The following is a 72,089-nucleotide window of genomic DNA, read 5'->3' as shown; positions in this document are numbered from 1 at the left end:
AACATCATAATATGGTGGGAGGACTCATTGGGTGAGTTTTGGGTGATATCCAATCGCTAGAAGTATGGAATACACCAACCACTCCAATTAGGAACGAACTGACATTGAACTTGAATTGTCCAATTTCTCACACCTATTGATTTCGGATCGAGCCCAAAACTTGGCCAACATCATAATATGGTGGGTGGAGTCATTTGGTGAGTTTTGAGTGAAATCCAATCGCTAGAGGTATGGAATACACCAACCAGTCCAAGTAGGAACGAACTGCCGTTGAACTTGAATTGTCCAATTTCTCACACCTATTGATTTCGGATCGAGCCCCAAACTTCGGCAACATCATAATACGGTGGGAGGAGTCATTTGGTGAGTTTTGAGTGACATCCAATCGCTAGAAGTATGGAATACACCAACCACTACAATTAGGAACGAACTGCTGTTGAACTTGAATTGTCCAATTTCGAACACCTATTGATTTCGGATCGAGCCCAAAACTTGGGCAACATCATAATATGGTGGGAGGAGTCATTTGGTGAGTTTTGAGTGAAATCCAATCGCCACCAACCACTCCAATTAGGAACGAACTGCCGTTGAACTTGAATTGTCCAATTTCTCACACCTATTGATTTCGGATCGAGCCCCAAACTTGGACATCAAAATATGGCGGGAGGAGTCATTTGGTGAGTTTTGAGTGAAATCCAATCGCTAGAAGTATGGAATCCACCAACCACTCCAGTTAGGAATGAACTGCCGTTGAACTTGAATTGTCCAATTTCTCACACCTATTGATTTCGGATCGAGCCCAAAACTTGGGCAACATCATAATATGGTGGGTGGAGTCATTTGGTGAATTTTGAGTGAAATCCAATAGATAGAAGTATGGAATACACGAACCACTCCAATTAGGAACGAACTGCCGTTGAACTTGAATTGTCCAATTTCCCACACCCATTGATTTCGAATCGAGCCCAAAACTTGGGCAACATCATAATATGGTGGGAGGAGTCATTTGGTGAGTTTTGAGTGAAATCCAATCGCCAGAAGTATGGAATACACCAACCACTCCAGTTAGGAAAGAAAACTGTCGTTGAAATTGAATTGACCAATTTTTCACACCTATTAAATTCGGATCGAGCCCAAAACTTGGGCAACATCATAATATGGTGGGAGGAGTCTTTTGGTGAGTTTTGAGTGAAATCCAATCGCTAGAAGTATGGAATACACCAACCACTCCAGTTAGGAACGAACTGTCGTTGAAATTGAATTGACCAATTTTTCACACCTATTGAATTCGGATCGAGCCCAAAACTTGGGCAACATCATAATATGGTGGGAGGAGTCATTTGGTGAATTTTGAGTGAAATCCAATCGCTAGAAGTATGGAATACACCAACCACTCCAATTAGGAACGAACTGCCGTTGAACTTGAATTGTCCAATTTGGAACACCTATTGATTTCAGATCGAACCCAAAACTTGGGCAACATCATTATATGGTGGGAGGAGTCATTTGGTGAATTTTGAGTGAAATCCAATCGCTAGAAGTATGGAATACACCAACCACTCCAATTAGGAACGAACTGCCGTTGAACTTGAATTGTCCAATTTCTCACACCTATTGATTTCGGATCGAGCCCCAAACTTGGGCAACATCATAATATGGTGGGAGGAGTCATTTGGTGAGTTTTGAGTGAAATCCAATCGCTAGAAGTATGGAATACACCCACCACTCCAATTAGGAAAGAACTGTCGTTGAAATTGAATTGACCAATTTCTCACACCTATTCAATTCGGATCGAGCCCAAAACTTGGGCAACAACATAATATGGTGGGAGGAGTCATTTGGGGAGTTTTGAGTGAAATCCAATCGATAGAACTATGGAATACACCAACCACTCCAATTAGGAAAGAACTGTCGTTGAAATTGAATTGACCAATTTCTCACACCTGTTGATTTTGGATCGAGCCCAAAACTTGGGCAACATCATAATATGGTGGGAGGAGTCATTTGGTGAGTTTTGAGTGAAATCCAATCGCTAGAAGTACGGAATACACCAACCACTCCAGTTAGGAACGAACTGCCGTTATACTTGAATTTTCCAATTTGGAACACCTATTGATTTCGGATCGAGCCCAAAACTTGGGCAACAGCATAATATGGTGGGAGTCATTTGGTGAGTTTTGAGTGAAATCCAATCGCAAGAAGTATGGAATACACCAACCACTCCAATTAGGAACGAACTGCCGTTGAACATGAAATGTCCAATTGCTCACACCTATTGATTTCAGATCGAGCCCAAAACTTGGGCAACATCATAATATGGTGGGAGGAGTCATTTGGTGAGTTTTGAGTGAAATCCAATCGCTAGAAGTACGGAATACACCAACCACTCCAGTTAGGAACGAACTGCCGTTATACTTGAATTTTCCAATTTGGAACACCTATTGATTTCGGATCGAGCCCAAAACTTGGGCAACAGCATAATATGGTGGGAGTCATTTGGTGAGTTTTGAGTGAAATCCAATCGCTAGAAGTATGGAATACACCAACCACTCCAATTAGGAACGAACTGCCGTTGAACATGAAATGTCCAATTTCTCACACCTATTGATTTCAGATCGAGCCCAAAACTTGGGCAACATCATAATATGGTGGGAGGAGTCATTTGGTGAGTTTTGAGTGAAATCCAATCGCTAGAAGTATGGAATACACCAACCACTCCAGTTAGGAAAGAAAACTGTCGTTGAAATTGAATTGACCAATTTTTCACACCTATTGAATTCGGATCGAGCCCAAAACTTGGGCAACATCATAATATGGTGGGAGGAGTCATTTGGTGAGTTTTGAGTGAAATCCAATCGCTAGAAGTATGGAATACACCAACCACTCCAGTTAGGAACGAACTGTCGTTGAAATTGAATTGACCAATTTTTCACACCTATTGAATTCGGATCGAGCCCAAAACTTGGGCAACATCATAATATGGTGGGAGGAGTCATTTGGTGAATTTTGAGTGAAATCCAATCGCTAGAAGTATGGAATACACCAACCACTCCAATTAGGAACGAACTGCCGTTGAACTTGAATTGTCCAATTTGGAACACCTATTGATTTCAGATCGAACCCAAAACTTGGGCAACATCATTATATGGTGGGAGGAGTCATTCGGTATATTTTGAGTGAAATCCAATCGCTAGAAGTATGGAATACACCAACCACTCCAATTAGGAACGAACTGCCGTTGAACTTGAATTGTCCAATTTCTCACACCTATTGATTTCGGATCGAGCCCCAAACTTGGGCAACATCATAATATGGTGGGAGGAGTCATTTGGTGAGTTTTGAGTGAAATCCAATCGCTAGAAGTATGGAATACACCCACCACTCCAATTAGGAAAGAACTGTCGTTGAAATTGAATTGACCAATTTCTCACACCTATGCAATTCGGATCGAGCCCAAAACTTGGGCAACAACATAATATTGTGGGAGGAGTCATTTGGGTAGTTTTGAGTGAAATCCAATCGATAGAACTATGGAATACACCAACCACTCCAATTAGGAAAGAACTGTCGTTGAAATTGAATTGACCAATTTCTCACACCTGTTGATTTTGGATCGAGCCCAAAACTTGGGCAACATCATAATATGGTGGGAGGAGTCATTTGGTGAGTTTTGAGTGAAATCCAATCGCTAGAAGTACGGAATACACCAACCACTCCAGTTAGGAACGAACTGCCGTTATACTTGAATTTTCCAATTTGGAACACCTATTGATTTCGTATCGAGCCCAAAACTTGGGCAACAGCATAATATGGTGGGAGTCATTTGGTGAGTTTTGAGTGAAATCCAATCGCTAGAAGTATGGAATACACCAACCACTCCAATTAGGAACGAACTGCCGTTGAACTTGAATTGACCAATTTCTCACACCTATTCAATTCGGATCGAGCCCAAAACTTGGGCAACAACATAATATTGTGGGAGGAGTCATTTGGGTAGTTTTGAGTGAAATCCAATCGATAGAACTATGGAATACACCAACCACTCCAATTAGGAAAGAACTGTCGTTGAACATGAAATGTCCAATTTCACACACCTATTGATTTCAGATCGAGCCCAAAACTTGGGCAACATCATAATATGGTGGGAGGAGTCATTTGGTGAGTTTTGAGTGAAATCCAATCGCTAGAAGTATGGAATACACCAACCACTCCAATTACGAACAAACTGCCGTTGAACTTGAATTGTCCAATTTCTCACACCAATTGATTTCGGATCGAGCCCAAAACTTGGGCAACATCATAATATGGTGGGAGGAGTCATTTGGGGAGTTTTGAGTGAAATCCAATCGCTAGAAGTATGGAATACACCAACCACTCCAATTAGGAACGCACTGCCGTTGAACTTGAATTGTCCAATTTCATACACCTATTGATTTCGGAACGAGCCCAAAACTTTGGCAACATCATAATATGGTGGGAGGACTCATTGGGTGAGTTTTGAGTGAAATCCAATCGCTAGAAGTATGGAATACACCAACCACTCCAATTAGGAACGAACTGCCGTTGAACTTCAATTGTCCAATTTCTCACACCTATTAATTTCGGATCGAGCCCAAAACTTGGCCAACATCATAATATGGTGGGTGGAGTCATTTGGTGAGTTTTGAGTGAAATCCAATCGCTAGAGGTATGGAATACACCAACCAGTCCAAGTAGGAACGAACTGCCGTTGAACTTGAATTGTCCAATTTCTCACACCTATTGATTTCGGATCGAGCCCCAAACTTCGGCAACATCATAATATGGTGGGAGGAGTCATTTGGGGAGTGTTGAGTGAAATCCAATCGCTAGAAGTATGGAATGCACCAACCACTCCCATTAGGAACGAACTGCCGTTCAACTTGAATTGTCCATTTTGTCACACCTACTGATTTCGGATCGAACCCCAAACTTGTGCAACATCATAATATGGTGGGAGGAGTCATTTGGTGAGTTTTGAGTGAAATCCAATCGCTAGAAGTATCGAATACACCAACCACTCCAATTAGGAACGAACTGCCGTTGAACTAGAATTGTCCAATTTCTCACACCTATTGATTTCGGATCGAGACCCAAACTTCGGCAACATGATAATACGGTGGGAGGAGTCATTTGGTGAGTTTTGAGTGACATCCAATCGCTAGAAGTATGGAATACACCAACCACTCCAATTAGGAACGAACTGCCGTTGAACTTGAATTGTCCAATTTCGAACACCTATTGATTTCGGATCGAGCCCAAAACTTGGGCAACATCATAATATGGTGGGAGGAGTCATTTGGTGAGTTTTGAGTGAAATCCAATTGCCACCAACCACTCCAATTAGGAACGAACTGCCGTTGAACTTGAGTTGTCCAATTTGTCACACCTATTGATTTCGGATCGAGCCCCAAACTTGGACATCATAATATGGCGGGAGGAGTCATTTGGTGAGTTTTGAGTGAAATCCAATCGCTAGAAGTATGGAATCCACCAACCACTCCAATTAGGAATGAATTGCCGTTGAACTTGAATTGTCCAATTTCTCACACCTATTGATTTCGGATCGAGCCCATAACTTGGGCAACATCATAATATGGTGGGTGGAGTCATTTGGTGAATTTTGAGTGAAATCCAATAGATAGAAGTATGGAATACACGAACCACTCCAATTAGGAACGAACTGCCGTTGAACTTGAATTGTCCAATTTCCCACACCCATTGATTTCGAATCGAGCCCAAAACTTGGGCAACATCATAATATGGTGGGAGGAGTCCTTTGGTGAGTTTTGAGTGAAATCCAATCGCTTGAAGTATGGAATACACCAACCACTCCAATTAGGAACGAACTGCCGTTGAACTTGAATTGTTTAATTTCGAACACCTATTGATTTCGGATCGAGCCCAAAACTTGGGCAACATCATAATACGGTGGGAGGAGTCATTTGGTGAGTTTTGAGTGAAATCCAATCGCTAGAAGTATGGAATACACCAACCACTCCAGTTAGGAACGAACTGTCGTTGAAATTGAATTGACCAATTTTTCACACCTATTGAATTCGGATCGAGCCCAAAACTTGGGCAACATCATAATATGGTGGGAGGAGTCATTTGGTGAATTTTGTGAAATCCAATCGCTAGAAGTATGGAATACACCAACCACTCCAATTAGGAACGAACTACCGTTGAACTCTAATTGTCAAATTTGGAAGACCTACTGATTTCGGATCGAGCCCAAAACTTGGGCAACATCATAATATGGTGGGAGGAGTCATTTGGTGAGTTTTGAGTGAAATCCAATCATTAGAAGTATGGAATACACCAACTACTCAAATTAGGAACGAACTGCCGTTGAACTTGAATTGTCCAATTTCCCACACCCATTGATTTCGAATCGAGCCCAAAACTTGGGCAACATCATAATATCGTGGGAGGAGTCATTTGGTGAGTTTTGAGTGACATCCAATTGCTAGTAGTACGGAATACACCAACCACTCCAATTAGGAACGAACTGCCGTTGAACTTGAATTGTCCAATTTCGAACACCTATTGATTTCGGATCGAGCCCAAAACTTGGGCAACATCATAATATGGTGGGAGGAGTCATTTGGTGAGTTTTGAGTGAAATCCAATCATTAGAAGTATGGAATACACCAACTACTCCAATTAGGAACGAACTACCGTTGAACATGAATTGTCCAATTTGGAACACCTATTGATTTCGGATCGAGCCCAAAACTTGGGCAACATCATAATATGGTGGGAGGAGTCATTTGGTGAGTTTTGAGTGAAATCCAATAGCTAGAAGTATGGAATACACCAACCACTCCAATTAGGAACAAACTGCCGTTGAACTTGAATTGTCCAATTTCTCACACCTATTGATTTCGGATCGAGCCCAAAACCTGGGCAACATCATAATATGGTGGGAGGAGTCATTTGGTGAGTTTTGAGTGAAATCCAATTGATAGAAGTACGGAATACACCAACCACTCCAATTAGGAACAAACTGCCGTTGAACTTGAACTGTCCAATTTCTCACACCTATTGACTTCGAATCGAGCCCAAAACTTGGACAACATCATAATATGGTGGGAGGGGTCCTTTGGTGAGTTTTGAGTGAAATCCAATCGCTAGAAGTATGGAATACACCAACCACTCAAATTAGGAACGAACTGCCGTTGAACTTGAATTGTCCAATTTCTCAAACCTATTGATTTCGGATCGAGCCCCAAACTTGGGCAACAGCATAATATGGTGGGAGGAGTCATTTGGTGAGTTTTAAGTGAAATCCAATCGCTAGAAGTATGTAATACACCAACCACTCGAATTAGGAACGAACTACCGTTGAACTTGGATTGTCCAATTTCTCACACCTGTTGATTTCGGATCGAGCCCAAAACTTGGGCAACATCATAATATGGTGGGAGGAGTCATTCGGTGAGTTTTGAGTGAAATCCAATTGGTAGAAGTATGGAATACACCAACCACTCCAATTAGGAACGAACTGCCGTTGAACTTGAATTGTCCAATTTCGAACACCAATTGATTTCGGATCGAGCCCAAAACTTGGGAAACATCATAATATGGTGGGAGGAGTCATTTGGTGAGTTTTGAGTGAAATACAATCGCTAGAAGTATGGAATACACCAACCACTCCAATTAGGAACGAACTGCCGTTGAACTTGAATTGTCCAATTTGGAACACCTATTGATTTCGGATCGAGCCCAAAACTTGGGCAACATCATAATATGGTGGGAGGAGTCATTTGGTGAGTTTTGAGTGAAATCCAATCGCTAGAAGTATGGAATACACCAACCACTCCAATTAGGAACGAACTGCCGTTGAACTTGAATTGTCCAATTTGGAACACCTATTGATTTCGGATCGAGCCCAAAACTTGGGCAACGTCATAATATGGTGGGAGGAGTCATTTGGTGAGTTTTGAGTGAAATCCAATCGCTAGAAGTATGGAATACACCAACCACTCCAGTTAGGAACGAACTGCCGTTATACTTGAATTTTCGAATTTGGAACACCTATTGATTTCGGATCGATCCCAAAACTTGGGCAACATCATAATATGGTGGGAGGAGTCATTTGGTGAGTTTTGAGTGAAATCCAATCGCTAGAAGTGTGGAATACACCAACCACTCCAATTTGGAACGATCTGCCGTTGAACTTGAATTGTCCAATTTCTCACACCTATTGATTTCGGATCGAGCCCAAAACTTGGGCAACATCATAATATGGTGGGAGGATTCATTTGGTGAGTTTTCAGTGAAATCCAATCGCTAGAAGTATGGAATACACCAACCACTCCAATTAGGAACGAACTGCCGTTGAACTTGAATTGTCCAATTTCTCACATCTATTGATTTCGGATCGAGCCCCAAACTTGGGCAACATCATAATATGGTGGGAGGAGTCATTTGTTGAGTTTTGAGTGAAATCCAATCGCTAGAAGTATGGAATACACCATTGATCGGTTCATAATTGTTTATCATTTGTACCCTTCTAGCTTATGATTTGGTTATGTTATTGAGTCCATAATTTCATACACTTGCTTGCCTTCTTTACTTAGTGATTTTGCTTAGTTTCTCTTTATTTTGAGTCACTTACCTCTATTTGTGTGTTTTGTAGGTTAAGATAGCAAGAGATCACATTTGATGCAATCCATGCATGTTAAGGGCTGATTGGGATAAGAGCAAGAGCTTAAAGACAAAACCAAAGTTGGGCCACACTTCTTGTCAGTCCAGTTTCGTAAGTCACCTTGCAGGTCTCATTTCAGCAATCTGTACAATTCGGATGAGGAGACATTCTTCATAGAAGTTGTTCAATTGGGTGTCTAGTATAACATATCCAACTTCCAGCCCAATTGAACATATGTGGAGTCCTTAGCCCGTCCAACACTGAACCATGCTCAGGAGGATTTGCAGCTGCCAGCTTTGAGCCTTGTCTCCTCCTTTAAGCCATGTGCCTCACCCATGCTGCAACTGACTTTGGATCCAACATAATGAGTGAAGTGGGGAGGCATTCCAGCTATGAAATTCTAAAGGAGCAAGTTGGTACATGCTGGAGTTATTATAGAGAAAGCATGTGCATGCATGTAAAGCAAAGAAATGAAATGAAGTCAATTCCAGTCTCTGTTCGGCTGCCAACTTGCAAGGCCCAAAACGCACACTTCTACTGCTCCGATGGGAATACTTTCTTCATAGAGGTTGTTCCAATGGGTGTCTAGTATAACATATCCAAATTTGAGCACCATTGGATACGTTTTGAAACCTCTGGCCTTCCTACACCAAGACTGGTTCAGAAAACTCGTTTTTCAGCAACCAAAAGGCAACCACATGGGTTGGCAACCAAAAGACAACCACATGGGTTGGCAGCAAAGGCAGCATTATGCTTATAAGTTAATATGGTTTTTGTTTCAATTATGGTTTTTGTTCTTATTCATTATGCTTATAAGTTAATATGCTAGTTTGAATGATTGATCACCATTTAGGCTTGCATGTTAGCTATCTTGGTTTGAATTAAGAGTAGACACCATGCTTTAATTCGAATTGAACTATGGATAAGAAGAGTATGTATGGACATTCGACAACAGGGATTAGATACATGCTTGGTTGTTTAAATTGTTCTTCTATGCTTAATGGGTTCCTAATGCTTAGTTTTAGGTTAGACAACAAATGATCAAATTAGGGAATTAGGAACACAAGGTTATGACCAAACACCATGGCTTAATCATACTTTAGCTAGAATCAATCCGTTAATCTAATTGAACTTGGGAACTTATCTACTTGAGTTATTTTCTTTTCTTTCTTTCTTGTTTTATTTATTTTCTTTCTTGTTATTCTGTTTTGTGTAGGAAAACTGAATTGGATTATTCAATCACCAATCCTCGTGGGATCGACCTCGCACTTACATATGCTATACTACCAAACGGCTCGTGCACTTGCGAGTATCACAAGTTGAGGATGCAGCTGAATCCATTTTGGTGCAGCTGCATCGAAGCAACACCAACCACTCCAATTAGGAACGAACTTCCGTTGAACTTGAATTGTCCAATTTCTCACACCTATTGATTTCGGATCGAGCCCAAAACTTGGGCAACATCATAATATGGTGGGAGGAGTCATTTGGTGAGTTTTGAGTGAAATCCAATCGCTAGAAGTATGTAACACACCAACCACTCCAATTAGGAACGAACTGCCGTTGAACTTGAATTGTCCAATATGGAACACCTATTGATTTCGGATCGAGCCCAAAACTTGGGCAACATCATATTATGGTGGGAGGAGTCATTTGGCGAGTTTTGAGTGAAATCCAATCGCTAGAAGTATGTAATACACCAACCCACTCCAATTAGGAACGAACTGCCGTTGAACTTGAATTGTCCAATTTGGAACACCTATTGATTTCGGATCGAGCCCAAAACTTGGGCAACATCACAATATGGTGCGACGGGTCATTTGGGGAGTTTTGAGTGAAATCCAATCGCTAGAAGTATGGAATACACCAACCACTCCAATTAGGAACGAACTGCCGTTCAACTTGAATTGTCCAATTTCTCACACCTATTGATTTCGGATCGAGCCCAAAACTTGGGCAACATCACAATATGGTGCGACGGGTCATTTGGGGAGTTTTGAGTGAAATCCAATCGCTAGAAGTATGGAATACACCACCCACTCCAATTAGGAACGAACTGCCATTGAACTTAAATTATCCAATTTCGAACACCTATTGATTTCGGATCGAGCCCAAAACTTGGGCAACATCATATTATGGTGGGAGGAGTCATTTGGTGAGTTTTGAGTGAAATCCAATCGCTAGAAGTATGTAACACACCAACCACTCCAATTAGGAACGAACTGCCGTTGAACTTGAATTGTCCAATATGGAACACCTATTGATTTCGGATCGAGCCCAAAACTTGGGCAACATCATATTATGGTGGGAGGAGTCATTTGGCGAGTTTTGAGTGAAATCCAATCGCTAGAAGTATGTAATACACCAACCCACTCCAATTAGGAACGAACTGCCGTTGAACTTGAATTGTCCAATTTGGAACACCTATTGATTACGGATCGAGCCCAAAACTTGGGCAACATCATAATATGGTGGGAGGAGTCATTTGGTGAGTTTTGAGTGAAATCCAATCGCTAGAAGTATGTAATACACCAACCACTCCAATTAGGAACGAACTGCCGTTGAACTTGAATTGTCCAATATGGAACACCTATTGATTTCGGATCGAGCCCAAAACTTGGGCAACATCATATTATGGTGGGAGGAGTCATTTGGCGAGTTTTGAGTGAAATCCAATCGCTAGAAGTATGTAATACACCAACCCACTCCAATTAGGAACGAACTGCCGTTGAACTTGAATTGTCCAATTTGGAACACCTATTGATTACGGATCGAGCCCAAAACTTGGGCAACATCATAATATGGTGGGAGGAGTCATTTGGTGAGTTTTGAGTGAAATCCAATCGCTAGAAGTATGTAATACACCAACCACTCCAATTAGGAACGAACTGCCGTTGAACTTGAATTGTCCAATTTGGAACACCTATTGATTTCGGATCAAGCCCCAAACTTGGGCAACATCATAATATGGTGGGAGGAGTGATTTGGTGAGTTTTGAGTGAAATCCAATCGCTAGAAGTATGCAATACACCAACCACTCCAATTAGGAACGAACTGCCGTTGAACTTGAATTGTCCAATTTGGAACACCTATTGATTTCGGATCGAGCCCAAAACTTGGGCAACATCATATTATGGTGGGAGGAGTCATTTGGCGAGTTTTGAGTGAAATCCAATCGCTAGAAGTATGGAATACACCAACCACTCCAATTAAGAACGAACTGCCGTTGAACTTGAATTCTCCAATTTCTCACACCTATTGATTTCAGATCGTGCCCCAAACTTGGGCAACATCATAATATGGTGGGAGGAGTCATTTGGTGAGTTTTGAGTGAAATCCAATCGCTAGAAGTATGGAATACACCAACCACTCCAATTAGGAACGAACTGCCGTTCAACTTGAATTGTCCAATTTCTCACACCTATTGATTTCGGATCGAGCCCAAAACTTGGGCAACATCACAATATGGTGCGACGGGTCATTTGGGGAGTTTTGAGTGAAATCCAATCGCTAGAAGTATGGAATACACCACCCACTCCAATTAGGAACGAACTGCCATTGAACTTAAATTATCCAATTTCGAACACCTATTGATTTCGGATCGAGCCCAAAACTTGGGCAACATCATATTATGGTGGGAGGAGTCATTTGGTGAGTTTTGAGTGAAATCCAATCACTAGAAGTATGGAATACACCAACCACTCCAATTGGGAACGAACTGCCGTTGAACTTGAATTGTCCAATTTCGAACACATATCGATTTCGGATCGAGCCCAAAACTTGGGCAACATCATAATATGGTGGGAGGAGTCATTTGGTGAGTTTTGAGTGAAATCCAATCTCTAGAAGTATGGAATACACCAACCACTGCAATTAGGAACGAACTGCCGTTGAACGTGAATTGTCCAATTTCTCACACCTATTGATTTCGGATCGAGCCCCAAACTTGGGCAACATCATAATATGGGGGGAGGAGTCATTTGGTGAGTTTTGAGTGAAATCCAATCACAAGAAGTATGGAATACACCAACCACTCCAATTAGGAACGAAATGCCGTTGAAAATGAATTGACCAATTTCGAACACCTACTGATTTCGGATCGAGCCCAAAACTTGGGCAACATCATAATACGGTGGGAGGAGTCATTTGGTGAGTTTTGAGTGAAATCCAATAGCTAGAAGTAAGGAATAAACCAACCACTCCAATTTGGAACGAACTGCCGTTGAACTTGACTTGTCCAATTTCTCACACCTATGGATTTCGGATCGAGCCCAAAACTTGGGCAACATCATAATACGGTGGGAGGAGTCCTTTGGTGAGTTTTGACTAAAATCCAATCGCTAGAATTATGGAATACACCAACCACTCCAATTAGCAACGAACTGCCGTTGAACTTGAATTGTCCAATTTGGAACACCTATTGATTTCGGATCTAGCCCAAAACTTGGGCAACATCATAATATGGTGGGAGGAGTCATTTGGTGAGTTATGAGTGAAATCCAATCGCTAGAAGTATGGAATACACCAACCACTCCAATTAGGAACGAACTGCCGTTGAAAATGAATTGTCCAATTTCTCACACCTATTGATTTCGGATCGAGCCCAAAACTTGGGCAACATCATAATATGGTGGGAGGAGTCATTTGGGGAGTTTTGAGTGAAATCCAATCACTAGAAGTATGGAATACACCAACCACTCCAATTAGGAACGAACTGCCGTTGAACTTGAATTGTCCAATTTCGAACACCTTTTGATTTCGGCTCGAGCCCAGGACTTGGGCAACATCATAATATGGTTGGAGGAGTCATTTGGTGAGTTTTGAGTGAAATCCAATCGCTAGAAGTATGGAATACACCAACCACTCCAATTAGGAACGAAATGCCATTGAAATTGAATTGACCATTTTGTCACACCTATTGATTTCGGATCGAGCCCAAAACTTGGGCAATATCATAATATGGTGGGAGGAGTCATTTGGGGAGTTTTGAGTGAAATCCAATCGCTAGAAGTGTGGAATACACCAACCACTCCAATTAGGAACGAACTGCCGTTGAACTTGAATTGTCCAATTTCTCACACGTATTGATTTCTGATCGAGCCCAAAACTTGGGAAACATCATAATATGGTGGGAAGTTTCATTTGGAAAGTTTTGAGTGAAATCCAATTGCTAAAAGTATGGAATACACCAACCACTCCAATTAGGAACGAACTGCCGTTGAACTTGAATTGTCCAATTTCTCACACCAATTAATTTCGGATCGAGCCCAAAACTTGGGCAACATCATAATATGGTGGGAGGAGTCATTTGGTGAGTTTTGAGTGAAATCCAATCCCTAGAAGTATGGAATACACCAACCACTCCAATTAGGAACGAACTGCCGTTGAACTTGACTTGTCCAATTTCTCACACCTATTGATTTCGGATCGAGCTCAAAAGTAGGGCAACATCACAATATGGTGGGGGGAGTCATTTAGTGAGTTTTGGGTGAAATCCAATCGCTAGAATTATGGAATACACCAACCACTCCAATTAGGAATGAACTGCCGTTGAACTTGAATTGTCCAATTTGGAACACCTATTGATTTCGGATCGAGCCCAAAACTAGGGCAACATCATAAATGGTGGGAGGAGTCATTTGGTGAGTTTTGAGTGAAATCCAATCGCTAGAAGTATGGAATACACCAACCACTCCAATTAGGAACGAACTGCCGTTGAACTTGAATTGTCCAATTTCCCACACCTATTGATTTCGGATCGAGCTCAAAAGTAGGGCAACATCACAATATGGTGGGGGGAGTCATTTAGTGAGTTTTGAGTGAAATCCAATCGCTAGAAGTATGGAATACACCAACCACTCCAATTAGGAATGAACTGCCGTTGAACTTGAATTGTCCAATTTGGAACACCTATTGATTTCGGATCGAGCCCAAAACTAGGGCAACATCATAAATGGTGGGAGGAGTCATTTGGTGAGTTTTGAGTGAAATCCAATCGCTAGAAGTATGGAATACACCAACCACTCCAATTAGGAACGAACTGCCGTTGAACTTGAATTGTCCAATTTCTCACACCAATTGATTTCGGATCGAGCCCAAAACTTGGGCAACATCATAATATGGTGGGAGGAGTCATTTGGTTAGTTTTCAGTGAAATCCAATCGCTAGAAGTATGGAATTCACCAACCACTCCAATTAGGAACAAACTGCCATTGAACTTGAATTGTCCAATTTCCCACACCTATTGATTTCGGATCGAGCCCAAAACTTGGGCAACATCGTAATATGGTGGGAGGATTCATTTGGTGAGTTTTGAGTGAAATCCAATCGCTAGAAGTATGGAATACACCAACCACTCCAATTAGGAACGAACTGCCGTTGAACTTGAATTGTCCAATTTGGAACACCTATTGATTTCGGATCGAGCCCAAAACTAGGGCAACATCATAATATGGTGGGAGGAGTCCTTTGGTGTGTTTTGAGTGAAATCCAATCGCTTGAAGTATGGAATACACCAACCACTCCAATTAGGAACGAACTGCCGTTGAACTTGAATTGTCCAATTTCCCACACCTATTGATTTCGGATCGAGCTCAAAAGTAGGGCAACATCACAATATGATGGGGGGAGTCATTTAGTGAGTTTTGAGTGAAATCCAATCGCTAGAAGTATGGAATACACCAACCACTCCAATTAGGAATGAACTGCCGTTGAACTTGAATTGTCCAATTTCTCACACCTATTGATTTCGGATCGAGCCCCAAACTTGGGCAACATCATACTATGGTTGGAGGAGTCATTTGGTGAGTTTTGAGTGAAATCCAATCGCTAGAACTATGGAATACACCAACCACTCCACTTAGCAACGAACTGCCGTTGAACTTGAATTGTCCAATTTCTCACACCTATTGATTTCGGATCGAGCCCAAAACTTGGGCAACATCACAATATGGTGCGACGGGTCATTTGGTGAGTTTTGAGTGAAATCCAATCGCTAGAAGTATGGAATACACCAACCACTCCAATTAGGAACGAACTGCCATTGAACTTGAATTGTCCAATTTCGAACACCTATTGATTTCGGGTCGAGCCCAAAACTTGGGCAACATCATATTATGGTGGGAGGAGTCATTTGGTGAGTTTTGAGTGAAATCCAATCACTAGAAGTATGGAATACACCAACCACTCCAATTAGGAACGAACTGCCGTTGAACTTGAATTGTCCAATTTCTCACACGTATTGATTTCTGATCGAGCCCAAAACTTGGGAAACACCATAATATGGTGGGAGGTTTCATTTGGTGAGTTTTAAGTGAAATCCAATCGCTAGAAGTATGGAATACACCAACCACTCCAATTAGGAACGAAATGCCGTTGAAAATGAATTGACCAATTTCGAACACCTACTGATTTCGGATCGAGCCCAAAACTTGGGCAACATCATAATATGGTGGGAGAAGTCATTTGGGGAGTTTTGAGTGAAATCCAATCACTAGAAGTATGGAATACACCAACCACTCCAATTAGAAACGAACTGCCGTTGAACTTGAATTGTCCAATTTCGAACACCTATCGATTTCGGATCGAGCCCAAAACTTGGGCAACATCATAATATGGTGGGAGGAGTCATTTGGTTAGTTTTCAGTGAAATCCAATCGCTAGAAATATAGAATTCACCAACCACTCCAATTAGGAACAAACTGCCATTGAACTTGAATTGTCCAATTTCTCACACCTATTGATTTCGGATCGAGCCCCAAACTTGGGCAACATCATAATATGGAGGGAGGAGTCATTTGGTGAGTTTTGAGTGAAATCCAATCGCTAGAAGTATGGAATACACCAACCACTCCAATTAGGAACGAACTGTCGTCGAACTTGAACTGTCCAATTTCCCATACCTATTGATTTCGGATCGAGACCAAAACTTGGGCAACATCATAATATGGTGGGAGGTTTCATTTGGGGAGTTTTGAGTGAAATCCAATCACTAGAAGTATGGAATACACCAACCACTCCAATTAGGAACGAACTGCCGTTGAACTTGAATTGTCCAATTTCTCACACCTATTGATTTCGGATCGAGCCCCAAACTTGGGCAACATCATACTATGGTTGGAGGAGTCATTTGGTGAGTTTTGAGTGAAATCCAATCGCTAGAAGTATGGAATACACCAACCACTCCACTTAGCAACGAACTGCCGTTGAACTTGAATTGTCCAATTTCTCACACCTATTGATTTCGGATCGAGCCCAAAACTTGGGCAACATCACAATATGGTGCGACGGGTCATTTGGTGAGTTTTGAGTGAAATCCAATCGCTAGAAGTATGGAATACACCAACCACTCCAATTAGGAACGAACTGCCATTGAACTTGAATTGTCCAATTTCGAACACCTATTGATTTCGGGTCGAGCCCAAAACTTGGGCAACATCATATTATGGTGGGAGGAGTCATTTGGTGAGTTTTGAGTGAAATCCAATCACTAGAAGTATGGAATACACCAACCACTCCAATTAGGAACGAACTGCCGTTGAACTTGAATTGTCCAATTTCTCACACGTATTGATTTCTGATCGAGCCCAAAACTTGGGAAACACCATAATATGGTGGGAGGTTTCATTTGGTGAGTTTTAAGTGAAATCCAATCGCTAGAAGTATGGAATACACCAACCACTCCAATTAGGAACGAATTGCCGTTGAACTTGAATTGTCCAATTTCCCACACCTATTGATTTCGGATCGAGCCCAAAACTTCGGCAACGTCGTAATATGGTGGGAGGATTCATTTGGTGAGTTTTGAGTGAAATCCAATCGCTAGAAGTATGGAATACACCAACCACTCCAATTAGGAACGAACTGCCGTTGAACTTGAATTGTCCAATTTGGAACACCTATTGATTTCGGATCCAGCCCAAAACTAGGGCAACATCATAATATGGTGGGAGGAGTCATTTGGTGAGGTTTGAGTGAAATCCAAACGCTAGAAGTATGGAATACACCAACCACTCCAGTTAGGAACGAACTGTCGTTGAAATTGAATTGACCAATTTTTCACACCTATTGAATTCGGATCGAGCCCAAAACTTGGGCAACATCATAATATGGTGGGAGGAGTCATTTGGTGAGTTATGAGTGAAATCCAATCGCTAGAAGTATGGAATACACCAACCACTCCAACTAGGAACGAACTGCCGTTGAAAATGAATTGTCCAATTTCTCACACCTATTGATTTCGGATCGAGCCCAAAACTTGGGCAACATCATAATATGGTGGGAGGAGTCATTTGGGAAGTTTTGAGTGAAATCCAATCACTAGAAGTATGGAATACACCAACCACTCCAATTAGGAACGAACTGCCGTTGAACTTGAATTGTCTAATTTCGAACACCTTTTGATTTCGGATCGAGCCCAAAACTTGGGCAACATCATAATATGGTGGGAGGAGTCATTTGGTGAGTTTTGAGTGAAATCCAATCGCTAGAAGTGTGGAATACACCAACCACTCCAATTAGGAACGAACTGCCGTTGAACTTGAATTGTCCAATTTCTCACACGTATTGATTTCTGATCGAGCCCAAAACTTGGGAAACATCATAATATGGTGGGAAGTTTCATTTGGAAAGTTTTGAGTGAAATCCAATCGCTAAAAGTATGGAATACACCAACCACTCCAATTTGGAACGAACTGCCGTTGAACTTGAATTGTCCAATTTCTCACACCAATTAATTTCGGATCGAGCCCAAAACTTGGGCAACATCATAATATGGTGGGAGGAGTCATTTGGTGAGTTTTGAGTGAAATCCAATCGCTAGAAGTATGGAATACACCAACCACTCCAATTAGGAACGAACTGTCGTTGAACTTGACTTGTCCAATTTCTCACACCTATGGATTTCAGATCGAGCCCAAAACTTGGGCAACGTCATAATACGGTGGGAGGAGTCCTTTGGTGTGTTTTGAGTGAAATCCAATCGCTTGAAGTATGGAATACACCAACCACTCCAATTAGGAACGAACTGCCGTTGAACTTGAATTGTCCAATTTCCCACACCTATTGATTTCGGATCGAGCTCAAAAGTAGGGCAACATCACAATATGGTGGGGGGAGTCATTTAGTGAGTTTTGAGTGAAATCCAATCGCTAGAAGTATGGAATACACCAACCACTCCAATTAGGAACTAACTGCCGTTGAACTTGAATTGTCCAATTTGGAACACCTATTGATTTCGGATCGAGCCCAAAACTAGGGCAACATCATAAATGGTGGGAGGAGTCATTTGGTGAGTTTTGAGTGAAATCCAATCGCTAGAAGTATGGAATACACCAACCACTCCAATTAGGAATGAACTGCCGTTGAACTTGAATTGTCCAATTTCTCACACCAATTGATTTCGGATCGAGCCCAAAACTTGGGCAACATCATAATATGGTGGGAGGAGTCATTTGGTTAGTTTTCAGTGAAATCCAATCGCTAGAAATATGGAATTCACCAACCACTCCAATTAGGAACAAACTGCCATTGAACTTGAATTGTCCAATTTCTCACACCTATTGATTTCGGATCGAGCCCCAAACTTGGGCAACATCATAATATGGAGGGAGGAGTCATTTGGTGAGTTTTGAGTGAAATCCAATCGCTAGAAGTATGTGTTGAGCCTATTCCTAACAACTAAAATGAGTTATTAAAAATAGAAACTTCAATTCTCGCAAGTGCACGAACCATTTATAGTATAGCTTATGAAATACGAGGTCGATCCCACGGAGAATGGTAACTTGGTTGCAAGTTAAACTACTTAGAATGATGGAAAAACTGAAAACAAAGAAACAAACTAACTAACAATTGGCAAGGTCTAGGACAGAATCCTAGCACCACACACGCACTCGAATGGGGGGTTTTTGTTGTTTAAATGAAAACAAGAGAATGAAATGGAAGTGCTGGAAGTAAACAATGGCAGCAATGAACAAGTTGTGAAACAATGATTGAGAAGTGTTAGAGCCTTGGAATCTACCACTAGTCTTCCTATCCAAGTTATGAATGCATAGAAATTGACTCAAGCTTCATTAACAATAGATTATCGCATACAAGCCTATGGTATCTAGGTGCAGGATGCATGATTCTCCTAAGGCATGTAATTGTGCATGGTATCTACACAACACGTGATCTCTAATATGCAACCTAAGCATGGTATCTACTTAGAATAAAGCATATAAGAGTCATTAAGTTCCTTGAGAATATGATAATCACACAAGTCCTAGAACATGGTATCTGTCCTAGTCAACCTATGGTTATTAACCCCTTGAATGATTCTTAGGCCATTCATGTGTTGCTTGTGAAAGGAGAGTAGAATTGGTGAATCTAAACCCCTTCCCAACCTGTGCTAGATGCATAAAATCCTAGTTAGCTACTCCAAGAAAACATACATCAAGCACATAATAAGCTGGAGATTAACAACTTGATAATGAAAGCAAGGAAATCAATTAACTATGAAATCATCCATAACATTGAATATTCATGACTAGGGCTTCATCCTAAGCCCTAACAAAATGGATTAGTTAAACATAATTATGAATACAGAAGATAAGAAATACATAGGTAGAATAAAGAGAATAGAAGAACTAGCTGGTGGCAGCAAGGTAGTTTCCAGGACAGCTCCCAGCTCTCCCTCCTTTGCAGCTAGCTCTCTCTCTCTCTTTGTGGTGAATCTGAATGTGTGTATGGAAGTAATGGATGAAGTGAATTGTGTCTGGGATGTGGAATGGAAGTGGTATTTATAGGGAGAAGGAAAGGGGAATTCTGAATTGAATATGACTAATGCATACAACACTTGTATTTAGATAATCAGAATTGGTTGCTGCACTAAAAAATCCCACCAGCAGCCATAGGTCATCTTCATGTCAGCATGATCAAGCATCCATCCAGAAACCAATAGCTCATGCCTAGCTCACCATGACCAAGCATCCATCAGCTCATCCTCATGTCAGCATGATGTGTATTTTGATGGGCTCACGGATTGGGTTTGGCTGAATCCAAATATGACTTTAAGATATCCATTTTGAAGTTCAGAATGTCTCTGATCCAACCACACAAGTATTGGCCCAATCCAAGCTCGGATGAAGAAGATAAGTCCGAAATGAACTTCTAACTCAATATCCAGTTTTTGCACGTTTTGCACCATTTTGCTTCAAAAGCAATCTCTTGCTGCCTTCAACCTATAGAACACACAAACATAGGTAAGTGACTTGAAATAAAGAGAAACTAAACAAAATTACTAAGTAACGAAGGCATGCAAATGTGTGAAATTATGAACTTATCAAATACCCCCAAACTTAGACTTTGCTAGTCCTCGAGCAAACAAAATAAAACTACAGCTTAGAAAACAGAAAATAAGCAGCTAGCCTTCCAAACAATATCCTCAAAGAATCATCAAAGTATATGGTTCCAAAGAAACACAACAATCACAATCTAAGTTCCACACATGATTCAAGAGTGTGCAAAGCTTACAATGACATCCTTAAGTGTAGTGTGTGAATGCCAAATCAGAACAACACCTGCAACTCAAATAAGTACATGCGCACACACTTAAAGCACAATCAAGAATTTCGAGCCCCATAAGCTCATTATGAAATCAGCTCTCCACAGTAATACCACACATTACCAAGGATCAAAAGGACTTTACAAGGGTTGTAATGAGGCTTAGGGTAGTGGTTGAATGAAAGAGGAGACATGGAGATATAACAACATTTTGAGCACAACTAAAGCATAGGTAAAAGCATGAGAGATTACTGAACTTTGTAACAAGCAAGGAACACATACATGAGCAGATTTTCAACATAATTTCAGCACCTTCAAATGTGTTATTTGGCCTAATTTTGTGGCTCTTTACCCTAGATCACCATGATCTTTCCTTATAACACCCTAGGGCCGTGACTACATTGGTCACACTTCATTACCTCTTTTGATTAGTTAACAATACCCCAAAACTTATTTCTTTTCAACACTTGGGTTACAGCACTAATGACTCAGTTTTGCTCCAAAAACCTTGCAATCTTTATGACTCTCCTTTAAAGATAGCTTTAATTGCTCAAAGAATAGGTAAAGATAAGAAACAGAGATTTATTATGGTAGAAATGGTTTACACAAAGAAAGGCTTAACGTAGGCTCAAATGGATTGACTAGGGATGAATACATGTAGAGGGATGGTTAGAAAGGCTCAAACGATTTAAACATGGCCTAAATCACTTCCTAAGCATTGTATGGCAACAGAATGTCTCAAGAGATATTCAAATAAGTTCTAGAGCATGAAACCAAGATCATGAAATAAGCAGAATTGCATAACATCTCCAAGTAGCAAGAAATTGGACTAACTTGGCAAAGTGCTCAATAAGTGCAAGGATGGCATGCAAGACAAAGTTCACTCAGAATCACACATAGGCCTTAAACAATGACTATCAATTTCTGAAAAAACCATATTAGTATTAAATCCAAGTCTTATCATAGGTGTTTGGAAGGATAACGAAACAACACACAAAATCCTGCGTTATTAGACACTAGACACACTTAAAAATTTTAAAATTTGACAATAAAACAACATAACTGAATCCTTCCCCCCAAACTTAAATGAAACATTGTCCTCAATGTTTAGAGTATAAGAACAAGCAATGCCTCATAAATGAAAGGAAAGAAGATAAGGAAAAGACATAACCAAATGTTAGAGTTCAGAAAACAACTCCCCTTTGAAGCGATTAGGACGCAAGCAAGCTCCTTGCACGTTCTATCTTCTCCTCATCACCTTGGGTTGCCTCCCAAGAAGCGCTAAGTTTTATGTCTTCAGCCGGACGTCCAAACTTTGGTGAGCTTCAAGAGAGTGGTGGAGGCTCCTTGAGTGCTTGAGACTCAATATTGGCATCAAAGTTGGCATCAAAGTAAGGTTTCAACCGATGTCCGTTCACCTTGAAGGTGCTGCCATCCTTAATATTTTGAATCTCCACTGCGCCATGATCAAACACATTAGTAATAACAAAAGGGCCAATCCACCGAGAACGAAGCTTACCTGGGAAGAGCTTAAGGCGTGAATTGAATAAGAGAACCTTCTGCCCTTCCTCAAACGTCTTCCTAAGAATCTTCTTGTCATGATACTGCTTTGTTTTCTCCTTATAAAGCTTAGCGTTCTCATACGCCTCATGTCGCAACTCCTCCAACTCATTGAGTTGAAGCCTCCTCTTTTCACCAGCAGCTTTCATGTCAAAATTGAATGCCTTGATCGCCCAATAAGCCCTGTGCTCAAGCTCCACTGGTAAGTGACAAGGTTTACCAAAAACAAGTCTATATGGAGACATACCTATGGGGGTCTTATAAGCTGTCCTATAAGCCCACAATGCATCCTCCAAACGCATGTACCAATCCTTCCTTGTGGTGTTCACTGTCTTCTCAAGTATGTGCTTAATCTCCCTATTGCTTATCTCAACCTGCCCACTAGTTTGAGGATGGTAGGGTGTTGCCACCTTATGCTTGATTCCATACTTCTTCAAGAGTGCTGCAAAAGCTTGGTTAACAAAATGGGAGCCACCATCACTAATGATTGCTCTTGGTGTGCCAAACCTTGTAAAAATATTTCCTCTGAGAAAACTGATCACAATCTTAGCATCATTAGTTCTAGTGGCAATGGCTTCCACCCATTTGGAAACATAATCGACAGCAACTAATATATATTCAAATCCATAAGAAGTAGGAAAAGGGCCCATGAAATCAATTCCCCAAACATCAAATATATCAATGACTAAGATATTAGTGAGAGGCATCTGATTTCTAGCATGCAAATTACCCATCCGTTGGCATCTATCACATGAAGCACAAAATGTATAAGCATCCTTAAAAAGGGTAGGCCAAAAGAAACCTGATTGTAGCACTTTGTTGGCAGTCTTCTTTGCTCCAAAATGGCCTCCGCATGCATGGGAGTGACAAAACTCTAGAATGCTCTTAAAATCACCTTCAGGCACACACCTTCGAATTACTTGGTCCGGACAATGCTTGAATAGGTATGGATCATCCCAAAAGTAGTATCTTGCTTGTTTCCTAAGCTTGTCACGTTGGAATGTAGATAACCCTGTAGGGAGTTCGTTAGTGCATAAGTAGTTAACAATATCAGCAAACCAAGGCAATGGATTAAGAGAATTCAAAGCACAAATAGAGAAGAGTTGCTCATCAGGGAAGCTTTCACGCAATGGCAGTGAATCCTCCTCTTCATTAGATACATGCACCAATCTACTCAAGTGATCAGCCACCACATTCTCACTTCCTTTCTTATCTTTTATCTCCAAGTCAAACTCTTGCAACAAGAGGATCCATCTAATGAGGCGTGGCTTGGCATCCTTTTTAGCTAACAAGTATTTCAATGCTGCATGATCAGTGTAAACAATGACCTTGTTAGTAATCAAATAAGATCTGAACTTCTCTAAAGCAAATATGACAGCTAATAACTCCTTCTCTGTGGTGGAATAGTTGAGTTGGGCATCGTTGAGGGTTCTACTAGCATAGTAGATGGCATGTGGCTTCTTATCAACTCGCTGCCCCAAAACAGCTCCAACAGCATAATCTGAGGCGTCACACATCAGTTCAAAAGGCAAGCTCCAATCCGGTGGCATAATGATTGGGGCAGTTGTGAGCATCATTTTCAAAGCATTGAAAGCATTCTCACAGTTTTGATCAAACACAAAATCCATGTCCTTGGCAAGGAGATTGCACAAAGGCCTTGCAATCTTAGAAAAATCTTTAATGAAACGCCTATAGAAACCTGCATGGCCAAGGAAAGAACGTACTTCTTTGACAGAAGTAGGTGAGGGCATAGAAGCAATCAAATCAATCTTAGCTTTATCTACCTCAATTCCATTACTAGAGATGACATGACCAAGAACTATGCCTTGGTTAACCATAAAATGACATTTTTCCCAATTAAGCACAAGGTTATTTTGTTCACATCTAGCCAACACCTTAGATAAGTTATGCAAACATTGATCAAAAGAATCACCAAAGACAGAGAAGTCATCCATGAATACCTCAATAAACCTTTCTACCATGTCGGAGAAAATGCTCATCATGCACCTTTGGAAAGTGGCTGGGGCGTTGCAAAGACCAAAGGGCATCCTCCTATAAGCAAAAGTACCAAAGGGACATGTGAAGGTTGTCTTCTCTTGATCTTCTGGGGCTATGGCGATTTGGTTGTAACCTGAATATCCATCAAGGAAGCAATAGTGGCTATGGCCAGCCAATCTCTCAAGCATTTGATCAATAAATGGAAGAGGGAAGTGATCCTTGCTTGTTGCTGTGTTGAGCTTCCTATAATCAATGCAAACTCTCCAGCCCGTGGTCATCCGTGTTGGTACAAGCTCGTTTGCTTCATTCTTCACCACTGTGATACCTGATTTCTTGGGGACAACTTGTATTGGGCTCACCCATTTACTGTCAGAAATAGGGTAAATAATACCAACATCTAAAAGCTTCATTACTTCTTTCCTTACCACCTCCTTCATGTTTGGATTGAGACGTCTTTGGGCATCCCTCTTAGGCACTGCATTGTCCTCCAATAGTATCCTATGCATGCACGATGTTGGGCTTATGCCTTTGATATCTGCAATGCTCCATCCAATCGCAGTTTTGTGCTCTTTTAGAACCCTCAAAAGCTTCTTCTCATCATTTGGTTCGAGGTGTGAGGCAATGATAACAGGTAGAGTCTCACTCTCACCTAAATAAGCATATTTAAGGTGTGTTGGCAATTGCTTTAATTCCAACTCCGGTGCCTGCACAATAGAAGGTAAAACCTTATTAGTAGGTGCGGGTAAAGATTCAAATTGGTTTGCATACCTCTTTCCCACTTCTATGTAGCTATCCATGCTGCAAACAAGCTCAAGAAGTAAAGGAGAGATCACAGCCTCTAATCTGTCCACTTCTTCTTTCCTTATGCTTTGTGTGATGCATGCTTCAATAGGCTCCAAATAACTCATTGGCAGTGCTTCTTTCACCATATTATCAATTGCATCAAGCTGGAAAACTTCATGCTCATCACTTGGAAACTTGGAGGCTTCAAACACTTTGAATGCTATTGTCTCATCAAACACGTTCATAGTCAATGTACCCTTCTTCACATCAATAATTGCACCGGCAGTTGCCATGAATGGACGACCAAGAATGAGTGGTAACTGATTGTCATGAATTGGTGCTTCTTCCATTTCCAACACCAAGAAATCAGCTGGCAAAATCAGCTCTTCTACTTTCACCAAAACATCTTCTAGAATGCCCCTAGGGTACCTGATAGTTCTATCTGCCAATTGAATGCTCACAGATGTGGCTTGCAACTCACCAAGGTTAAGTTTCTCATAAACATGATATGGCATAAGGTTAATGGATGCACCAAGATCAAGCAAAGCTTTTTGAAACTTAAAATCACCAACTATACAAGGTATAGAAAATGAACCTGGATCCTTTAGCTTTGGAGGTAGCTTTCTTTGTAAGACTGCACTAACCTCTTCACTTAATGCAACCTGTTCATGCTCTTTGAATCTCCTCTTGTTAGTGCATAGATCCTTCAAAAATTTTGCATATTTTGGAATCTGAGCAATGGCATTGAGCAATGGGATGTTGATTTGCACTTTCTTGAATATTTCCATTATCTCATCCAAGCCTTGATCTTTCTTTGACTTTGATAACCTGCTGGGAAAGGGTGCAATAGGCCTAAAAGCATTAGATGAAATTGGAACTTGATTAGCATTAGATGATACCTTAGGGCCTGTGCTCTTTCCAAGAGAATTGAGGGGCTGTTTGGTGGAACCTGTGGGCTGCCCTTGTGGTGGCTGAATGATCTCCACGTTTTCTCCATCTTCTTGCTCTTCATTGGCATCTCCAACCTTATTATCAACTTGTTTACCACTTCTCAAGATGTGCACTGCTTTAACTTGCTCATGATGCCTTGGATTCACCTCCGTTTGGCTTGGAAAAGTTCCGGATGCTCTATTGCTCATGGAGGATGCAATCTGCCCAACTTGCACTTCTAGTTTGTTCACTGCATTTTGAAGATTCTGATTGGTTTGCATCTGTTGCCCCATGAACTTCTTGAACATGTCTTGCAATTCTCCCATTTGATCACCCCTTTGCTCTTGTACTTGTTGGGGAGCTTGCTGGAATTGCCTTTGTTGTATTTGAAATCCTGGGGGAGGTCCTTGAGATTGTTGCACATTTGAATTATTGCTCCACCTGAAATTAGGATGATTTCTCCACCCCGGATTGTATGTGTTTGAGTAAGGATCATTCTGAGGATTCCTTCCTTGAAGGGCATTTGCTTGCTCTAGCATGTGCTTTGCAAAAGATTGGTCTTGAACTTCCTCTTTGCTTCCTAGAGGGCCAGTCACTGCCTGTTGAAGCAAAGAACACATAACATCAAGTTTTGCATTAATCTCATTATTAGTACTTACCTCAGATACCACAGCTTTCATAGGAGCTCCTCTTCCTTTATTGTAGCTCCATTGTTGAGAGTTGGTACTCAAAGATTCAAAGAGAGTAAAAGCCTCATCTGCTGTTTTGTTCATCAGTCCTTCTCCACTTGTTGCATCTACCATCATCCTTTCGGAATCAAGCAAACCTTCATAGAAAGATTGCATTTGCATCCAACTCTCTATATTGTGGTGTGGGCAAGAACTCATCATCTCCTTGTACCTCTCCCAGCATTCATGAAAAGCTTCTCCTTCTCTTTGTGTGAAACCAAGAATTTCCTTTCTAATCTTGTTAGTCTTTTGAGCTGGAAAGAATTTCTGCAAAAACTTATTAGAAAGCTCATCCCAAGTACGAATTGAAGCATTAGGCAAAGAGTATAACCATGACTTAGCCTTATCTTTTAAACTGAATGGGAATAGCCTCATCTTAATCTGCTCATCATCAAGTCCTTGAATTTTGATTGTAGCACATATTTCAAAGAATTGCTTAACATGCATGTAAGGATCCTCAGTGGTATTACCATAATAAGTTGGAAGAAGATGAATCATACCACTTCTAAGCTCAAACCTGTCAATTGTGAGTTGAGGATAGACGATGCACGAAGGTTGATCAGTGACTTTGGGGATGGAAAATTCACGCAGGGGTTTCCTAGGTTGGACAACAAGCGCACCACCTCCTTCATCATTATTGTTGTTGTTTGGAATCTCTGCCATCATGCTTGAACCTTCAGATTCGTAGCTCTCAGATTCAGCACTTAAAGAACTATAATTCCTCCTCAAACCAACACGTACAGCAAAAGTTCCTGGTGAAATTGGCTCAGAATCAGATTCGGACATATATGCACACACAAGAAACCAATTAGTGCCTTCAAATGGAGATAACAACTAAAAAGAAAAACAGAATACAGAAATAAAAACCAACGAAAACAAAAACAAAAACACTCAAAGTAATCTAACTATAGCACCATCGTTACCGGTTCCCCGGCAACGGCGCCAAAAACTTGTTGAGCCTATTCCTAACAACTAAAATGAGTTATTAAAAATAGAAACTTCAATTCTCGCAAGTGCACGAACCATTTATAGTATAGCTTATGAAATACGAGGTCGATCCCACGGAGAATGGTAACTTGGTTGCAAGTTAAACTACTTAGAATGATGGAAAAACTGAAAACAAAGAAACAAACTAACTAACAATTGGCAAGGTCTAGGACAGAATCCTAGCACCACACACGCACTCGAATGGGGGGTTTTTGTTGTTTAAATGAAAACAAGAGAATGAAATGGAAGTGCTGGAAGTAAACAATGGCAGCAATGAACAAGTTGTGAAACAATGATTGAGAAGTGTTAGAGCCTTGGAATCTACCACTAGTCTTCCTATCCAAGTTATGAATGCATAGAAATTGACTCAAGCTTCATTAACAATAGATTATCGCATACAAGCCTATGGTATCTAGGTGCAGGATGCATGATTCTCCTAAGGCATGTAATTGTGCATGGTATCTACACAACACGTGATCTCTAATATGCAACCTAAGCATGGTATCTACTTAGAATAAAGCATATAAGAGTCATTAAGTTCCTTGAGAATATGATAATCACACAAGTCCTAGAACATGGTATCTGTCCTAGTCAACCTATGGTTATTAACCCCTTGAATGATTCTTAGGCCATTCATGTGTTGCTTGTGAAAGGAGAGTAGAATTGGTGAATCTAAACCCCTTCCCAACCTGTGCTAGATGCATAAAATCCTAGTTAGCTACTCCAAGAAAACATACATCAAGCACATAATAAGCTGGAGATTAACAACTTGATAATGAAAGCAAGGAAATCAATTAACTATGAAATCATCCATAACATTGAATATTCATGACTAGGGCTTCATCCTAAGCCCTAACAAAATGGATTAGTTAAACATAATTATGAATACAGAAGATAAGAAATACATAGGTAGAATAAAGAGAATAGAAGAACTAGCTGGTGGCAGCAAGGTAGTTTCCAGGACAGCTCCCAGCTCTCCCTCCTTTGCAGCTAGCTCTCTCTCTCTCTTTGTGGTGAATCTGAATGTGTGTATGGAAGTAATGGATGAAGTGAATTGTGTCTGGGATGTGGAATGGAAGTGGTATTTATAGGGAGAAGGAAAGGGGAATTCTGAATTGAATATGACTAATGCATACAACACTTGTATTTAGATAATCAGAATTGGTTGCTGCACTAAAAAATCCCACCAGCAGCCATAGGTCATCTTCATGTCAGCATGATCAAGCATCCATCCAGAAACCAATAGCTCATGCCTAGCTCACCATGACCAAGCATCCATCAGCTCATCCTCATGTCAGCATGATGTGTATTTTGATGGGCTCACGGATTGGGTTTGGCTGAATCCAAATATGACTTTAAGATATCCATTTTGAAGTTCAGAATGTCTCTGATCCAACCACACAAGTATTGGCCCAATCCAAGCTCGGATGAAGAAGATAAGTCCGAAATGAACTTCTAACTCAATATCCAGTTTTTGCACGTTTTGCACCATTTTGCTTCAAAAGCAATCTCTTGCTGCCTTCAACCTATAGAACACACAAACATAGGTAAGTGACTTGAAATAAAGAGAAACTAAACAAAATTACTAAGTAACGAAGGCATGCAAATGTGTGAAATTATGAACTTATCAGTATGGAATACACCAACCACTCCAATTAGGAACGAACTGCCGTCGAACTTGAATTCTCCAATTTCCCATACCTATTCATTTCGGATCGAGCCCAAAACTTGGGCAAAATCATAATATGGTGGGAGGAGTCATTTGGTGAGTTTTGAGTGGAATCGAATCGCTAGAAGTATGGAATACACCAACCACTCCAATTAGGAACGAATTGCCGTTGAACTTGAATTGTCCAATTTCCCACACCTATTGATTTCGGATCGAGCCCAAAACTTGGGCAACATCGTAATATGGTGGGAGGATTCATTTGGTGAGTTTTGAGTGAAATCCAATCGCTAGAAGTATGGAATACACCAACCACTCCAATTAGGAACGAACTGCCGTTGAACTTGAATTGTCCAATTTGGAACACCTATTGATTTCGGATCCAGCCCAAAACTAGGGCAACATCATAATATGGTGGGAGGAGTCATTTGGTGAGGTTTGAGTGAAATCCAATCGCTAGAAGTATGGAATACACCAACCACTCCAATTAGGAACGAACTGCCATTGAAATTGAATTGTCCAATTTCTCACACGTATTGATTTCTGATCGAGCCCAAAACTTGGGCACCATCATAATATGGTGGGAGGAGTCATTTGGTGAGTTTTGAGTGAAATCCAATCGCTAGAAGTATGGAATACACCAACCCCTCCAATCGGGAACGAACTGCCGTTGAACTTGAATTGTCCAATTTGGAACACCTATTGATTTCGGATCGAGCCCAAAACTAGGGCAACATCATAATATGGTGGGAGGAGTCATTTGGTGAGTTTTGAGTGAAATCCAATCGCTAGAAGTGTGGAATACACCAACCACTCCAATTAGGAACGAACTGCCGTTGAAATTGAATTGTCCAATTTCTCACACGTACTGATTTCTGATCGAGCCCAAAACTTGGGCAACATCATAATATGGTGGGAGGAGTCATTCGGTGAGTTTTGAGTGAAATCCAATCGCTAGAAGTATGGAATACACCAACCACTCCAATTAGGAACGAACTGCCGTTGAACTTGAATTGTCCAATTTCTCACACCAATTGATTTCGGATCGAGCCCAAAACTTGGGCAACATCATAATATGGTGGGAGGAGTCATTCGGGGAGGTTTCAGTGAAATCCAATCGCTAGAAGTATGGAATACACCAACCACTCCCATTAGGAACGAACTGCCGTTGAACTTGACTGGTCCAATTTGGAACACCTATTGATTTCGGATCGAGTCCAAAACTTGGGCATGATCATAATATGGTGGGAGGAGTCATTTGGTGAGTTTTGAGTGAAATCCAAACACTAGAAGTATGGAATACACCAACCACTCCAATTAGGAACGAACTGCCGTTGAACTTGAATTGTCCAATTTGGAACACCTATTGACTTCGGATCGAGCCCAGGACTTGGGCAACATCATAATATGGTTGGAGGAGTCATTTGGTGAGTTTTGAGTGAAATCCAATCGCTAGAAGTATGGAATACACCAACCATTCCAATTAGGAACGAACTGCCGTTGAAATTGAATTGTCCAATTTCTCACACGTATTGATTTCTGATCGAGCCCAAAACCTGGGCAACATCATTATATGGTGGGAGTAGTCATTTGTTGAGTTTTGAGTGAAATCCAATCGCTAGAAGTATCGAATACACCAACCACACAATTTAGGAACGAACTGCCGTTGAACTTGAATTGTCCAATTTCTCACACCAATTGATTTCGGATCGAGCCCAAAACTTGGGCAACATGATAATATGGTGGGAGGAGTCATTTGGGGCGGTTTCAGTGAAATCCAAACGCTAGAAGTGTGGAATACACCAACCACTCCAATTAGGAACGAACTGCCGTTGAACTTGTATTGTCCAATTTCTCACACCTATTGATTTCGGATCGAGCCCCAAACTTGGGCAACATCATAATATGGTGGAAGGAGTCATTTGGTGAGTTTTGAGTGAAATCCAATCGCTAGAAGTATGGAATACACCAACCACTCCAATTAGGAACGAACTACCGTTGAACTTGAATTGTCCAATTTGGAACACCTATTGATTTCGGATGGAGCCCAAAACTTGGGCAACATCATAATATGGTGGGAGAAGTCGTTTGGTGAGTTTTGAGTGAAATCCAATCGCAAGAAGTGTGGAATACACCAACCACTCCAATTAGGAACGAACTGCCGTTGAACTTGAATTGTCCAATTTCTCACACCTATTGATTTCGGATCGAGCGAAAAACTAGGGCAACATCATAATATGGTGGGAGGAGTCATTTGGTGTGATTTGAGTGAAATCCAATCGCTAGAAGTATGGAATACACCAACCACTCCAATTTGGAACGAACTGCCGTTGAACTTGAATTGTCCAAATTGGAACACCAATTGATTTCGGATCGAGCCCAAAACTTGGGCAACATCATAATATGGTGGGAGGAGTCATTTGGTGAGTTTTGAGTGAAATCCAATCGCTAGAAGTATGGAATACACCAACCACTCCAATTAGGAACGAACTGCCGTTGAACTTGAATTGTCCAATTTCCCACACCTATTGATTTCGGATCGAGCCCAAAACTTGGGCAACATCATAATATGGTGGGATTATTCATTTGGTGTGTTTTGAGTGAAATCCAATCGCTAGAAGTATGGAATACACCAACCACCCCAATTGGGAACGAACTGCCGTTGAACTTGAATTGTCCAATTTGGAACACCTATTGATTTCGGATCGAGCCCAAAACTTGGGCAACACCATAATATGGTGGGAGGAGTCATTTGGTGAGTTTTGAGTGAAATCCAATGGCTAGAAGTATGGAATACACCAACCACTCCAATTAGGAACGAACTGTCGTTGAAATTGAATTGTCCAATTTCTCACACGTATTGATTTCTGATCGAGCCCAAAACTTGGGCACCATCATAATATGGTGGGAGGAGTCATTTGGTGAGTTTTGAGTGAAATCCAATCGCTAGAAGTGTGGAATACACCAACCACACCAATTAGGAACGAACTGCCGTTGAACTTGAATTGTCCAATTTCGCACACCTATTGATTTCGGATCGAGCCCAAAACTTGGGCAACATCATAATATGGTGGGAGGATTCATTTGGTGAGTTTTGAGTGAAATCCAATCCCTAGAAGTATGGAATACACTAACCACTCCAATTAGGAACGAACTGCCGTTGCACTTGAATTGTCCAATTTCTCACACCTACTGATTTCGGACCGAGCCGCAAACTTGGGCAACATCATAACATGGTGGGAGGAGTCATTTGGTGAGTTTTGGGAGAAATCCAATCGCTAGAAGTATGGAATACACCAACCACTCCAACTAGGAACGAACTGCCGTTGAATTTGAATTGTCCAATTTCTCACTCCTATTGATTTCGGATCAAGCCCAAAACTTGGGCAACATCATAATATGGTGGGAGGAGTCAATTGGTGAGTTTTGAGTGAAATCCAATAGCTAGAAGTCTGGAATATAGGAACCACTCCAATTAGGAACGAACTGCCGTTGAACTTGAATTGTCCAATTTCTCACACCTATTGATTTCGGATCGAACCCAAAACTAGGGCAACATCAGAATATGGTGGGAGGAGTCGTTTGGTTAGTTTTGAGTTAAATCCAATCGCTAGAATTATGGAATACACCAACCAGTCCAATTCGGAACGAACTGCCGTTGAACTCTAGTTGTCAAATTTGGAAGACCTATTGATTTCGGATCGACCCCAAAACTTGGGCAACATCATAATATGGTGGGAGGAGTCATTTGGTGAGTTTTGAGTGAAATCCAATCGCTAGAAGTATGGAATACACCAACCACTCCAATTAGGAACGGACTGCCGTTGAAGTTGAATTGTCCAATTTCTCACACCTGATGATTTCGGATCGAGCCCCAAACTTGGGCAACATCATAATATGGTGGGAGGAGTCATTTGGCGAGTTTTGAATGAAATCCAATCGCTAGAAGTATGGAATACACCAACCACTCCAATTAGGAACGAACTGCCGTTGAACTTGAATTGTCCAATTTCGAACACCTATTGATTTCGGATCGAGCCCAAAACTTGGGCAACATCATAATATGGTGGGAGGAGGCATTTGGAGAGTTTTGAGTGAAATCCAATCTTTAGAAGTATGGAATACACCAACCACTCCAATTAGGAACGAACTGCCGTTGAACTTGAATTGTCCAATTTGGAACACCTATTGATTTCGGATCGACCCCAAAACTTGGGCAACATCATAATATGGTGGGAGGAGTCATTTCGGGAGTTTTAAGTGAAATCCAATCGCTAGAAGTGTGGAATACACCAACCACTCCAATTAGGAACGAACTGCCGTTGAACTTGAATTGTCCAATTTCTCACACCTATTGATTTCTGATCGAGCCCAAAACTTGGGAAACATCATAATATGGTGGGAAGTTTCATTTGGAAAGTTTTGAGTGAAATCCAATCGCTAGAAGTATGGAATACACCAACCACTCCAATTAGGAACGAACTTCCGTTCAACTTGAATTGTCCAATTTCTGACACCTATTGATTTCGCATCGAGCCCAAAACTTGGGCAACATCATAATACGGTGGGAGGAGTCATTTGGTGAGTTTGGAGTGAAATCCAATCGCTAGAAGTATGGAATACACCAACCACTCCAATTAGGAACGAACTGCCGTTGAACTTGAATTTTCCAATTTCTCACACCTATTGATTTCGGATCGAGCCCAAAACTTGGGCCACATCATAATATGATGGGAGGAGTCATTTGGTTAGGTTTGAGTGAAATCCAATCGCTTGAAGTATGGAATACACCAACCACTCCAATTAGGAACGAACCGCCGTTGAACTCTAATTGTCAAATTTGGAAGACCTATTGATTTCGGATCGAGTCCAAAACTTGGGCAACATCCTAATATGGTGGGAGGAGTCATTTGGTGAGTTTTGAGTGAAATCCAATCGCTAGAAGTATGGAATACACCTACCACTCCAATTAGGAACGAACTGCCGTTGAACTTGAATTGTTCAATTTGGAACACCTATTGATTTCGGATCGAGCCCAAAACTTGGGCAACATCATAATAGGGTGGGAGGAGTCATTTCGGGAGTTTTAAGAGAAATCCAATCGCTAGAAGTGTGGAATACACCAACCACTCCAATTAGGAACGAACTGCCGTTGAACTTGTATTGTCCAATTTCTCACACCTATTGATTTCGGTTCGAGCCCAAAACTTGCGCAACATCATAATATGGTGGGAGGAATCATTTCGTTAGTTTTGAGTGAAATGCAATCGCTAGAAATATGGAATACACCAACCACTCCAATTAGGAATGAACTGCCGTTGAACTTGAATTGTCCAATTTGGAACACCTATTGATTTTGGATCGACCCCAAAACTTGGGCAACATCATAATATGGTGGGAGGAGTCATTTGGTGAGTTTTGAGTGAAATCCAATCGCTAGAAGTATGGAATACACCAACCACTCCAATTAGGAACGAACTGCCGTTGAATTTGAATTGTCCAATTTCTCACACCTATTGATTTCGGATCGAGCCCCAAACTTGGGCAACATCATAATATGGTGGGAGGAGTCATTTGGTGAGTTTTGAGTGAAATCCAATCGCTAGAAGTGTGGAATACACCAACCACTCCAATTAGGAACGAACTTCCGTTGAACTTGAATTGTCCAATTTGGAACACGTATTGATTTCGGATCGAGCCCAAAACTTGGGCAACATCATAATATGGTGGGAGGAGTTATTTGGTGAGTTTTGAGTGAAATCCAATCGCTAGAAGTATGGAATACACCAACCACTCCAATTAGGAACGAACTTCCGTTCAACTTGAATTGTCCAATTTATGACACCTATTGATTTCGCATCGAGCCCAAAACTTGGGCAACATCATAATATGGTGGGAGGAGTCATTTGGTGAGTTTTGAGTGAAATCCAATCGCTAGAAGTATGGAATACACCAACCACTCCAATTAGGAACGAACTGCCGTTGAACTTGAATTTTCCAATTTCTCACACCTATTGATTTCGGATCGAGCCCAAAACTTGGGCAACATCATAATATGGTGGGAGGAGTCATTTGGGGAGTTTTGAGTGAAATCCAATCGCTAGAAGTGTGGAATACACCAACAACTCCAATTTGGAACGAACTGCCGTTGAACTTGAATTTTCCAATTTCTGACACCTATTGATTTCGCATCGAGCCCAAAACTTGGGCAACATCCTAATATGGTGGGAGGAGTCATTTGGTGAGTTTTGAGTGAAATCCAATCGCTAGAAGTATCGAATACACCAACCACTCCAATTAGGAACGAACTGCCGTTGAACTTGAATTGTCCAATTTGGAACACCTATTGATTTCGGATCGACCCCAAAACTTGGGCAACATCATAATATGGTGGGAGGAGTCATTTGGGGAGTTTTGAGTGAAATCCAATCGCTAGAAGTATGGAATACACCAACCACTCCAATTAGGAACGAACTGCCGTTGAACTTGAATTCTCCAATTTCTCACACCTATTGATTTCGGATCGAGCCCAAAACTTGGGCAACATCATAATATGGTGGGAGGAATCATTTGGTTGGTTTTGAGTGAACTCCAATCGCCAGAAGTATGGAATACACCAACCACTCCAATTAGGAACGAACTGCCGTTGAACTTGAATTTTCCAATTTCTCACACCTATTGATTTCGGATCGAGCCCAAAACTTGGGCAACATCATAATATGGTGGGAGGAGTCATTTGGTGAGTTTTGAGTGAAATCCAATCGCTAGAAGTATGGAATACACCAACCACTCCAATTAGGAACGAACTGCCGTTGAACTTGAATTGTCCAATTTGGAACACCTATTGATTTCGGATCGAGCCCCAAACTTGGGCAACAACATGATATGGTGGGAGGAGTCATTTGGTGAGTTTTTAGTGAAATCCAATCGCTAGAAGTATGGAATACACCAACCACTCCAATTAGGAACGAACTGCCGTTGAACTTGAATTGTCCAATTTCGAACACCTATTTATTACGGTTCGAGCCCAAAACTTGGGCAACATCATAAATGGTGGGAGGAGTAATTTGGTGAGTTTTGAGTGAAATCCAATCGCTAGAAGTATGGAATACACCAACCCCTCCAATTAGGAACGAACTGCCGTTGAACTTGAATTGTCCAATTTGGAACACATATTGATTTCGGATCGAGCCCCAAACTTGGGCAACAACGTAATATGGTGGGAGGAGTCATTTGGTGAGTTTTGAGTGAAATCCAATCGCTAGAAGTATGGAATACACCAACCACTCCAATTAGAAACGAACTGCCGTTGAACTTGAATTGTCCAATTTCTCACACCTATTGATTTCGGATCGAGCCCAAAACTTGGGCAACATCATAATATGGTGGGAGGAGTCATTTGGTGAGTTTTGAGTGAAATCCAATCACTAGAAGTATGAAATACACCAACCACTCCAATTAGGAACGAACTGCCGTTGAACTTGAATTTTCCAATTTCTCACACCTATTGATTTCGGATCGAGCCCAAAGCTTGGGCAACATCATAATATGGTGGGAGGAGTCATTTGGGGAGTTTTGAGTGAAATCCAATCGCTAGAAGTGTGGAATACACCAACAACTCCAATTTGGAACGAACTGCCGTTGAACTTGAATTTTCCAATTTCTGACACCTATTGATTTCGCATCGAGCCCAAAACTTGGGCAACATCATAATATGGTGGCAGGAGTCATTTGGTGAGTTTTGAGTGAAATCCAATCGCTAGAAGTATGGAATACACCAACCACTCCAATTAGGAACGAACTGCCGTTGAACTTGAATTGTCCAATTTGGAACACCTATTGATTTCGGATCGACCCCAAAACTTGGGCAACATCATAATATGGTGGGAGGAGTCATTTGGTGAGTTTTGAGTGAAATCCAATCGCTAGAAGTATGGAATACACCAACCACTCCAATTAGGAACGAACTGCCGTTGAAATTGAATTCTCCAATTTCTCACAACTATTGATTTCGGATCGAGCCCAAAACTTGGGCAACATCATAATATGGTGGGAGGAATTATTTGGTTGGTTTTGAGTGAAATCCAATCGCTAGAAGTATGGAATACACCAACCACTCCAATTAGGAACGAACTGCCGTTGAACTTGAATTTTCCAATTTCTCACACCTATTGATTTCGGATCGACCCCAAAACTTGGGCAACATCATAATATATGGTGTGAGGAGTCATTTGGGGAGTTTTGAGTGAAATCCAATCGCTAGAAGTGTGGAATACACCAACAACTCCAATTAGGAACGAACTGCCGTTGAACTTGAATTGTCCAATTTCTCACACCTATTGATTTCGGATCGAGCGCAAAACATGGGCAACATCATAATATGGTGGGAGGACTCATTTGGTTGGTTTTGAGTGAACTCCAATCGCTAGAAGTATGGAATACACCAACCACTCCAATTGGGAACGAACTGCCGTTGAACTTGAATTGTCTAATTTCTCACACCTATTGATTTCGGATCGAGCCCAAAACTTGGGCAACATCATAATATGGTGGGAGGAGTCATTTCGGGAGTTTTAAGTGAAATCCAATCGCTAGTAGTGTGGAATACACCAACCACTCCAGTTAGGAACGAACTGCCGTTGAACTTGAATTGTCCAATTTCTCACACCTATTGATTTCGGATCGAGCGCAAAACATGGGCAACATCATAATATGGTGGGCGGAATCATTTGTTTGGTTTTGAGTGAACTCCAACCGCTAGAAGTATGGAATACACCAACCACTCCAATTGGGAACGAACTTCCGTTCAACTTGAATTGTCCAATTTCTCACACCTATTGATTTCGGATCGAGCCCAAAACTTGGGCAACATCATAATATGGTGGGAGGAGTCATTTGGTTAGGTTTGAGTGCAATCCAATCGATTGAAGTATGGAATACACCAACCATTCCAATTAGCAGCGAACTGCCGTTGAACTTGAATTGTCCAATTTCTCACACCTATTGATTTCGGATCGAGCCCAAAACTTGGGCAACATCATAATATGGTGGGAGGAGTCATTTGGTGAGTTTTGAGTGAAATCCATTCACTAGAAGTATGGAAGACACCAACCATTCCAATTAGGAGCGAACTGCCGTTGAACTTGAATTGTCCAGTTTCTCACACCTATTGATTTCGGATCGAGCCCAAAACTTGGGCAACATCATAATATGTTGGAAGGAGTCATTTGGTGAGTTTTGAGTGAAATCCAATCGCTAGAAGAGTGGAATACACCAACCACTCCAATTAGGAACGAACTGCCGTTGAACTTGAATTGTCCAATTTCTCACACCTATTGATTTCGGATCGAGCCCAAAACTTGGGCAACATCATAATATGGCGGGAGGAGTCATTTGGTTAGTTTTGAGTGAAATCCAATCGCTAGAAGTATGGAATACGCCAACCACTCCAATTGGGAACGAACTGCCGTTGAACTCTAATTGTCAAATTTGGAAGACCTATCGATTTCGGATCGAGTCCAAAACTTGGGCAACATCATAATATGGTGGGAGGATTCATTTGGTTAGTTTTGAGTTAAATCCAATCGCTAGAAGTATGGAATACACCAACGACTCCAATTAGGAACGAACTGCCGTTGAACTTGAATTGTCCAATTTCTCATACCTATTGATTTCGGATCGAGCCCAAAACTTGGGCAACATCATAATATGGTGGGAGGAGTCATTTGGTGAGTTTTTAGTGAAATCCAATCGCTAGAAGTATGGAATACACCAACCACTCCAATTAGGAACGAACTGCCGTTGAACTTGAATTGTCCAATTTCTCATACCTATTGATTTCGGATCGAGCCCAAAACTTCGGCAACATCATAATATGGTGGGAGGAGTCATTTGGTTAGTTTTGAGTGAAATCCAATCGCTAGAAGCATGGAATACACCAACCACTCCAATTAGGAACGAACTGCCGCAGAACATGAATTGTCCAATTTTGAACACCTATTGATTTCGGATCGAGCCCAAAACTTGGGCAACATCATAATATGGTGGGAGTTGTCATTTGGTGAGTTTTGAGTGAAATCCAATCGCTAGAAGTGTGGAATACACCAACCACTCCAATTAGGAACGAACTGCCGTTGAACTTGAATTGTCCAATTTGGAACACCTATTGATTTCGGATCGAACCCCAAACTTGGGCAACAACATAATATGGTCGGAGGAGTCAATTGGTGAGTTTTGAGTGAAATCCAATCGCTAGAAGTATGGAATACACCAACCACTCCAATAAGGAACGAAATTCCGTTGAACTTGAATTGTCCAATTTCTCACACCTATTGATTTTGGATCGAGCCCCAAACTTGGGTAACATCATAATATGGTTGGAGGAATCATTTGGTGAGTTTTGAGTGAAATCCAATCGCAAGAAGTATGGAATACACCAACCACTCCAACTAGGAACGAACTGCCGTTGAACTTGAATTGTCCAATTTCTCACACCTATTGATTTCGGATCGATCCAAAAACTTGGGCAACATCATAATATGGCGGGAGGAGTCATTTGGTTAGTTTTGAGCGAAATCCAATCGCTAGAAGTATGGAATACACCAACCACCCCAATTAGGAACGAACTGCCGTTGAACTTGAATTGTCCAATTTGGAACACCTATTGATTTCGTATCGAGCCCAAAACTTGGGCAACATCATAATATGGTGGGAGGAGTCATTTGGTGCGTTTTGAGTGAAATCCAATCGCTAGAAGTATGGAATACAGCAACCACTCCAATTAGGAACGAACTGCCGTTGAACTTCAATTGTAAAATTTCTCACACCTATTGATTTCGGATCGAGCCCCTAACTTGGGCAATATCATAATATGGTGGGAGGAGTCATTTGGTGAGTTTTGAGTGAAATCCAATCGCTAGAAGTATGGAATACACCAACCACTCCAATTAGGAACGAACTGCCGTTGAACTTGAATTGTACAATTTCTCACAACTATTGATTTCGGATCGAGCCCAAAACTTGGGCAACAGCATAATATGGTGGTTGGAGTCAATTGGTGAGTTTTGAGTAAAATCCAATCGCTAGAAATATGGAATACACCAACCACTGCAATTAGGAACGAACTGCCGTTGAACTTGAATTGTCCAATTTGGAACACCAATTGATTTCGGATCGAGCCCAAAACTTGGGCAACATCGTAATATGGTGGGAGGAGTCATATGGTGAGTTTTGAGTGAAATCCAATTGCTAGAAGTGTGGAATACACCAACCACTCCAACTAGGAACGAACTGCCGTTGAACTTGAATTGTCCAATTTCTCACACCTATTGATTTCGGATCGAGCCAAAAACTTGGGCAACATCATAATATGGCGGGAGGAGTCATTTGGTTAGTTTTGAGCGAAATCCAATCGCTAGAAGTATGGAATACACCAACCACCCCAATTAGGAACGAACTGCCGTTGAACTTGAATTGTCCAATTTCTCACACCTATTGATTTCGGATCGAGCCCAAAACTTGGGCAACATCATAATAAGGTGGGAGGAGTCATTTGGTGAGTTTTGAGTGAAATCCAATCGCAAGAAGTATAGAATACACCAACCACTCCAATTAGGAACGAACTTCCGTTGAACTTGAATTGTCCAATTTCTCACACCTATTGATTTCGGATCGAGCCCAAAACTTGGGCAACATCATAATATGGTGGGAGGAGTCATTTTGTGAGTTTTGAGTGAAATCCAATCGCTAGAAGTATGGAATACACCAACCACTCCAATTAGGAACAAACTGCCGTTGAACTTGAATTGTCCAATTTCTCACACCTATTGATTTCGGATCGAGCCCAAAACTTGGGCAACATCATAATAAGGTGGGAGGAGTCATTTGGTGAGTTTTGAGTGAAATCCAATCGCAAGAAGTATAGAATACACCAACCACTCCAATTAGGAACGAACTGCCGTTGAACTTGAATTGTCCAATTTCTCACACCTATTGATTTCGGATCGAGCCCAAAACTTGGGCAACATCATAATATGGTGGGAGGAGTCATTTTGTGAGTTTTGAGTGAAATCCAATCGCTAGAAGTATGGAATACACCAACCACTCCAATTAGGAACGAACTGCCGTTGAACTTGAATTGTCCAATTTCTCACACCTATTGATTTCGGATCGAGCCCAAAACTTGGGCAACATCATAATAAGGTGGGAGGAGTCATTTGGTGAGTTTTGAGTGAAATCCAATCGCAAGAAGTATAGAATACACCAACCACTCCAATTAGGAACGAACTGCAGTTGAACTTGAATTGTCCAATTTCTCACACCTATTGATTTCGGATCGAGCCCAAAACTTGGGCAACCTCATTATATGGTGGTTGGAGTCAATTGGTGAGTTTTGAGTAAAATCCAATCGCTAGAAATATGGAATACACCAACCACTGCAATTAGGAACGAACTGCCGTTGAACGTGAATTGTCCAATTTGGAACACCTATTGATTTCGGATCGAGAACAAAACTTGGGCAACATCATAATATGGTGGGAGGAGTCATTTGGTGAGTTTTGAGTGAAATCCAATCGCTAGAAGTGTGGAATACACCAACCACTCCAATTAGGAACGAACTGCAGTTGAACTTGAATTGTCCAATTTCTCACACCTATTTTTTTCGGATCGAGCCCAAAACTTGGGCAACATCATAATATGGTGGGAGGAGTCATTTTGTGAGTTTTGCGTAAAATCCAATCGCTAGAAGTATGGAATACACCAACCACTCCAATTAGGAACGAACTGCCGTTGAACTTGAATTGTCCAATTTCCCACACCAATTGATTTCGGATCGAGCCCAAAACTTGGGCAACATCATAATATGGTGGGAGGACTCAATTGGGGAGTTTTGAGTGAAATCCAATCGCTAGAAGTGTGGAATACACCAACCACTCCAATTAGGAACGAACTGCAGTTGAACTTGAATTGTCCAATTTCTCACACCTATTGATTTCGGATCGAGCCCAAAACTTGGGCAACATCATAATATGGTGGGAGGAGTCATTTGGTTAGTTTTGAGTGAAATCCAATCGCTAGAAGTATCGAATACACCAACCACCCCAATTAGGAACGAACTGCGTTGAACTTGAATTTTCAAATTTCTCACACCTATTGATTTCGGATCGAGCCCAAAACTTGGGCAACATCATAATGTGGTGGGAGGAGTCATTTGGTGAGATTTGAGTGAAATCCAATCGCTAGAAGTATGGAATACACCAACCACTCCAATTAGGAACGAACTGCCGTTGAACTTGAATTGTCCAATTTGGAACACCTATTGATTTCCGATCGAGCCCAAAACTTGGGCAACATCATAATATGGTGGGAGGAGTCATTTTGTGAGTTTTTCGTGAAATCCAATCGCAAGAAGTATGGAATACACCAACCACTCCAATTAGGAACGAACTTCCGTTGAACTTGAATTGTCCAATTTCTCACACCTATTGATTTCGGATCGAGCCCAAAACTTGGGCAACATCATAATATGGTGGGAGGAGTCATTTTGTGAGTTTTGCGTGAAATCCAATCGCTAGAAGTATGGAATACACCAACCACTCCAATTAGGAACGAACTGCCGTTGAACTTGAATTGTCCAATTTCCCACACCAATTGATTTCGGATCGAGCCCAAAACTTGGGCAACATCATAATATGGTGGGAGGAGTCATTTGGTGAGTTTTGAGTGAAATCCAATCGCTAGAAGTGTGGAATACACCAACCACTCCAATTAGGAACGAACTGCAGTTGAACTTGAATTGTCCAATTTCTCACACCTATTGATTTCGGATCGAGCCCAAAACTTGGGCAACATCATAATATGGTGGGAGGAGTCATTTGGTTAGTTTTGAGTGAAATCCAATCGCTAGAAGTATCGAATACACCGACCACCCCAATTAGGAACGAACTGCGTTGAACTTGAATTTTCAAATTTCTCACACCTATTGATTTCGGATCGAGCCCAAAACTTGGGCAACATCATAATGTGGTGGGAGGAGTCATTTGGTGAGATTTGAGTGAAATCCAATCGCTAGAAGTATGGAATACACCAACCACTCCAATTAGGAACGAACTGCCGTTGAACTTGAATTGTCCAATTTGGAACACCTATTGATTTCCGATCGAGCCCAAAACTTGGGCAACATCATAATATGGTGGGAGGAGTCATTTGGTGAGTTTTGAGTGAAATCCAATCGCTAGAAGTATGGAATACACCAACCACCCCAACTAGGAACGAACTGCCGTTGAACTTGAATTGTCCAATTTGGAAGACCTATTGATTTCGGATCGAACCCAAAACTTGGGCAACATCATAATATGGTGGGAGGAGTCATTTGGTGAGTTTTGAGTGAAATCCAATCGCTAGAAGTATGGAATACACCAACCACCCCAATTAGGAACGAACTGCCGTTGAACTTGAATTGTCCAATTTGGATCACCTATTGATTTCGGATCGAGCCCAAAACTTGGGCAACATCATAATATGGTGGGAGGAGTCATTTGGTGAGTTTTGAGTGAAATCCAATTGCTAGAAGTATGGAATACAGCAACCACTCCAATTAGGAACGAACTGCCGTTGAACTTGAATTGTCCAATTTCTCACACCTATTGATTTCGGATCGAGCCCAAAACTTGGGCAACATCATAATATGGCGGGAGGAGTTATTTGGTGAGTTTTGAGTGAAATCCAATCGCTAGAAGTATGGAATACACCAACCACTGCAATTAGGAACGAACTGCCGTTGAACTTGAATTGTCCAATTTCTCACACCTATTGATTTCGGATCGAGCCCAAAACTTGGGCAACATCATAATTTGGTGAGAGGAGTCGTTTGGTGAGTTTTGAGTGAAATCCAATCGCTAGAAGTATGGAATACAACAACCACTCCAATTAGGAACGAACTGCCGTTGAACTTGAATTGTCCAATTTCTCACACCTATTGATTTCGGATCGAGCCCAAAACTTGGGCAACATCATAATATGGTTGGAGGAGTCATTTGGTTAGTATTGAGTGAAATCCAATCGCTAGAGGTATGGAATACACCAACCACTCCAATTAGGAACGAACTGCCGTTGAACTCTAATTGTCAAATTTGGAAGACCTATTGAATTCGGATCGAGCCCAAAACTTGGGCAACATCATAATATGGTGGGAGGAGTCATTTGGTGAGTTTTGAGTGAAATCCAATCGCTAGAAGTATGGAATACACCAACCACTGCAATTAGGAACGAACTGCCGTTGAACTTGAATTGTCCAATTTATCACACCTATTGATTTCGGATCGAGCCCAAAACTTGGGCAACATCATAATAGGGTGGGAGGAGTCATTTGGTTAGTTTTGAGTGAAATCCAATCGCTTGAAGTATGGAATACACCAACCACTCCAATTAGGAACGAACTGCCGTTGAACTGAAGATATGTGATCAATCAGTGTGTACAAGTGGAAGCTATAGCTCAAAGGCACACGGTTTCAAAGCAAGCACACTCAAACCTTGAATAGAGAATATGCTTTGACTCTAATTCTCACAGAAAACACTCAATCACTCAGAACCTATGGTTTAATTCTCTCAAGAAAGCATAAGTGAGTGTAAGAAATAGAAGTACAAATTGGGTTAGATCTCATGAAAGGAATCAAATACTAAGAATAGAGATACACACATACTTACCATCACACATGAATACATCCTCAAAGATCAGCTAGGTCTTTCACAAGGTTGTAATGAAAGGCTAAGGTTTAGGGGAAATGGAAGAATTGGAAGGAAAAACAAGTAACTTAAGAACACACCAAGGTTGCATGCTTCATTAATCTGCAAGGTATCATTGATTTATAATGGCATGGCTGCAAACTTCATGGTACCACCTGGCATAGACCTTATATTTCACACTTAGATCAAATCGACACACTTTCTCTTTATCTTTCTTATTTGCTGATTTGATCTGCTACTTCTTTAACTTTATTGCACAGACTCACACCAATTTTCATTTAGGTACACGGCAGCAACTTCCTTGCTTTAAACTTTATCTTGGCACACCTTGGTATATTTCTAAGATATAGGGTATGGCTACAATAGGTCAAGTATCTCAGATTGAGATACAAAGGTAGGGAAATGATGAGGGTGATAGAAGAAAAAAAACTTTGAGTGTTTGGCTTCAAGAGGGCTAATGGAACACACATATGGGTAGGGTGAAAAGAAAGCACATAGAATGGTTATACACACATAGCCTAGCATCACTTCAATGAGTTCATTCATGAATGAGAGCAAGCATATGATATCTGCAAAAGAGAATCATCCTTAGTATTCAATCAAAATGAAATGATGAGATCAATTAGAGTGAATCGAAGAAAATAAGTATGGATGAGAAATAGAACACTTTAAACCCTCTCAAGAAAGCAATTAGGCTCGATATAGCTCACTAGGGTAGTTTCCACTATTTTCCTTCAAGAATTTGAGCATGGTACTTTAGCCACCAGAATTCTAAGAGCAAAAGCTTTGTGAAGTGCAAAATTCTGATATGAAAACTTCAAATAGCAGCTCCATAGTATTGATTGTATGACATTCTTAAAAAAAAAAAAATTAGTGACAAGAGAACGAAAATTGAAAACACAAATTTAAAATTAAAAACCTTCCCCCCAGACCTGAATTGAACATTGTCCTCAATGTTAAAGCATACAAAAGATGATTGAGAACAAGCAAATGATAAAGGGAAAAGTTAAGAAGAAGGTTTAGAGAAGAAAAAAACCAAAAAAAAAAAAAAAAAAAAAAAAACAAATATATAAGCAACTCACGGATGACCAGTTAAGGGCCTCAGAAAACACAGCCAGGGGATCCGGGAAGGTTGGAGGGGTCACAATGGTCCCGCTTAAAACCCAAACTTCTTAGACACCGAAGGTGTCGCCTAAAGAACTCCTAGACACTGTGTTGACGTAGGTGCTCACTGGGGTTACCAAGAGTTAGCTTATATGAAAAAAAATGAGTTAGCTTATATGAAAAAAAAAAAAAAAAAAAAAAAAAACAAATCTTTTTTTTTTATATAAATTTATTTATTTATTTATAAAAAGAAACAGAAACTTAAAATGACTAAAATAAAAACAAAACAAGTAAAGAGAAAGGATTGAAATGCTCCCCCCCTGATGCGATTAGGTCGACCGCTAACGTGCTTCTTCTTGAACACATGGGTTGCCTCCCAAGAAGCGCCTTAGTTAATGTCTTGGCAAGACATTATGCAATCAGATTATGATGAGTTGGGGGGTTTCGGATCAATCGTCTCAAGATAGTTCACCCAACTTCTTCTCCTCTTCCTTTTCCTTTTCTTTTTCTTCAAGTGTGCAAGGGGTGTAACTTTGAACATGCCATTGGATGGTTCCACTTTCGTAGAGCATGGATCAAGGGGCTCAAGTGGTAACCCAGAAATTGGTGGAAATGGATGGAACACTTCTAGGGCAGCTACCACTTCTTGGAACTTTGGTTCAACTTGTTCTTCCTCTGCTTGTGCAATGACAACTTCTATAGCATCAGTGGGCTGTTTCTGCAAACTCTTAGAAGAAACTTCATCATTCACAACATCAATTGAAAAACAAGTATCAAGAGAGATAGAAGGTTGAGATGGAGGATCAAACACTTTAAATTCAGCAGTTTCACCCAACACAGTCATGGAGAGGGTGCCATCTTTCATATTGATAATTGTGTTTGTTGTGGCTATGAATGGTCGTCCTAAAAGAATGGGATCAACACGATCTCCATTTGGATTGTCCTCCATATCCATCACTACAAAATCAACAGGGAGAATTAGTGTATTAACTTGAACTAGAATATCTTCTACAATACCTTTTGGATATTTGATAGAATGATCAGCTAGTTCAAGACGAATTGAAGTCTTCTTCATCCCTTCTAAGCCAAGCTCTTGATAAACTGAATATGGCATTACATTGATGCCTGCTCCCAAGTCCAACATGGCTCTTCCAACCTTCTTGTCTCCAATGTTAATTGGAATGTCAAAGCTGCCAGGATCTTTTGATTTTGGTGGAAGCTTCCTTTGCAACACAGCACTTACATTCATGTCGAGCTTTACTTCTTCATTTGGAGCAAAATTGAGCTTGTGAGTCTTCAAGTTCTTGATGAACTTTCCATATGCAGGAATCTGTTCAATAAGATCAAGAAAAGGCAAATTCATATTAACTTTACTCAAAATATCATAAATCTCTTTAAAAGCCTTATCTTGCTTTGCTTTCTTAAGACGCCCTGGAAATGGAATAGATGGAACATATGGAGCGGGTGCCACGTGTCTATCTTTTTGAAGATGTGGTGGCACGAATTTGTCATCCCTTTTATGCAATTGGAATTGTTTGGATTCCCGAGAATCTGATTTGGCCTTAGGAGCAGATTGGGATGTTTTGGGCTGTTCTCCTTCCGAAGTTGTGATCTCCTCCTCTTCATCTTCATTTCCTACAACCACAACATCATTTGAAAGATTAGAATCAACTTGATTATCAATGATCTCACCTGATCTGAGCACATGAATGGCCTTGACTTCATGGTTCTTTGGGTTGATCTCAGTTTGGCTTGGCCATTTCCCAGGCTCTCTTTGAGTTATTTCAGCAGCTATTTGGCCTAATTGGACTTCCAATTTGGAGATGGCAGCTTGTGTGGTTTGCTGAAAATTGGATTGGTTGATTGCCATCTGCTTCACTATATCCTCCAATGATGATGATGATTGTTGTGGCCTTTGGAATGAAGGGGGATTTGCTTGATTCTGGGTATTTCTCCATGAAAAGTTTGGATGATTCCTCCAACCTGGATTATAACTTTGAGAGTATGGATCATTTCTTGGACCTTGGTTGTAGGAATTTACCAACTTAGCTTGCTCTTGCACAAATTCTGGATATCCAGCCCCAAGTGGACAAGCTGTGGTAGCATGGTCATGAGTTTCACAAATGCTACACACTTCCTTCGGAGGGCTTCTTGAGTTTAATGCAAGAAGAGCATCTAGCTTTTGTTCCAGTTTTGAAATCTGCACACTAGAAGCATCATTAGAACCACTAATAACACGTTTACCTCTTGTATCCGTATGTTGGGTCTCCATTGCTATCTCCTCAAAGAGTTCGTACGTTTCTTCTGGAGTTTTGGTTTTAAAAGAACCACCTGCAAAATTGGTGACTATATTATGACTAGAAGGGGTTAGTCCTTTATAAAACATACGCATTTGAAGCTTCAATGGAATCCCATGATGAGGACATTGGTTGAGCAGCCCATTGAATCTCTCCCATGCTTCACAAAACGATTCATCATCTTGCTGTGCAAATAATAAGATCTTGTCCCTAAGCATGTCGGTCTTTTGTGTGGAGAAGTATTTCTCCAAGAACTTCTTTTGAATGGCAGCCCATGTAGTGAGTGAACCAGGCTTCAAAGAATTCAACCAATACTTCGCCTTATCCTTTAAAGTGTATGGAAACACTCTCATTCGAAGTTGATCTTCCGTCACACCTGTCAAGGGAAAAGAACTCACAACATTAAAAATATCCTTTATATGAGTTAATGGATCTTCATTAGGTAAACCATAAAAGGAAGGCAACATATTAAGATGAGAAGATTTAAGCTCATAATTTCGAGCTACAGTGGGCAGCAAAATGCTTGAAGGAGATGCTGGAATTGTTGGGATATCAAGTTCTCCCATGAACTCAATGGCAGCCATCATTTCTTCTTCTTCTTGGTCTGAACTTGCTTCCGAATTTGAAGGTGAAGAACCAGGAAGTTCAGTGTGGAGAGCAAGACTTGTAAATGTAGCAAGAGCTTGCTCTTTTGCAGTTGACAACTCCCTTTCTAGACGATTCTGAATTTCAGAGGTCACCCAATTGGGTTGCAATGATGGTCCAGCGTTTAAAGATCTCGAACGTTGGAATGAAGACTTCACTTGTTCAAGGAATGGCCTGTTAGACATAAACTACCTGAAACAAAAAATTAGATTGATTAGAAACACTAAAAAGAATAGGGTAACCTTGGGCACATAACCAGGGAAGAACTTTCGTTCAGTCCCCGGCAACGGCGCCAAAAACTTGTTGTTTAATTATGTTAAGTCGCAAGTGTACGTGCCAATCAGTAGTATAGCAAGACAAGTACGAGGTCGTACCCACGAGGACTGAGAAGTTAAAATTAGTTATGTACTTAGGTTACCAAATTCAAGAAGTTAGGAAGTTAAGTCTAAAACAGAATTTAAAGCAAGAGTGAGTTTGTTGGAATGAAAACTACTAAAAGGGAATGCAAAATAACAAGTTACCAAAGCTAAGAAGTTGACCTACGAAAATAAGCTAAAAATGCATTCCTGTAATTGACAATCAGAAAGTTGGTTTTCGCAAACTGTGAATGCAATTGCATGTTGTGTGTGCAATTCCCTAGTTTCTGTTGGCAAATTGAATGTTGTGAAATGTTCTCAAACACTAGGGGTTCAACTTCAACATGACAATCCAATTTCAAGCTACAAGTTAACGATCACCTAAGTTGATTACAATTTCTGGAGTTCGTTCTTTCTTATGTATGATTATCCATATGGTGTTTGGTTTTAATCAAGTACTCAGAAAACACAACTTAGCTAAGGTGTTTAGTCTAAGCTATGAATCTGAATCCATTAAGCTTAAGAAGAACACAAAGGAACCAAGTAAACATTTGAACATGGTGTTTGTCCTAAATGCATTACCCACTCATTCACTAATCGGTTCAAGAGTCATATGGTGTTTATGTAAACTTGAACTAGATAACCAACATGCATGTGTTCATAGCTATGGATTTAGTTACTCATGATGGAAAAGAGACTTGAACAGAAATGAGAAAACATAATGAATGCAATAAGAGTAGAAAAAACCCCTTTTCTGAAGTTCTTGTGGTGTCCAAGACTTCTCCAAGTGCTTCTCCACGTCTAATGCTTCTCCAAGAGCTTTCTCACGTCTAGACGAAAGTATGAAGGATATGGAGGTGATTTGGGATGAGTTTGAGTGAGTGGTGATGGCTAAGAAAGATGAAATTCGTAGGAAAATGGAAGATAGGTTTGCTGGAGTTGTTTTGGTGAATTGAGTTTGGGAAAATGATGGAAGTGTTTGAGGATGGCTGGAGTGAATTGTGGGGTTGTGAATCCCAGGATTTGTTGTGTCTTGAATGTGGAATGGATGTGGTATTTATAGGGAGAGGGGAGTGATAAATCTGAATTCAATATGGCTAATGCATACAACACTTGCATTATAAAAGATGAATTGGTTGATGCACTTCACTAATGCATACAACACTTGCATTATAAAATCTGAATTGGTTGATGCACTTCACCAATAAATCCCACCAGCAGCCCTAGCTCATCTTCATGTCACCATGACCAAGCTTCCAACCAGCTACAATAGCTCATGCCAAGCTCACCATGACCAAGCTTCCAACCAGCTCATCCTCATGTCAGCATGACCAGCAACTTCTTGGGCTTACGAATTGGGCTAGGCTGAATCAAATGATGACTTTAAGATGTCTATTGTGAAGCTCAGAATGTGTTTGATCCAAACACACAAGTATTGGCCCAATCCAAGCTTGGATGAAGAAGTTAAGGCCAAAACAAATTGCTAACTCGTTTTGCTCGCTGACAAAATCCATCCTGAGCATGGTTCTGTGTTTGCTAGGTAACGGACTCCAGATTTATCCAATGGGGCTGAATTTTGGATATGTTATAGTACACACCCATTGGAACAACGTTCATGAAGAATTCTGCCTCATCCGAGCTATGTAGGTTGCTGAAACAAAGCTTGCAATATGACCTACGGAACTGGACTGGCAGGGGGCTGTAGCCAAAATGAGTTTGTCTTTAAGCTCTTCTTCCATTCATCCAAATCAGGCCTAAACATGCTTGAATTGCATGAATTATGCTCTCTTACTCTATTGGCCTACAAAACACACAAATAGAGGCAAATAACTCAGAATTATAGGAAACTAAGCAAAAGAAGTAAGCAAATTGGGCATGTATATGTATGATTTCGGATCGAGCCCAAAACTTGGGCAACATCATAATATGGTGGGAGGAGTCATTTGGTGAGTTTTCAGTGAAATCTAATCGCTAGAAGTAGGGAATACACTAACCACTCCAATTAGGAACGAACTGTCGTTGAACTTCAATTGTCCAATTTCTCACACCTATTGACTTCGGATCGAGCCCAAAACTTGGGCAACATCATAATATGGTGGGAGGAGTCATTTGGGTAGTTTTGAGTGAAATTCAATCGCTAGAAGTATGGAATACACCAACGACTCCAATTAGGAACGAACTGCCGTTGAACTTGAATTGTCCAATTTCTCACACCTATTAATTTCGGATCGAGCCCAAAACTTGGGCAACATCATAATATGGTGGGAGGAGTCATTTCGTGAGTTTTGAGTGAAATCCAATCCCTAGAAGTATGGAATACACCAACCACTCCAATTAGGAACGAACTGCCGTTGAACTTGAATTGTCCAATTTCTCACACCTATTGACTTCGGATCGAGCCCAAAACTTGGGCAACATCATAATATGGTGGGAGGAGTCATTTGGTGCGTTTTGAGTGAAATCCAATCGCTAGAAGTATGGAATACACCAACCACTCCCATTAGGAACGAACTGCCGTTGAACTTGAATTGTCCAATTTGGAACACCTACTGATTTCGGATCGAGCCCAACACTTGGGCAACATCATAATATGGTGGGAGGAGTCATTTGGTGAGTTTTGAGTGAAATCCAATCGCTAGAAGTATGGAATACAACAACCACTCCAATTAGGAACGAACTGTCGTTGAACTTGAATTGTCCAATTTGGAACACCTACTGATTTCGGATCGAGCCCAAAACTTGGGCAACATCATAATATGGTGGGAGGAGTCATTTGGTGAGTTTTGAGTGAAATCCAATCGCTAGAAGTATGGAATACACCAACCACTCCAATTAGGAACGAACTGTCGTTGAACTTGAATGGTCCAATTTCTCACACCTATTGATTTCGGATCGAGCCCCAAACTAGGGCAACATCGTAATATGGTGGGAGGAGTCATTTGGTGAGTTTTGAGTGAAATCCAATCGGTAGAAGTATGGAATACACCAACCACTCCAATTAGGAACGAACTGCCGTTGAACTTGAATGGTCCAATTTCTCACACCTATTGATTTCGGATCGAGCCCCAAACTACGGCAACATCATAATATGGTGGGAGGAGTCATTTGGTGAGTTTTGAGTGAAATCCAATCGGTAGAAGTATGGAATACACCAACCACTCCAATTAGGAACGAACTGCCGTTGAACTTGAATGGTCCAATTTCTCACACCTATTGATTTCGGATCGAGCCCCAAACTACGGCAACATCATAATATGGTGGGAGGAGTCATTTAGTGAGTTTTGAGTGAAATCCAATCGGTAGAAGTATGGAATACACCAACCACTCCAATTAGGAACGAACTGCCGTTGAACTTGAATGGTCCAATTTCTCACACCTATTGATTTCGGATCGAGCCCCAAACTAGGGCAACATCATAATATGGTGGGAGGAGTCATTTGGTGAGTTTTGAGTGAAATCCAATCGGTAGAAGTATGGAATACACCAACCACTCCAATTAGGAACGAACTGCCGTTGAACTTGAATGGTCCAATTTCTCACACCTATTGATTACGGATCGAGCCCCAAACTAGGGCAACATCATAATATGGTGGGAGGAGTCATTTAGTGAGTTTTGAGTGAAATCCAATCGGTAGAAGTATGGAATACACCAACCACTCCAATTAGGAACGAACTGCCGTTGAACTTGAATGGTCCAATTTCTCACACCTATTGATTTCGGATCGAGCCCCAAACTAGGGCAACATCATAATATGGTGGGAGGAGTCATTTGGTGAGTTTTGAGTGAAATCCAATCGGTAGAAGTTTGGAATACACTAACCACTCCAATTAGGAACGAACTGTCGTTGAACTTGAATTGTCCAATTTCTCACACCGATTGATTTTGGATCGAGTCCAAAACCTGGGCAACATCATAACATGGTGGGAGGAGTCATTGGTGAGTTTTGAGTGAAATCTAATCGCTAGAAGTAACCACTCCAATTAGGAACGAACTGCCGTTGAACTTGAATTGTCCAATTTCTCACACCTATTGATTTCGGATCGAGCCCAAAACTTGGGCAGCATCATAATATGGTGGGAGGAGTCATTTGGTGAGTTTTGAGTGAAATCCAATCGCTAGAAGTATGGAATACACCAACCACACCAATTAGGAACGAACTGCCGTTGAACTTGAATTGTCCAATTTCGAACACCTACTAATTTCAGATTGAGCCCAAAACTCGGGCAATATCATAATATGGTGGGAGGATTCATTTGGTGAGTTTTGAGTGAAATCCAATCGCTAGAAGTATGGAATACACCAACCACTCCAATTAGGAACGAACTGCCGGTGAACTTGAATGGTCCAATTTCTCACACCTATTGATTTCGGATCGAGCCCCAAACTAGGGCAACATCATAATATGGTGGGAGGAGTCATTTGGTGAGTTTTGAGTGAAATCCAATCGCTAGAAGTATGGAATACACCAACCACTCCAATTAGGAACGAACTGCCGTTGAACTTGAATTGTCCAATTTCGAACACCTATTGATTTCAGATTGAGCCCAAAACTGGGGCAACATCATAATATGGTGGGAGGAGTCATTTGGTGAGTTTTGAGTGAAATCCAATAGCTAGAGAAGTATGGAATGCACCAACCACTCCAATTAGGAACGAACTGCCGTTGAACTTGAATTGTCCAATTTGGAACACCTATTGATTTCGGATTGAGCCCAAAACTTGGGCAACATCATAATATGGTGGGAGGAGTCAGTTGGTGAGTTTTGAGTGAAATCCAATAGCTAGAGAAGTATGGAATGCACCAACCACTCCAATTAGGAACGAACTGCCGTTGAACTTGAATTGTCCAATTTGGAACACCTATTGATTTCGGATTGAGCCCAAAACTTGGGCAACATCATAATATGGTGGGAGGAGTCAGTTGGTGAGTTTTCAGTGAAATCCAATCGCTAGAAGTATGGAATACACCAACCACTCCAATTCGGAACGACCTGCCGTTGAACTTGAATTGTCCAATTTCGAAAACCTATTGCTTTCGGATCGAGCCCAAAACTTTGGCAACATCATAATATGGTGGGAGGAGTCATTTGGTGAGTTTTGGGTGAAATCCAATCGCTAGAAGTATGGAATACACCATCCACTCCAATTAGGAACGAACTGCCGTTGAACTTGAATTGTCCAATTTCTCACACATATTGATTTCAGATCGAGCCCAAAACTTGGGCAACATCATAATATGGTGGGAGGAATCATTTGGTGAGTTTTGAGTGAAATCCAATAGCTAGAGAAGTATGGAATACACCAACCACTCCAATTCGGAACGAACTGCCGTTGAACTTGAATTGTCCAATTTGGGACACCTATTGATTTCGGATCGTGCCCCAAACTTGTGCAACATCATAATATGGTGGGAGGAGTCATTTGGTGAGTTTTGAGTGAAATCCAATCGCTAGAAGTATGGAATACACCAACCACACCAATTAAGAACGAACTGCCGTTGAACTTGAATTGTCCAATTTCTCACACCTATTGATTTCGGATCGAGCCCCAAACTAGGGCAACATCATAATATGGTGGGAGGAGTCATTTGGTGAGTTTTGAGTGAAATCCAATCGCTAGAAGTATGGAATACACCAACCACTCCAATTAGGAACGAACTGCCGTTGAACTTGAATTGTCCAATTTGGAACACCTATTGATTTCGGATTGAGCCCAAAACTTGGGCAACATCATAATATGGTGGGAGGAGTCATTTAGTGAGTTTTGAGTGAAATCCAATCGCTAGAAGTATGGAATACACCAACCACACCAATTAGGAACGAACTGCTGTTCAACTTGATTTGTCCAATTTCTCACACCTATTGATTTCGGATTGAGCCCAAAACTTGGGCAACATCATAATAGGGTGGGAGGAGTCATTTGGTGAGTTTTGAGTGAAATCCAATCGCTAGAAGCCAATACACCAACCACTCCAATTAGGAACGAACTGCCGTTGAACTTGAATTGTCCAATTTGGAACACCTACGGATTTTGGATCGAGCCCAAAAGTTGGGCAACATCATAATATGGTGGGAGGAGTCATTTGGTGAGTTTTGAGTGAAATCCAATCGGTAGAAGTTTGGAATACACCAACCACTCCAATTAGAAACGAACTGCCGTTGAACTTGAATGGTCCAATTTCTCACACCTATTGATTTCGGATCGAGCCCCAAACTTGGGCAACATCATAATATGGTGGGAGGAGTCATTTGGTGAGTTTTGAGTGAAATCCAATCGCTAGAAGTATGGAATACACCAACCACTCCAATTCGGAACGACCTGCCGTTGAACTTGAATTGTCCAATTTCTCACACCTATTGATTTCGGATTGAGCCCAAAACTTGGGCAACATCATAATATGGTGGGAGGAGTCATTTGGTGAGTTTTGAGTGAAATCCAATCGCTAGAAGTATGGAATACACCAACCACTCCAATTAGGATCGAACTGTCGTTGAACTTGAATTGTCCAATTTCTCACACCTATTGATTTCGGATTGAGCCCAAAACTTGGGCAACATCATAATATGGTGGGAGGAGTCATTTGGTGAGTTTTGAGTGAAATCCAATCGCTAGAAGTATGGAATACACCAACCACTCCAATTAGGATCGAACTGTCGTTGAACTTGAATTGTCCAATTTCTCACACCTATTGATTTCGGATCGATCCCAAACGTTGGGCAACATCATAATATGGTGGGAGGAGTCATTTGGTGAGTTTTGAGTGAAATCCAATCGGTAGAAGTTTGGAATACACCAACCACTACAATTAGGAACGAACTGCCGTTGAACTTGAATGGTCCAATTTCTCACACCTCTTGATTTCGGATCGATCCCCGAACTAGGGCAACATCATAATATGGTGGGGGGAGTCATTTGGTGAGTTTTGAGTGAAATCCAATCGCTAGAAGTATGGAATACACCAACCACTCCAATTAGGAACGAACTGCCGTTGAACTTGAATTGTCCAATTTCTCACACCTATTGATTTCGGATTGAGCCCAAAACTTGGGCAACATCATAATATGGTGGGAGGAGTCATTTGGTGAGTTTTGAGTGAAATCCAATCGCTAGAAGTATGGAATACACCAACCACTCCAATTCGGAACGACCTGCCGTTGAACTTGAATTGTCCAATTTCTCACACCTATTGATTTTGGATCGAGCCCAAAACCTGGGCAACATCATAATATGGTGGGAGGAGTCATTTGGTGAGTTTTGAGTGAAATCCAATCGCTAGAAGTATGGAATAAACCAACCACGCCAATGAGGAACGAACTGCCGTTGAACTTGAATTGTCCAATTTGGAACACATCCTGATTTCGGATCGAGCCCAAAACTTGGGCAACATTATAATATGGTGGGAGGATTCATTTGTTGAGTTTTGAGTGAAATCCAATCGGTAGAAGTATGGAATACACCAACCACTCCAAATACGAACGAACTGCCGTTGAACTTGAATTGTCCAATTTCTCACACCTATTGATTTCGGATCGATCCCAAAACTTGGGCAACATCATAATATGGTGGGAGGAGTCATTTGGTGAGTTTTGAGTGAAATCCAATCGCTAGAAGTATGGAATACACCAACCAGTCCAATTAGGAACGAACTGCCGTTGAACTTCAATTGTCCAATTTGGAACACCCACTGATTTCGGATCGAGCCCAAAACTTGGGCAACATCATAATATGGTGGGAGGAGTCATTTGGTGAGTTTTGAGTGAAATCCAATCGCTAGAAGTATGGAATACACCAACCACTCCAATTAGGAACGAACTGCCATTGAACTTGAAGTGTCAAATTTGGAACACCTATTGATTTCGGATCGAGCCCAAAACTTGGGAAACATCATATTATGGTGGGAGGAGTCATTTGGTGAGTTTTGAGTGAAATCCAATTGGTAGAAGTATGGAATATACCAACCACTCCAATTAGGAAGGAACTGCCGTTGCACTTGAATTATCAAATTTCTCACACCTATTGATTTCGGATTGAGCCCAAAACTTGGGCAACATCATAATATGTTGCGAGGAGTCATTTGGGGAGTTTTGAGTGAAATCCAATCGCTACAAGTACGGAATACACCAACCACTCCAATTAGGAACGAACTGCCGTTGAACTTGAATTGTCCAATTTGGAACACATATTGATTTCGGATCGAGCCCAAAACTTGGGCAACATCATAATATGTTGGGAGGAGTCATTTGGGGAGTTTTGAGTGAAATCCAATCGCTACAAGTATGGAATACACCAACCACTCCAATTACGAACGAACTGTCGTTGAATTGTCCAATTTCTCACACCTATTGATTTCGGATCGAGCCCAAAACTTGGGCAACATCATAATATGTTGGGAGGAGTCATTTGGGGAGTTTTGAGTGAAATCCAATCGCTAGAAGTATGGAATACACCAACCCCTCCAATTGGGAACGAACTGCCGTTGACATTGAATTGACCAATTTCTCACACCTATTGATTTGGGATCGATCCCAAAAGTTGGGCAACATCATAATATGGTGGGAGGAGTCATTTGGTGAGTTTTGAGTGAAATCCAATCGCTAGAAGTATGGAATACACCAACCACTCCAATTAGGAAAGAACTGTCGTTGAAATTGAATTGACCAATTTCTCACACCTATTGAATTCGGATCGAGCCCAAAACTTGGGCAACATCATAATATGGTGGGAGGAGTCATTTGGTGAATTTTGAGTGAAATCCAATCGCTAGAAGTATGGAATACACCAACCCCTCCAATTAGGAACGAACTGCCGTTGACATTGAATTGTCCAATTTCTCACACCTATTGATTTCGGTTCGAGCCGAAAACTTGGGCAACATCATAATGTGGTGGGAGGAGTCATTTGGTGAGTTTTGAGTGAAATCCAATCGCCAGAAGTATGGAATACTCCAACCACTCCAATTAGGAACGAACTGCCGTTGAACTTGAATTGTCCAATTTGGAACACCTACTGATTTCGGATCGAGCCCAAAAGATGGGCAACATTATAATATGGTGGGAGGAGTCATTTGTTGAGTTTTGAGTGAAATCCAATCGGTAGAAGTATGGAATACACCAACCACTCCAATTAGGAACGAACTGCCGTTGACATTGAATTGTCCAATTTCTCACACCTATTGATTTCGGATCGAGCCCAAAACTTGGCCAACATCATAATATGGTGGGAGGAGTCATTTGGTGAGTTTTGAGGGAAATCTAATCGCTAGAAGTAACCACTCCAATTAGGAACGAACTGTCGTTGAAATTGAATTGACCAATTTCTCACACCTATTGATTTTGGATTGAGCCCAAAACTTGGGCAACATCATAATATGTTGAGAGGAGTCATTTGGGGAGTTTTGAGTGAAATCCAATCGGTAGAAGTATGGAATACACCAACCACTCCAATTAGGAACGAATTGCCATTGAACTTGAATTGTCTAATTTCTCACACCTATTGATTTCGGATCGAGCCCCGAACTAGGGCAACATCATAATATGGTGGGAGGAGTCAGTTGTTGAGTTTTGAGTGAAATCCAATCGGTAGAAGTATGGAATACACCAACCACTCCAATTAGGAACGAACTGCCGTTGAACTTGAATTGTCCAATTTCTCACACCTATTGATTTCGGATCGATCCCAAAAGTTGGGCAACATCATAATATGGTGGGAGGAGTCATTTTGTGAGGTTTGAGTGAAATCCAATCGGTAGAAGTTTGGAATACACCAACCACTCCTATTAGGAACGAACTGCCGTTGAACTTGAATGGTCCAACTTCTCACACCAATTGATTTCGGATCGAGCCCCATACTAGGGCAACATCATAATATGGTGGGAGGAGTCATTTGGTGAGTTTTGAGTGAAATCCAATCGCTAGAAGTATGGAATACACCAACCACTCCAATTAGGAACGAACTGCCGTTGAACTTGAATTGTCCAATTTGGAACACCTATTGATTTCGGATCGAGCCCAAAACTTGGGCAACATCATAATATGGTGGGAGGAGTCATTTGGTGAGTTTTGAGTGAAATCTAATCGCTAGAAGTAACCACTCCAATTAGGAACGAACTGTCGTCGAAATTGAATTGACCAATTTCTCACACCTATTGAATTCGGATCGAGCCCAAAACTTGGGCAACATCATAATATGGTGGGAGGAGTCATTTGGTGAGTTTTGAGTGAAATCCAATCGCTAGAAGTATGGAATACACCAACCACTCCAAATAGGAACGAACTGCCATTGAACCTGAATTGTCCAATTTGGAACACCTATTGATTTCGGATCGAGCCCAAAACTTGGGCAACATCATATTATGGTGGGAGGAGTCATTTGGTGAGTTTTGAGTGAAATCCAATCGCTAGAAGTATGGAATACACCAAGCACTCCAAATAGGAACGAACTGCCATTGAACTTGAATTGTCCAATTTGGAACACATATTGATTTCGGATCGAGCCCAAAACTTGGGCAACATCATAATATGTTGGGAGGAGTCATTTGGGGAGTTTTGAGTGAAATCCAATCGCTAGAAGTATGGAATACACCAACCCCTCCAATTGGGAACGAAATGCCGTTGACATTGAATTGACCAATTTCTCACACCTATTGATTTTGGATCGATCCCAAAAGTTGGGCAACATCATAATATGGTGGGAGGAGTCATTTGGTGAGTTTTGAGTGAAATCCAATCGCTAGAAGTATGGAATACACCAACCACTCCAATTAGGAAAGAACTGTCGTTGAAATTGAATTGACCAATTTCTCACACCTATTGAATTCGGATCGAGCCCAAAACTTGGGCAACATCATAATATGGTGGGAGGAGTCATGTGGTGAATTTTGAGTGAAATCCAATCGCTAGAAGTATGGAATACACCAACCCCTCCAATTAGGAACGAACTGCCGTTGACATTGAATTGTCCAATTTCTCACACCTATTGATTTCGGTTCGAGCCGAAATCTTGGGCAACATCATAATGTGGTGGGAGGAGTCATTTGGTGAGTTTTGAGTGAAATCCAATCGCCAGAAGTATGGAATACACCAACCACTCCAAGTATGAACGAACTGCCGTTGACATTGAATTGTCCAATTTCTCACACCTATTGATTTCGGTTCGAGCCCAAAACTTGGGCAACATCATAATACGTTGGGAGGAGTCATTTGGGGAGTTTTGAGTGAAATCCAATCGCTAGAAGTATGGAATACACCAACCACTCCAATTAGGAACGAACTGCCGTTGAACTTGAATTGTACAATTTGTCACACCTATTGATTTCGGATCGTGCCCAAAACTTGGGTAACATCCTAATATGGTGGGAGGAGTCATTTGGTGAGTTTTGAGTAAAATCCAATCGCTAGAAGTATGGAATACACCAACCAGTCCAATTAGGAACGAACTGCCGTTGAAATTGAATTGTCCAATTTCTCACACCTATTGATTTCGGATCGAGCCCAAAACTTGGGCAACATCATAATATGGTGGGAGGAGTCATTTGGTGAGTTTTGAGTGAAATCCAATCGCTAGAACTATAGAATACACCAACCACTCCAATTAGGAACGAACTGCCATTGAACTTGAATTGTCCAATTTGGAATACCTATTGATTTCGGATCGAGCCCAAAACTTGGGCAACAACATATTATGGTGGGAGGAGTCATTTGGTGAGTTTTGAGTGAAATCCAATCGGTAGAAGTATGGAATACACCAACCACTCCAATTAGGAACGAACTGCCGTTGAACTTGAATTCTCAAATTTCTCACACCTATTGATTTCGGATCGAGCCCCAAACTTGGGCAACATCATATTATGGTGGGAGGAGTCATTTGGTGAGTTTTGAGTGAAATCCAATCGCTAGAAGTATGGAATACACCAACCACTCCAATTAGGAACGAACTGCCGTTGAACTTGAATGGTCCAATTTGGATAACCTATTGATTTCGGATCGAGCCCAAAACTTGGGAAACATCATAATATGTTGGGAGGAGTCATTTGGGGAGTTTTTAGTGAAATCCTATCGCTAGAAGTAGGGAATACACCAACCACTCCAATTACGAACGAACTTTCGTTGAAATTGAATTGACCAATTTCTCACACCTTTTGATTTCGGATCGATCCCAAAAGTTGGGCAACATCATAATATGGTGGGAGGAGTCATTTGGTGAGTTTTGAGTGAAATCCAATCGCTAGAAGTATGGAATACACCAACCACTCCAATTAGGAAAGCACTGTCGTTGAAATTAAATTGACCAATTTCTCACACCTATTGAATTCGGATCGAGCCCAAAACTTGGGCAACCTCATAATATGGTGGGAGGAGTCATTTGGTGAGTTTTGAGTGAAATCCAATCGCTAGAAGTATGGAATACACCAACCACTCCAATTAGGAAAGAACCGTCGTTGAAATTGAATTGACCAATTTCTCACACCTACTGATTTCGGATCGAGCCCAAAACTTGGGCAACATCATAATACGGTGGGAGGAGTCATTTGGGGGGTTTTGAGTGAAATCCAATCGCTAGAAGTATGGAATACACCAACCACTCCAATTAGGAACGAACTGCCATTGAACTTGAAGTGTCAAATTTGGAACACCTATTGATTTCGGATCGAGCCCAAAACTTGGGAAACATCATATTATGGTGGGAGGAGTCATTTGGTGAGTTTTGAGTGAAATCCAATTGGTAGAAGTATGGAATACACCAACCACTCCAATTAGGAACGAACTGCCGTTGCACTTGAATTATCAAATTTCTCACACCTATTGATTTCGGATTGAGCCCCAAACTTGGGCAACATCCTATTATGGTGGGAGGAGTCATTTTGTGAGTTTTGAGTGAAATCCAATCGCTAGAAGTGTGGAATACACCAACCACTCCAATTAGGAACGAACTGCCGTTGAACTTGAATTGTCCAATTTCTCACACCTATTGATTTTGGATCGAACCCAAAACTTGGGCAACATCATAATATGGTGGGAGTCATTTGGTGAGTTTTGAGTGAAATCCAATCGCTAGAAGTATGGAATACACCAACCACTCCAATTAGGAACGAACTGCCGTTGAACTTGAATTGTACAATTTGTCACACCTATTGATTTCGGATCGTGCCCAAAACTTGGGTAACATCCTAATATGGTGGGAGGAGTCATTTGGTGAGTTTTGAGTAAAATCCAATCGCTAGAAGTATGGAATACACCAACCAGTCCAATTAGGAACGAACTGCCGTTGAAATTGAATTGTCCAATTTCTCACACCTATTGATTTCGGATCGAGCCCAAAACTTGGGCAACATCATAATATGGTGGGAGGAGTCATTTGGTGAGTTTTGAGTGAAATCCAATCGCTAGAACTATAGAATACACCAACCACTCCAATTAGGAACGAACTGCCATTGAACTTGAATTGTCCAATTTGGAATACCTATTGATTTCGGATCGAGCCCAAAACTTGGGCAACAACATATTATGGTGGGAGGAGTCATTTGGTGAGTTTTGAGTGAAATCCAATCGGTAGAAGTATGGAATACACCAACCACTCCAATTAGGGACGAACTGCCGTTGAACTTGAATTCTCAAATTTCTCACACCTATTGATTTCGGATCGAGCCCCAAACTTGGGCAACATCATATTATGGTGGGAGGAGTCATTTGGTGAGTTTTGAGTGAAATCCAATCGCTAGAAGTATGGAATACACCAACCACTCCAATTAGGAACGAAATGCCGTTGAACTTGAATTGTCCAATTTCTACCACCTATTGATTTCGGATCGAGCCCAAAACATGGGCAACGTCATAATATGGTGGGAGGAGTCATTTGGTGAGTTTTCAGGGAAATCTTATCGCTAGAAGTGTGGAATACACCAACCACTCCTATTAGGAACGAACTGCCAATGCACTTGAATTGTCCAATTTCTCACACCTATTGATTTTGGATCGACCCCAAAACATGGGCAACATCATAATATGGTGGGAGGAGTCATTTGGTTAGTTTTGAGTGAAATCCAATCGTTAGAAGTATGGAATTCACCAACCACTCCAATTAGGAACGAACTGCCGTTGAACTCTAATTGTCAAATTTGGAAGACCTATTCATTTCGGATCGTGTCCAAAAGTTGGGCAACATCATAATATGGTGGGAGGAGTCATTTGGTGAGTTTTGAGTGAAATCCAATCGCTAGAAGTATGGAATACACCAACCACTCCAATTAGGAACGAACTGCCGTTGAACTTGAATTGTCCAACTTGGAAATACTATTGATTTCGGATCGAGCCCAAAACTTGGGCAACATCATAATATGGTGGGAGGAGTCATTTGGTGAGTTTTGAGTGAAATCCAATCGCTAGAAGTATGGAATACACCAACCACTCCAATTAGGAACGAAATGCCGTTGAAATTGAATTGACCAATCTCTCACTCCTATTGATTTCGGATCGAGCCCAAAACTTGGGCAACATCATAATATGGTGGGAGGAGTCATTTGGTTAGTTTTGAGTGAAATCCAATCGGTAGAAGTATGGAATACACCAACCACTCCAATTAGGAACGAACTGCCGTTGAACTTGAATTGTCCAATTTGGAACACCTATTGATTTCGGATCGAGCCCAAAACTTGGGCAACATCATAATATGGTGGGAGGAGTCATTTGGTGAGTTTTGAGTGAAATCCAATCGCTAGAAGTATGGAATACACCAACCACTCCAATTAGGAACGAACTGCCGTTGAACTTGAATTGTCCAACTTGGAAATACTATTGATTTCGGATCGAGCCCAAAACTTGGGCAACATCATAATATGGTGGGAGGAGTCATTTGGTGAGTTTTGAGTGAAATTCCATCGCTAGAAGTATGGAATACACCAATCACTCCAGTTAGGAACGAATTGCCGTTGAACTTGAATTGTCCAATTTGGAACACCTATTGATTTCAGATCGAGCCCAAAACTTGGACAACATCATAATATGGTGGGAGGAGTCATTTGGTAACTTTTGAGTGAAATCCAATCACTAGAAGTATGGAATACACCACCCACTCCAGTTAGGAACGAACTGCCGTTGAACTTGAATTGTCCAATTTCTCACACCTATTGATTTCGGATCGAGCCCAAAACTTGGGCAACATCATAATATGGTGGGAGGAGTCATTTGGTGAGTTTTGAGTGAAATCCAATCGCTAGAAGTATGGAATACACCAACCAGTCCAATTAGGAAAGAACTGTCGTTGAAATTGAATTGACCAGTTTCTCACACCTATTGATTTTGGATTGAGCCCAAAACTTGGGCAACATCATAATATGGTGGGAGGAGTCATTTGGTGAGTTTTGAGTGAAATCCAATCACTAGAAGTACGGAATACACCAACCACTCCAGTTAGGAACGAACTGCTGTTATACTTGAATTTTCCAATTTGGAACACCTATTGATTTCGGATCGAGCCCAAAACTTGGGCAACAGCATAATGTGGTGGGAGTCATTTGGTGAGTTTTGAGTGAAATCCAATCGCTAGAAGTATGGTGGGAGGAGTCATTTGGTGTGTTTTGAGTGAAATCCAATCGCTAGAAGTATGGAATACACCAACCACTCCAATTAGGAACGAACTGCCGTTGAACTTGAATTGTCCAATTTCTCACACCTATTGATTTCGGATCGAGCCCAAAACTTGGGCAACATCATAATATGGTGGGAGGAGTCATTTGGTAAGTTTTGAGTGAAATCCAACCGCTAGAAGTATGGACTACACTAACCACTCCAATTAGGAACGAACTGCCGTTGAACTTGAATTGTCCAATTTCTCACACCTATTGATTTCGGATCTAGCATCAAACTTGGGCAACATCATAATATGGTGGGAGGAGTCATTTGGTGAGTTTTGAGTGAAATCCAATCGCTAGAAGTATGGCATATACCAACCACTCCAATTAGGAACGAACTGCCGTTGAACTTGAATTGTCCAATTTGGAACACCTATTGATTTCGGATCAAGCCCCAAACTTGGGTAACATCATAATACGGTGGGAGGAGTCATTAGGTGAGTTTTGAGTGAAATCCAATCCCTATAAGTATGGAATACACTAACCACTCCAATTAGGAACGAAGTGCCGTTGAACTTGAATTGTCCAATTTCTCACACCTATTGATTTCGGATCGAGCCCAAAACTTGGGCAACATCATAATATGGTGGGAGGAGTCATTTGGTGAGTTTTGAGTGAAATCCAATCGCTAGAAGTATGGAATACACCAACCACTCCAATTAGGAACGAACTGCCGTTGAACTTGAATTGTCGAATTTCCCACACCTATTGATTTCGGATCGAGCCCCAAACTTGGGCAACATCATAATATGGTGGGAGGAGTCATTTGGTGAGTTTTGAGTGAAATCCAATCGCTAGAAGTATGGAATACACCAACCACTCCAATTAGGAACGAACTGCCGTTGAACTTGAATTGTACAATTTGTCACACCTATTGATTTCGGATCGTGCCCAAAACTTGGGCAACATCATAATATGGTGGGAGGAGTCATTTGGTTAGTTTTGAGTGAAATCCAATCGGTAGAAGTATGGAATACACCAACCACTCCAATTAGGAACGAACTGCTTTTGAACTTGAATTGTCCAATTTGGAACACCTATTGATTTCGGATCGAGCCCAAAACTTGGGCAACATCATAATAAGGTGGGAGGAGTCATTTGGTGAGTTTTGAGTGAAATCCAATCGCTAGAAGTATGGAAAACACCAACCACTCCAATTAGGAACGAACTGCCGTTGAACTTGAGTTGTTCAATTTGGAACACCTATTGATTTCGGATCGAGCCCAAAACTTGGGCAACATCATAATACGGTGGGAGGAGTCATTTGGTGAGTTTTGAGTGAAATCCAATCGCTAGAAGTATGGAAAACACCAACAACTCCAATTAGGAACGAACTGCCGTTGAACTTGAATTGTCCAATTTCTCACACCTATTGATTTCGGATCGAGCCCAAAACTTGGGCAACATCATAATATGGTGGGAGGAGTCATTTGGTGAGTTTTGAGTGAAATCCAATCGCTAGAAGTATGGAATACACCAACCACTCCAAATAGGAACGAACTGCCGTTGAACTTGAATTGTCGAATTTCCCACACCTATTGATTTCGGATCGAGCCCCAAACTAGGACAACATCATAATATGGTGGGAGGATTCGTTTGGTGAGTTTTGAGTGAAATCCAATCGCTAGAAGTATGGAATACACCAACCACTCCAATTAGGAATGAACTGCCGTTGAACTTGAATTGTCCAATTTGGAACACCTATTGATTTCGGATCGAGCCCAAAACTTGGGCAACATCATAATATAGTGGGAGGAGTCATTTGGTGAGTTTTGAGTGAAATCCAATCGCTAGAAGTATGGAAAACACCAACCACTCCAATTAGGAATGAACTGCCGTTGAACTTGAATTGTCCAATTCGGAACACCTATTGATTTTGGATCGAGCCCAAAACTTGGGCAATATCATAATATGGTGGGAGAAGTCATTTGGTGAGTTTTGAGTGAAATCCAATCGCTAGAAGTATGGAATACACCAACCAATCCAATTAGGAACGAACTGTCGTTGAACTCTAATTGTCCAATTTGGAACACCTATTGATTTCGGATCGAGCCCAAAACTTGGGCAACATCATAATGTGGTGGGAGGAGTCATTCGGTGAGTTTTGGGTGAAATCCAATCGCTAAAAGTATGGAATACACTAACCACTCCAATTTGGAACGAACTGCTGTTGAATTTGAATTGTCCAATTTCTCACACCTATTGATTTCGGATCGAGCCCAAAACTTGGGCAACATCATAATATGGTGGGAGGGGTCAATTGGTTAGTTTTGAGTGAAATCCAATAGCTAGAAGTATGGAAAACACCAACCACTCCAATTAGGAATGAACTGCCGTTGAACTTGAATTGTCCAATTCGGAACACCTATTGATTTTGGATCGAGCCCAAAACTTGGGCAATATCATAATATGGTGGGAGAAGTCATTTGGTGAGTTTTGAGTGAAATCCAATCGCTAGAAGTATGGAATACACCAACCAATCCAATTAGGAACGAACTGCCGTTGAACTTGAATTGTCGAATTTCGAACACCTATTGATTTCGGATCGAGCCCAAAACTTGGGCAACAACATAATATGGTGGGAGGAGTCATTTGGTGAGTTTTGAGAGAAATCCAATCGCTAGAAGTATGGAATACACCAACCACTCCAATTAGGAACGAACTGCCGTTGAACTTGAATTGTCCAATTTGGAACACCTATTGATTTCGGACCAAGCCCAAAACTTGGGCAACCTCATAATATGGTGGGAGGAGTCATTTGGGGAGTTTTGAGTGAAATCCAATCCAATTAGGAACGAAATGCCGTTGAACTTGAATTGTCCAATTTCTCACACCTATTGATTTCGGACCGAGCCCCAAACTTGGGCAACATCATAATATGGTGGGAGGAGTCATTCGGTGAGTTTTGGGTGAAATCCAATCGCTAAAAGTATGGAATACACCAACCACTCCAATTAGGAACGAACTGCTGTTGAATTTGAATTGTCCAATTTCTCACACCTATTGATTTCGGATCGAGCCCAAAACTTGGGCAACATCATAATATGGTGGGAGGAGTCAATTGGTTAGTTTTGAGTGAAATCCAATAGCTAGAAGTATGGAATACAGCAACCACTCCAATTAGGAACGAACTGCCGTTGAACTTGAATTGTCCAATTTCTCACACCTACTGATTTCGGATCGAGCCCAAAACTTGGGCAACATCATAATATGGTGGGAGGAGTCATTTGGTTAGTTTTGAGTGAAATCCAATCGCTAGAAGTATGGAATACACCAAGCACTCCAATTAGGAACGAACTGTCGTTGAACTCTAATTGTCCAATTTGGAACACCTATTGATTTCGGATCGAGCCCAAAACTTGGGCAACATCATAATGTGGTGGGAGGAGTCATTCGGTGAGTTTTGGGTGAAATCCAATCGCTAAAAGTATGGAATACACCAACCACTCCAATTAGGAACGAACTGCTGTTGAATTTGAATTGTCCAATTTCTCACACCTATTGATTTCGGATCGAGCCCAAAACTTGGGCAACATCATAATATGGTGGGAGGGGTCAATTGGTTAGTTTTGAGTGAAATCCAATAGCTAGAAGTATGGAAAACACCAACCACTCCAATTAGGAATGAACTGCCGTTGAACTTGAATTTTCCAATTCGGAACACCTATTGATTTTGGATCGAGCCCAAAACTTGGGCAATATCATAATATGGTGGGAGAAGTCATTTGGTGAGTTTTGAGTGAAATCCAATCGCTAGAAGTATGGAATACACCAACCAATCCAATTAGGAACGAACTGCCGTTGAACTTGAATTGTCGAATTTCGAACACCTATTGATTTCGGATCGAGCCCAAAACTTGGGCAACAACATAATATGGTGGGAGGAGTCATTTGGTGAGTTTTGAGAGAAATCCAATCGCTAGAAGTATGGAATACACCAACCACTCCAATTAGGAACGAACTGCCGTTGAACTTGAATTGTCCAATTTGGAACACCTATTGATTTCGGATCAAGCCCAAAACTTGGGCAACCTCATAATATGGTGGGAGGAGTCATTTGGGGAGTTTTGAGTGAAATCCAATCCAATTAGGAACGAACTGCCGTTGAACTTGAATTGTCCAATTTCTCACACCTATTGATTTCGGACCGAGCCCCAAACTTGGGCAACATCATAATATGGTGGGAGGAGTCATTCGGTGAGTTTTGGGTGAAATCCAATCGCTAAAAGTATGGAATACACCAACCACTCCAATTAGGAACGAACTGCTGTTGAATTTGAATTGTCCAATTTCTCACACCTATTGATTTCGGATCGAGCCCAAAACTTGGGCAACATCATAATATGGTGGGAGGAGTCAATTGGTTAGTTTTGAGTGAAATCCAATAGCTAGAAGTATGGAATACAGCAACCACTCCAATTAGGAACGAACTGCCGTTGAACTTGAATTGTCCAATTTCTCACACCTACTGATTTCGGATCGAGCCCAAAACTTGGGCAACATCATAATATGGTGGGAGGAGTCATTTGGAGAGTTTTGAGTGAAATCCAATCTTTAGAAGTATGGAATACACCAACCACTCCAATTAGGAACGAACTGCCGTTGAACTTGAATTGTCCAATTTCTCACACCTATTGATTTCGGATCGAGCCCAAAACTTGGGCAACATCATAATGTCGTGGGAGGAGTCATTTGGTGAGTTTTGAGTGAAATCCAGTCGCTAGAAGTTTGGAATACACTAACCAATCCAATTAGGAACGAACTGCCGTTGAACTTGAATTGTCCAATTTCTCGCACCTATTGATTTCGGATCGAGCCCCAAACTTGGGCAACATCGTAATATGGTGGGAGGAGTCATTTGGTGAGTTTTGAGTGAAATCCAATCGCCAGAAGTATGGAATACACCAACCACTCCAATTAGGAACGAACTGCCGTTGAAATTGAATTGTCCAATTTCTCACCCCGATTGATTTCGGATCGAGCCCAAAACTTGGGCCACATCATAATATGGTGGGAGGAGTCATTTGGGGAGTTTTGAGTGAAATCGAAGCGCTGGAAGTATGGAATACACCAATTGATTTCGGATCAAGCCCAAAACATGGGCAGCATCATAATATGGTGGGAGGAGTCATGTGGTGAGTTTTGAGTGAAATACAATCGCTAGAAGAATGGAATACACCAACCACTCCAATTAGGAACGATCTGCCGTTGAACTTGAATTGTGCATTTTCTCAAACCTATTGATTTCGGATCGAGCCCCACACTTGGGCAACATCATAATATGGTGGGAGGAGTCATTTGGTTAGTTTTGAGTGAAATCCAATCGCTAGAATTATGGAATGCACCAACCACTCCAATTAGGAACGAACTGCCGTTGAACTTGAATTGTCCAATTTCTCACAACTATTGATTTCGGATCGAGCCCAAAACTTGGGCAACATCATAATATGGTGGGAGGAGTCATTTGGTGAGTTTTGAGTGAAATCCAATCGCTAGAAGTATGGAATACACCAACCACTCCAATTAGGAACGAACTGCCGTTGAACTTGAATTCTCCAATGTCGAACACCTATTGATTTCGGATCGATCCCCAAACTTGGGCAACATCATAATATGGGGGGAGGAGTCATTTGGTGAGTTTTTAGTGAAATCCAATCGCTAGAAGTGTGGAATACACCAACCACTCCAATTAGGAACGAACTGCCGTTGAACTTGAATTGTCCAATTTTTCACACCTATTGATTTCGGATCGAGCCCAAAACTTGGGCAACATCATAATATGGTGGGAGGAGTCATTTGGTGAGTTTTGAGTGAAATCCAATCGCTAGAAGTGTGGAATACACCAACCACTCCAATTAGGAACGAACTGCCGTTGAACTTGAATTGTCCAATTTCTCACACCTACTGATTTCAGATCGAGCCCAAAACTTGGGCAACATCATAATATGGTGGGAGGAGTCATTTGGTTAGTTTTGAGTGAAATCCAATCGCTAGAAGTATGGAATACACCAACCACTCCAATTAGGAACGAACTGCCGTTGAACTTGAATTGTCCAATTTGGAACACCTATTGATTTCGGATCGAGCCCAAAACTTGGGCAACATCATAATATGGTGGGAGGAGTCATTTGGTGAGTTTTGAGTGAAATCCAATCCCTAGAAGTATGGAATACACCAACCACTCCCATTAGGAACGAACTACCGTTGAACTTGAATTGTCCAATTTCTAACACCTATTGATTTCGGATCGAACCCCAAACTTGTACAACATCATAATATGGTGGGAGGAGTCATTTGGTGAGTTTTGGCAACATCATAATATGGTGGGAGGAGTCATATGGTAAGTTTTGAGTGAAATCCAATCGCTAGAAGTGTGGAATAAACCAATCACTCCAATCAGGAACGAACTGCCGTTGCACTTGAATTGTCCAATTTCTCACACCTATTGATTTCG

The 72,089-nt window shown here is 41.2% G+C and overlaps 1 protein-coding gene and 2 non-coding genes across 3 annotated transcripts; 2 read left to right on the top strand and 1 right to left on the bottom strand.

Annotated features, from left to right (window-relative positions):
- The first annotated feature begins 27,343 nt into the window (after nt 1-27,343).
- LOC148296559 (small nucleolar RNA R71) lies at nt 27,344-27,450 on the top strand. Its single transcript, XR_015834203.1, has one exon. It is a non-coding gene; the product is annotated as a small nucleolar RNA R71 (small nucleolar RNA).
- A 19,685-nt stretch (nt 27,451-47,135) lies between these two features.
- Nucleotides 47,136-48,581, bottom strand: LOC148296558 (uncharacterized). Its single transcript, XM_088248563.1, has one exon. The coding sequence runs from the start codon at nt 48,579-48,581 to the stop codon at nt 47,136-47,138; it is 1,446 nt and encodes a 481-aa protein (XP_088104689.1).
- Nucleotides 48,582-49,119: 538 nt separating this feature from the next.
- LOC148296557 (small nucleolar RNA R71) lies at nt 49,120-49,226 on the top strand. Its single transcript, XR_015834274.1, has one exon. It is a non-coding gene; the product is annotated as a small nucleolar RNA R71 (small nucleolar RNA).
- The last annotated feature ends 22,863 nt before the right edge of the window (nt 49,227-72,089 follow it).

This window comes from Prunus avium, chromosome 2 (genome assembly GCF_965620075.1).
Source record: "Prunus avium chromosome 2, drPruAviu1.hap1.1, whole genome shotgun sequence".
Taxonomy (NCBI): Eukaryota; Viridiplantae; Streptophyta; class Magnoliopsida; order Rosales; family Rosaceae; genus Prunus; species Prunus avium.
Note: the sequence above shows the minus strand (reverse complement) of the source record. Positions and strands in the feature narration are given on the sequence as shown.

Bases quoted from the DNA above. Each gene is read 5' to 3' on its own strand.
- LOC148296558 (XM_088248563.1), bottom strand. From the start codon at position 48,581: ATGGCAATCAACCAATCCAATTTTCAGCAAACCACACAAGCTGCCATC.